A 72,089-nucleotide genomic window follows, 5' to 3' on the forward strand; every position below is an offset into this window, starting at 1 on the left:
GCTACCCGCATTCATAGCAGCTAGTACCAGTAAAATACTAGCCTATTAGCCCGCTTATGTGGAGGAGAGAGAGAGAGACATTGACAGAGTCAAGGAGTGGGCTCTGCAAGAGCCCGTCTCTACACATGCTCCTAGGTATAAAAAACTAATTCTAAAAAAGAGGCATAAAAAATTGTGTCTAAAAAAGAAAGGTAAAAAACATTTGAGAGGAAATAGATAGAGAGAAAGTGAGAAAAAGTTGTAACCTTTATAGCCAACCTTATAGTCAACACTATGGTATGAGGAAGGAGGGAGTGGTGCACATGCCAAGTTCACTGGGCTGCCGTGTTTCACACTCCTCCGTCGTAACAGTGGAGACAATAGCTTTCATCAAAAATAAACAATGAATACTCATTGCTCGTCCTCTATACTGGAAAAGAATACTTTCCATTCACCGACATGTGGGACATCGACCATCCTGGTCCACCTGCCATGCACAAAATTATCCTGGTCCACCCCAGTCGTAGCGCAGGCCCAACCTTTCCCGCTGTAAGTTGGTCGGACGAAGGAACCATCATGACTTCATTGAATTTCGCTTCTTCAAGAAAACTTACTATACCCGCAAACTGCTACCACACGCGAAGACTGGACGGCACTGTACCACGTCATATCACTGAAACCCACTAGGCCAAACTAGCCCACCTAGGATTTGTACTCCCTCCGTTTCAAAGTTAGTAGTACAAATTTGAGTCATCTATTTTGGAATGGAGGGAGTACGTCTCTGTACTGCTATGATTTTATGTTGTACGTCTCTGTACTTTTTCTACGATTTTCCTACCCTATGAACCAAATGAGGCCTGAATGTATCTGTGTCGACTATTGTCTGATCGATCGCTAAGCCTACAATTTTAGGAGCTTGGGCTATTGGTCGATCGATGACGGATAAGTATAAGCGTACCACGAGCTCATCAGCCCTAATATTTCTCTTTGGTGAGTGTTTTGCAATATTATAGCTGGCACAGTAGCTAGCCTATTAACACCAAGAATCATCAAACAAGCCCTGCTGATATGATAAACAGTTCGAACTTACATCTAAGCATGCGATATATTATATCGAAGGCTGGTGAGGATACATCTGTTTCCATAACTCGGAGAGGGTTCGCATGATTCACTATCATACAAAAGTAGCAAGTACCGCCCACACAAGATAGTGCACTAGCCCTAAGATGGTTTGATAACACACATCATTCCGGTAATTAAAACCTAGGTCAATGCAAACTACCCTGAAGGATTAGCGCTACCAACTATTTCTTCTCATCGATCTCTCGGGCAATGACCACAGCACGGACAGCGGAATGGGAATCGATATTTGGGGCGATGTCCAAAGGACTGACCGCGACATCGGAATCGATCTCTGGGCGATGTCCATAGGATGGACAACGGCATCAGAATCGATCTCTGGGGTGATGTCATCAGGACGGTTTGCAACATCGAAAATGATCTCTGGAGCGTTGTCCACAGGACAGGCCTCAACATCGGAATCATCAAGGACATCCACCGGCACCTGCACAACCCTAACATATTAGCAAGCACATTGCAAATAATCAAAAACCACAACTATGGTAAGCCATTATTTTTTACCTTGTGCAGCTCACCGGGGGATCCCATCCCTCCGGGGCCATCTCCTCGTCCTCGATGGGGGCCATCACCTTGCCAGGGGAATACTGTTTCTCAATGGTGACTATCTCCTCAAACTCGGACTTGAGCCTCACATAGGTGGCCATTAGAGTTTCTTGGGTAGGCACGGTGGGGCCCTTGCCGTTCTTCCAACTTTCTTTGAGGAGTTCGTCCACCAATGTCGTCAACTCGTTGGCCAGTGCTTGTTTCTTGGAGTTCTTCGTCTCCATGGGTTGGCCCGCCAACATGGTCAACTCATTGGTCGGTGCTCGCTTCCTGGAGATCGCTGTCTCCAGTGGGTTGTCCGCCGACAACTCTTTGCCTAGTGCTCCAGTATCCATCAATGAACTAACAAACTAAAAGCAATCGAAAGGAAACCACAATCGCAATGAAAACGGGAAAAGAATAGGCTCTAAGAATCGGTCGGTGCTTCGCAACAAGAAGATTCTTGGAATGAAAATATAGCAGCATCACTGATTCGCCCGCTTCTCCTTCGTCAGTACAGAAGACAAATGGCAGAAGTGAGTAGCCTGGTGTGAGGTTTTCTTCAAGAAAGGGGAGAAATGGCTTCAATGAGCATTCCAGTGAAATGATGGTTGCATCGTCCAATCCAACTTCGAGGCCACTTTACACTGCTGTCGGTGTCAAAACCGGCGGATCTCGGGTAGGGGGTCCCAAACTATGCGTCTAAGGCGGATGGTAACAGGAGATGACGGACACAATGTTTACCCAGGTTTGGGCCCTCTCGATGGAGGTAATACCCTACGTTCTACTTGATTGATCTTGATGATATGAGTATTACAAGAGTTGATCTACCACGAGATCGTAGAGGCTAAAACCTAGAAGCTAGCCTATGCTTATGATTGTTGTTGTCCTACGGACTCAACCCTCCAGTTTATATAGACACCGGAGGGGGCTAGGGTTACACGGAGTCGGTTACAAGGGAGGAGATCTACATATCCGAATTGCCAAGATTGCCTTCCACGCAAAGGAGAGTCCCACCCGGACACGGGACGAAGTCTTCAATATTGTATCTTCATAGTCCAACAGTCCGGCCAAAGTATATAGTCCGGTTGTCCGAGGATCCCCTAATCCAGGACTCCCTCGGTAGCCCCCGAACCACGCTTCAATGACGATGAGTCTGGCGCGCAGATTGTCTCCGGCATTGCAAGGCAGGTTCTTCTCCAAATTCCGAATACCTGTCAAGTAGTGTTCGGCTTCCCATAAATGTTGCACTCCTCGGCTTCTGCGCCTTAGTAATGGCTATCTTCCACGTGTCGAGCGAATGTGAGAAGTCGGGGCATTTTTACATTTGCCACACTAACCATGTAAGTAAATCACCTATTTAAAGAGACGGGGATCCTCAGATCCAGATCACACCATCCTCCCACAGCAAGTGTCCATCGGAGCGTGCCCGGAAAAAGCCCATCCCATCATGGCCGGCCATCGCAGCTCCTCCTCTCGCTCCCGTAGCGCTAAGCCAGGCAATTGGGAGAAGTGTTCCGTCCCTCACAGCCAATTTGTAGAGTTACAGACCCAGGGGTTTCTCCCTCCTACTTATATGGTCCCCGTCCGAGCCAGACTAGCCACTTATAACGGCGGGGAGCAAGCGGACAGCTTCCCCAACCCGTCCATGGGGGAACGGGTATGCCTTGTCCCTTACTTATTGAGGGTACTCGGATTTCCAATCCATCTGTTCCTCCGCGGGCTCCTGGAGTTCTACGGCCTCCAACTGCATAACTTTACTCCTGCCTCCATATTACACATCGCCGGCTACGTCGCATTTTGCGAGCTATTTCTGGGCTGCGAAGCTCATTTCGAGCTATGCAAAAGGCTATTCTGCCTCGTACCCCGTACACAGAAGGAGTCAATATATCAATTGGGCGGAGCCGAAATATGGCGCATCGCCAGGACCGGATACCTCTCCGGTACCCTGAAGAAGACATCCGAAGACTGGCCCTCGGAGTGGTTTTATATAGAGGACGTCCCCCTTCCAGACCCTATTCGGATGGGCCTTCCTGAGTTCAATAATGCTCCTTTGAAGAAACGCCGCAGCTGGCGTCCTCGGAGCCCCCAGGAGGAACATAACAGAGAGGTCCTTTACCTGATGGGCATGATAGAAACGTTGGCCAAATCAGGACCGACAATAATCGAGGTTATGTCAATATGTATAATGCGGGGGGTGCAGCCACTTCAGTATCGGGGGAAACCCATGTGGCACTTCAATGGAGAAGACGATGCCACCCGCTGCGGCCGTAAAGGTTCGGACTCCGCCGCCGCTCTAGCGAAAGTACTGTCCGATTTATACAAAGGAGAGGAAGAGGAGTTCATCTGTATTAAAGCCACGGGATGGACTCTCCATGTACAACCCCCAAACTGGGTGAGCTACTACCTTTTACTCCAGATCTTCCCGCATTCTTCATTATAAGTATTTACCTAGCTATTTCATAGCAGGAACTGCGAAAAGCTATGAGGGAGGTCCATAGCCCGTCTCCACAGCCAGAGGACCCTGACCGGGCCCTTGACCCCGGACTTGAAGAAGATCCGGACATATTCGTGGAACTCATCGACGGGATGTTCTATCAGTTGAGCTGCGATGGCGCCTTGGTGGCTATCATAGCCGATTATCCGGGCCTGCTCCCTGCATCGCATGTAAGTAAAACCAGAGTCCCAACTTCCGAGAAAGATCCCTTTTTTGCACTTCACCTATCACACACACATGGTGTCCTATAGGGAAGGCCCTCGGGATGCCACACCGAACCCACGGTGACTCACCAGCAAGGGGCACCGAAGCCGGATAGGCTTAAAAGGAAGGCGGTCAGGACTGAGACGCCGTCGTAGAGGTATGAAAATAAACCCTGCTCCGTGGTTTGTCGTCTTTAAAATATAACTAGAACATATGCCTGTGCGTTTGCAACGGGAAAAATTGATATTTTGTGCAAGCATAATGTCTCACAGCACAGATTCACTATGAAGAACATGCTACAACGCAGCATCCTTCTACAAAATGAACATAAAAAATACAATGCAATTTAGCCGAGTTTTATTTTCTTTGTTGGGCATAATCTCCCACTGATTCCATTTAAGTATAATCCTTTCTTTAATTACCATGATGTCTTCATCCCGTTTTAGTCGGGAATCAAATCCTTTCTTTTCTAATTTAGTAGCCCCAATACATTGAAGCCTACAAATCTTTCCTTTTAATTATCCTACCTTTTTACCTCAAGTCCTTTCTTTAATTAGCCTCATCTATTTGAATATCCTATTCATTAAGACCAGAATCTTTCTTTTAATTATTCCACCGGTTTACCCATAATCCTTTTTTAATTAGCCATATCTGTTTAAATATTTTATTTTAGCCCACAATCCTTCCTTTAGTTACCTCATTCGCTTAATTAGCTCGCCCTAAACACGAGGACCGCCACTCGTATATTTAGAGCGAGTCGGGATTTGTAAATGTGAATGGCTCATAGGTCGTTGGTTGTTACATCGAAGATCCAAATAGGAGGTCCTGTGATCAATTGCCACAATATTGATTTATTTTGACCCAATTCTTTTTCGCGGTCTCTATAAAAGCCCATAAAAGGCCCATCAACATACAAGCACCTGGCCCAGATCGCTTAGCGTGCACTCAAAACAAACAAAAAGGACTAAACCAAACCAAGAACACCTATTCCCTTTAATAGTAGGTATAGATAACGTCCATGGTTTTTGGCAAGAAAAATGCTCGCCGGACCGTGCCCGGGGAGCCTGTCGGCCATTCCTCCACCAGCCGAACTCCAGAGCCGGACTTAGGGGCAGCTGCTAATGTGGGCACAACACCAGACGTTCCTCCTACAAAGGATGCGGATAGGCTGTCGTCTACAAATTCCAAAGTGGAGAGTGCCAAGAATCACAGGCGCCACCGGGCCGTACTCCGCGACCCTGGTTTCTCCGAAGAGGCGTTTGATGCCTTCAACTCAGGAGACGCGTACATCCAAGCTACGCAAAATGGTCTTGCCAGAGCCCCGGACCAGTATGTAAAGGATATACGGGTAAGAAAATCTGATAATTATATATACCAGTAACCCCTGACACTTGAAACAATTGACACAACTAATTTAAGGATCATTATTTGTGTAGGCTCTTACGGAGAAGAATACCCAGTTGTCTCAAGAGCTGGAGGAGTGCAAAGCCCAGCTGCGGGCCGCAGTTGCCTCAATGAAGGAGTCCGCGAAGGCCCCATCTGGTAACACTTGCTTCTATCGAAAAGAAGGATATGTACCGGTTAGTATTCGACATGTATGCAAATCTAACAATAGATTCTGCAGATGACACCGGAGTGAATCCGGAGGTAGTGTGAGGGGATGAGCAACATGCTCAACGACAGCTAGAGGCTGGCGAGCGTGTGCTGACGCGGGTTAGGCAGGAGAAAAATTTTCTCCAAGATGCCAATACCCAGCTGGGCGTTGAACTAAAAGACATTCGGGCCCATCTAGCTGACTCCATAAAGGAGAATAAGAGGCTTCGCTGCGGCATTTTCAGTAAGTGCTTGAACAAACTTTTTGTAGAGTTCGGCAAATAAATCGACTAACAAAGTTATGTCTATAGGTATGCTGACGGGTCGTCCTGAAGTGGAGATGCCCGGATCTGCGGGCGATCTTCTGCCAGAGCTCTCACAGCTGCATGAACAAGTTCGGCAGGTGATGTAGGGCATTGCCCAAGCCTTGTGGCCATCCGCCTCCCTGCCAAGAGGCATGGGGGAGCTTGTAGTGATGCTCAAGGGAGCGTGGCGGCGCTTCCGATTATGGAAGATATCAGCCTGCCGACAAGGTGCAAGGGAAGCCTAGGCCATGGTGAAGACGCGATATACCAAGGATGATCCGAACCACATGGCCGAGGTCGGACCTATGGGGTCTGATGGGAAAGAGATCCCTGTCAGTTTAGTGTATGACCAGGTGAAACTAGCCGCAAAGTATTCCCAACATGATTGTAGGCTAGACAGCCTGGTGGATGGTATAGAAGAAGAATTTAGTCAGTCTAAGTGACTGTGTACTTAAAGTGACATATATTGTCCCTAGCCGGATTGTAAATCATTTGTCATGGCGGACCTTTTCGCTTCAACCTCCGGACCCGACAGTCCGGAGTGTATCTGAATACCCGCTTAGTTATGTAAAAACCGGGGTACGCGTGGAAACCAGGCGTAGGGGTCATTAGTGTTTGAACAGACAAGTACCCAACTAGCTATGTTATATTACATGGATAGTAAGAAACATCTTCCAGGGAGAATAGTTCTGTTAAGGGTTCCTTTCCCTGGGTGCGCATGCATTAATGTGCATGTCCGGACTGCGAGAAGAGACGCATGATATAAACATCTGGGGCATGTATTTCAATAATTTAAAGTCATCTTTTGTTCACCGACCAAATATTCCCTTAAGAATGCTAGCTTTTGGCTTCACCCAGTCTGAGGTACACATTCGGCTGACCCGGCAGTAACAATCGCAAAGGTGCTCCCCTTATGCCCTAGCCTAATTAACGGGAACATAGGGCATAAACACAAGATCCAGGCAACCCAGCTTGGCCAAAATTTAAGTCATATCGATGCATATAATGGCGAAGAAAAGGTACATGTGGAAAAGTAACACATGTGCGTGGGGCATAGAGCCTGGAACATAGTTATATTAAGCTTCTGTATAAGAAGCCCCCAGGTATAATGAGCACGCCTAGCGTGTCAAGATTGTGTAGTCAAGACACAGTTTAACCTTTTAAGGCCGTGGAGAAAAAGGGAAGAAATAAAGAAAGAAAAGATAGATAACGGATAAAAAAATTGATGGAGGTAAGGAGACGAACACAGAGTCCGACACTAGGCGTAGAACCTTTGGAGTCTAGCTGCATTCCATGGGTTTCGCTCGAGTCAATTGTCCGATGCATCCCGTAGACGATACGCTCCACCAGTCAGAACTTTGTCAATATCGAAGGGACCTTCCCATTTGGGCTTGAGCTTGTCCTTTTTCTTCTCCGGTAGGCGCAGAACGAGTTTGCCAATGTTATAAGTTTTGGCACGTACTTCTCTGCTTTGATACCGCCGAGCCTATTGCTGATAGAATGCAGAGCGGGCTTTTGCCACATCACGCTCCTCCTCCAGGGCGTCCAAACTGTCCTGCCAATCAAGCTCGGCTTCTTTCTCTTCATACATGCGCACTCGAGGTGAGTCATGAATGATGTCGCAGGGTAGTACCGCCTCTGCGCCGTACACCATAAAGAACAGTGTGTATCCGATAGTGCGATTCGGCTTGGTCCACAACCCCCATAGTACGGAGTCAAGCTCCTCCACCCAGTGCGTATCTGATTCCTTCAAGGATCGCACTAATCTGGGTTTAATGCCGCTCATGATAAGACCATTTGCTCACTCAACTTGACCGTTAGTTTGCGGGTGATAGACAGAGGCATAATCGAGCTTAATGCGCATTTTGCTGCACCAAGTTTTTACATCGTCGGCTGTAAAGTTCGAGCCATTATCGGTGATGATGCTGTGGGGGACGCCGTAACGGTGTACAACCCCGGATATGAAGTCTATCACTGGTCCGGACTCGGCCGTTTTAACTGGTTTGGCTTCTATCCATTTGGTGAATTTATCCACCATGACCAATAGGTATTTTTTCTTGTGCCTTCCCCCTTTAAGGGGTCCGACCATGTCAAGCCACTAGACCGCGAAGGGCCAAGTAATGGGGATTGTTTGGAGAGTGGTGGGTGGCATATGGCTTTGGTTTGCGAAAAGCTGGCAACCGACACAATGTTGAACGAGGTCCTGTGCGTCTGCTCGGGCCATCGGCCAGTAAAAACCTGTACGGAAGGCCTTGCTTACAAGGGCCCAATCTGCAGCATGGTGGCCACCAAGTCCAGCATGAATTTCTGCCAAAAGTTCCCATCCTTCCTCTTCGGAGATGCACCTTTGAAGTACTCCGGTAGCGCTTTTCTTATAAAGCTCTCCCTCATGGACCTTGTAGGCTTTAGACCGCCGCACAATGCAACGTGCCTCGTTTGGGTCATCGGGGAGTTCTTGCCTAATTAGGGAAGCCAAGAAGGGTTCTGTCCATGAGGCGATGACAGCCATAATCACGTGGGCCGAAGGCGTTATTTCAGTGGCAGAGCCTCGAATTATGTCAGAGTGTTCGGTATCTGGCGTTGTGGTCGGGTCCGGACTGTCGTTGCCGGTCTCTCCTTCCCATACCACAGATGGCTTAAACAACCTTTCCAAGAAGATGTTAGGTGGGACATGGTTGCGCTTAGCGCCGATGCGGGCGAGGATATCCGCCGCTTGATTGTTTTCCCGGACCACATGGTGGAATTCAAGCCCCTCGAACCGAGCTAACATTTTGAGGACGGCGTTGCAGTAAGCCGCCATTTTTGGGTCCTTGGCGTCAAAGTCTCCATTTATTTGAGATATTGCGAGGTTTGAATCCCCCCACACCTCTAGGCGTTGAATGCCCATGGAGACTGCCATCCGGAGACCATGCAACAGGGCCTCATATTCTGCTACATTGTTGGAGTCTGTGTATAATATTTGGAGTACGTATTGGACTGTATCTCCGGTGGGGGATGTCAGGACGACGCCTGCCCCCAGACCAGCCAGCATCTTAGAGCCGTCGAAGTGCATGATCCAATTGGAGTATGCTCCGTACTCTTTAGGGAGTTCGGCTTCCGTCCATTCGGTGACGAAATCAGCCAGTACTTGCGACTTAATGGCTCGCCGTGGTTTGTATGTTATGTCGAACAGGAGGAGCTCAATAGCCCATTTAGCAATCCGGCCCGTGGCATTGCGGTTATTTATTATGCCACTGAGTGGTACTTCGGAGGCCACCGTAATTGAACACTCTTGAAAGTAGTGTCGTAGTTTCCGGGATGCCATGAAGACCGCATATGCTATCTTTTTGATAATGTGGGTACCGTGATTTGCATGGAGTGAGGAAGTGGATACGTAGTATACCGGCTTTTGAAGCGGGAACTTATGTCCGCCCGTCTCTCGTTCGACGACGAGCACTGCGCTTACAACTTGGTGTGTTGCCGCTATATATAACAACATTGGTTCACCGACATTTGGCGCGACCAAGATTGGGTTGGTGGCCAATACGGCTTTTATTTTTGCCAATCCGGTCGTGGCCGCATCCGTCCACTCGAAGTGTTCGGTGCGTCGAAGAAGGCGATAAAGAGGTAGTGCCTTTTCTCCTAATCGGGAGATAAAGCGGCTTAAGGCAGCCACGCGTCCAGATAACTTCTGGATTTGCTTGACATCTGTTGGGATAGCCAACTGTGACAAAGCTCGGATTTTAGCTGGATTTGCTTCAATTCCTCTATTGGAAACAATGAAGCCCAAGAGCTTTCCGTCGGGCATGCCAAAAACGCATTTTTCCGGATTGAGCTTGATGTCATATGTTCGGAGGTTGTCGAACGTGAGCCTCAAGTCGTCTATTAAGGATTCGACGTGTCTTGTTTTAATGACCACGTCGTCTACGTATGCCTCCACTGTTTTGCCTATTTGTGTTTCCAGGCATGTCTGAATCATGTGTTGATAGGTTGCACCGGTGTTTTTGAGCCCAAAAGGCATGGTGTTAAAAACAGAAGGGGCCGTATGGAGTGATGAATGCCATTGCGGCTTGATCGGGCTCCGCCATCTTAATTTGATGGTATCCGGAGTATGCGTCGAGGAAGCACAATGAGTCGTGTCCTGCGGTAGCGTCGATAATTTGATCGATGCGGGGGAGTGGGAAGGGATCCTTGGGGCAAGCCTTGTTAAGGTCCTTGAAATCGACACATAGGCACTAGGATTTGTCCTTCTTTGGTACCATCACCAGGTTTGCTAGCCAGTCCGGATGTTTTATTTCTCTAATGAATCCGACCTCGAGTAACTTGGCTAGCTCTTCTCCCATGGCTTGCCGCTTGGGCTCAGAGAAACGCCGAAGAGTCTGCTTGACCGGCTTGAACCCTTTTAGAATGTTAAGGCTTTGCTCGTCTAGCCTGCATGGGATTCCTGGCATGTCTGAAGGATGCCAGGCGAAGATGTCCCAATTCTCGCGCAAGAACTCCCGCAGTGCGGCGTCTGTTGTGGGGTTCAGCTGTGCCCCGATGGATGCTATTTTTATAGGGTCCGTTGGGTGGAACTGGAATTTGACTATTTCGTCCGCTGGTTTAAAAAGGTGGACTTGGGTCTTTTGTCAAGTATCACGTCGTCCCTGTCCACTATGGAGCGCAGCGCAGTTAGTTGTTAGGCCGCCAGGGGTTCGGATAACACCTCGAGGGCTAGTGTGGCGGTTTTATTTTCGGCATGGAGTGCTATGTCCGGATCACTAGCCAGAGTGATTATTCCATTGGGCCCGGGCATTTTGAGCTTCATGTACCCGTAATGGGGTATAGCTTGGAAGATCGCGAATGCCTCCCGCCCTAAAAGGGCGTGGTATCCGCTACTAAACGGGGCCACTTGGAATGTGATTTCTTCGGACCTATAGTTCTCTAGCGTGCCGAATACCACATCTAGTGTGATTTTTCCCGCACATCGTGCCTCCCGACTAGGGATGATTCCTCTAAAGGTCGTGTTGCTTTGCTCAATGCGGCTCTTGTCTATTTCCATCTGGCTAAGAGTTTCCTCATAGATGAGGTTTAATCCGCTGCCACCGTGCACGAGCACTTTAGTAAGCCGGAAGCCGTCCACAATTGTACTAAGAACCAAAGCGGCTGGTGCTGGGGCTGTTCGGAATTGAGGTTTGTCACTGGAATTGAATGTTATGGCCGTGTCGTTCCATGGATTTATTGCTGCAACGTGGCAAACTTTGGCAAGGCCGCGGAGTGTTCGCTTGCGCCTATTATTTGAGGCGAAGGTCTCGAAGACTGTCAATACTGTATTGTTATTTTCCATAGGATGGTGCTCTGTTGTATTGTTGGTGAGGATATCCTCGCCGCTCTTGGCCACCTGCTGGAGCATCCAACATGCTCTAAGGCTGTGCGTTGGCATGGTATCCGCTGTACTGTGAATTTTGCATGGCCCATTGAGCCATCCCTCCAATACAGTTCCACGCCCTGTAGTGGGCTTTGGTTTCTTTGTAATTGGATCGGTTGACTTACGAGAGTACACCCTTTTAGATCGGACGAGGGGTTTGGTGAGAGCCGGAGGGTCCCAGAATTTTGTTTGGGTTTTCCAGGCGCTTTCCATCGCACAATACTTCTGTACTATGGCCGCCAAGTCAGCAAAGTGTGCTATGTCATGGCGACTTATGGCGTTGAGGATTCCCTTGTCCGTGCAATTTTTGCAAAAGAATGAAATTGCGTATTCCTCGCGACAGTCCTTGACCTTGCTCATTACAAGGAGGAATCTGGCCAATAGTGATGTACTGTCTCTTGGGGCTCTTGTCTAATGTGGGAAAGATCACTTGAGTCTGGGTGGGTGGGTAGATTTAGGTCTAAACCCTGACCCGGTCTAAGGCCCAGGGGCGGAGGAGTCTCCGAGCTTAACAGTTCGGGCTACGGGATGCTGCCCAATAGTCTTGGCCCGCTGTCTAATTCTAGGTTCGAAGCTTGGGCCATGTCCTCCCGTGGACGGGTATCTGGCTCGGAGAGGATGGGAATCCGGACATAGTTTGTCATCAAAATAGAGGAAGAATTGCTAGATTGCTCCTCCACCACCACTATCTGATGGGTGACCGGCGGAGAGTTAATCTCCCTTTGGTCGGGTTTAAGCCCGATCCGATCATAGTCCGTTGCGACTCCTAGGGAGGCGATGCGATCCAAGAGCTCATTCAAAGAAGAGAGCTTTATTGGATCCATCTGCTCGGCAAATCCCGAGCCAACATGGAGGCTGTTTTTGATGACCCGAGAAGTCATCGTCGGTGTGACGGCCGAACGGGCGGTCATGACGAAGCCGCCTAGTCGGAGGGTTTGGCCTACAGTCAGGGCTCCCCCCGAGGTGATGTTGTCTTTGACAACAAGACGAGCCATCCAGCCTTATCGTGACGACACAGTGGAACTCTCAATGAAAGCACCAATGTCGGTGTCAAAACCGGCGGATCTCGGGTAGGGAGTCCCGAACTGTGCGTCTAAGGCGGATGGTAACAGGAGACGAGGGACACAATGTTTACCCAGGTTCGGGCCCTCTCGATGGAGGTAATACCCTACGTCCTACTTGATTGATCTTGATGATATGAGTATTACAAGAGTTGATCTAGCACGAGATCGTAGAGGCTAAACCCTAGAAGCTAGCCTATGATTATGATTGTTGTTGTCCTACGGACTAAACCCTCCGGTTTATATAGATAGCGGAGAGGGCTAGGGTTACACAGAGTCGGTTACAAGGGAGGAGATCTACATATCCGAATTGCCAACTTGCCTTCCACGCAAAGGAGAGTCCCACCCGGACATGGGACAAAGTCTTAAATCTTGTATCTTCATAGTTCAACAGTCCGACCAAAGTATATAGTCCGGCTGTCCGAGGACCCCCTAATCCAGGACTCCCTCAACTGCTGCTAAAGCTATGAGATACATTCCTCCAATCACAAAATGCCTTGGTTGATGAGATTTGATATTTGAGCCAGTAATGCACGCGATGTAGTCTATTAACTTGTTGAAATCTCTAGAAAGGCAAATACTCCTTTCCGGTTTACAGGGTTATACTAGCGACTACTAGTACTACAATAGTGGGCTCACATAGCAATTTTGTCTCATGCAAGAGCCTGGCTATATGCATTCTCCAAGGGTCCGCACCACGCCCCACCCCTACACAAAGACTGCCACGTGAGCGTTCGTAACTGCCACGTTCGGGTTGCGCTTCGTTCTTCGCCTCTTCGAGAAGATGAACAAATATGTTACTACTACTTCTACAGTATCGAATCCACTGATGCATGTCCATCCACCGCATGCGGGAGGGATAGCCACCGCGCGGATGGGCGAGGGAGAAGGCATGTAGTACTCCTCGTTGTACGAGTTGACACAACACATCATAGCACTGGCCCCACATGGTTGCCTCTAAACTTGGCTGAAAGACCCGCAACATACAATACTCCATTTGCTGCAACCTCTAACATTTACCCCACCACAAATTAAAATATATATTCCTCTCTTGACTAGATGAGCGTGCAAACTAGAATCACCTGGATGACAGGTAGGTCCATAAGATTATTTTAATCAAAAAAAGCATGAAGCTGACCCCAATGATTTTAAGCTTACAGGCATGGTATATGATATCCTAGACTACTCTACACATGAAACTGCCACATGAGCGTCCGGACTGTGCTTGGCTCTTCACCTCTTCGGGAAGTCGAACAATGATGGAGTACTACTGCAGTATGCTTTTGGCCATCTGACACCGATTGAACTACTACATGTCCACCGCGTGCGGGAGGGAGAGCATGTAGCGAATGAAAGCTTCTCCTAGTCCTGCCAGCCACCACGCTCATGGGCGAGGGAGGGATGCAGCTTCATTGACTTACTGCTCCTGCCTTTGCATCTATGACAGGTGGGCCCAACAGGTGGGTCGCCCACCTGTCATGCAGCCAAAGGCAGGTGTGGTTAAGCCAAGAGGGCATGGTAGTAATCAAACTTCTCGGTCTTGTATGAGTTGACGCGACACATCAAAGCACTGCACTTGATATATTTCAATAATTTGCATTTACCAATGCATTAGTTACTCCCTCCGTTCCTAAATATAAGTAGTTTTAGACATTTCAAATGGACTACAACATACGGATGTATGTAGACATATTTTAGAGTGTAGATTCACTCATTTTGCTTCGTATGTAGTCACTTGTTGCAATATCTAAAAAGATTTATATTTGGAAACGGAGGGAGTACAACGCAAGCATGCATGCCGTGACTTTCCTTTTGATACTTGCATGTGTTGATTTGATGCACCTTGCCAAATTTTGACTATAAATTTAATTAACCAAATGTTCATGCATGTCACAAAAAATTACGGGGCTGTTTGGATTGTGACTATGTTTGTCTTATGTTGCCACTTTATTTTTGCCACACTTGCCTAACTTGAGTTTGCTCAAATTGTTAGACCCACTTTGGCTTGCCTAAGGGAATCTTGCCACACTTTTTGTGTCTATGACATGTGGGGTTCACTACTAATAAAAAAATTCTTGTCTTATGTGTGGCTAGAACCAAACACCCACCTAACTTGGTCAAATTTGCCCAGGGATGTCAGTTTTGCCCATGGGTATAGGTACCCGCGGGTACCCTAGCCAAAAACAGTGGGTATGGGCAACACTTGGAGATATTTTGTACCCACGGGTAATGGGTACCCATACCTGCAAAATATATGGGTAGGACATGGGTAAAAAACTATGCCCATGGGTAACCCAATGGATACCTAGAAGAAATTAATAAATGAAAATAACTCGTATAACATGTGGGGTTAACATCCAACTCATATGGTCCTGCCCTAAATCTCGTATTCCTTAAACTATTCATAGCTCAAAGGCTCATAATCACCTTCTCTCCACACCTCTTACATCCTATGTGACTCATCAAAAAGATGAAATATTGACTCTTCGCTACCAAACTCTTGTCGAACTCTCGATCCAGCGATCCCCAATTCCCACCACCACCTTCCACCGCGTCGGTCTTCCACCAACCGTTGCGCATACTCCTCTGATGCCTCCAAGAGGCCACCCATCGAAGGAGGCCGCATCCGTACTATACTACTCTACCATGATCACTTTAATTTTGAACTCATTTATCTACCTCTTAAGAATTTGAATGCTACATATTGTACCCAATGGATACCCATTGGGTATAAGATACCCGATGGGTATGGGCATGGGTCTCAGTTTATACCCATGGGTATTGAAGTGGGTGGGTATAGAAATTTTCTATGGGTATGGGTTTGGGTAGAAGGAGGTTGTACCCTCCCATACCCTACCCATTGCCATCCCGAAATGCCTAAGGTGAGGTGTGGCAAAGTGTGGCTGGAAACCAAACAACCCCTACATCATTGAAAACTATGTTCAAATACGAATCAAACGATATAACTTTTGTTAACATGCACTAACATTTTGTTAGTTAAATCTTTGGTCAAAATTTAGCACCAATTACAAAGGGGCTGAATAAATATTGTACTCTCACATTTTGTTTTGAGGATACTCCCACATACTCCATCTGTTCCCAAATATAAGTCTTTTTAGAGATTCTAACAAGTGACTACATACGGAGCAAAATGAACGAATCCATACTTTGAAATTTGTCTACATACATCCGTATGTTGTACTCCATTTGAAATGTCTAAAAAGACTTATATTTAGGAATGGAGGGAGTAGAAAATATAAATAATAATGCATGTTGGGGCAGCCCACATTTCCGATAATTTTAGCCGTTGGCTTGTACACAATTTTTACGAGGGGGTGGTTGTTCATTTAATGGAGGGTCTTGTACCGGACTTGAATGATAAAAAGTGGGACCTGGCACACCGTAACACCACTTGGAATAAGCAGGTAGCTATGTCAAAAAACAATCAACAACTAAAAAAATGGCGACCTGGCACGTACACAATTTTAAATGGTTGTTTTGATGGAGTGAAAAAGGAAAACTACCCCACTATGTATATATAGGCCGGAGCCTCCGGGCTTGCTTGCTAGGGTTGCTCTATTCACACACTCTCATCCTCTCCAGATCTAAACAAGATAGCGGTGGTAAAACTGTCTTTCTCCCTTCAAAAAACACTGTCTTTGTATCCTCACCGCTGGTTATAGATCCAGACATATCCCCCTCCGCCGATGAAGGGGAGGAGGGGCAGCGTTTAGGCCTTCGTTGACAGCAAGGGAGGAGACCCACTGCCGGCCGCACCGTTATCTTTGGCCGAGCGCCAGCGTGGGAGGTCCTCCGATCCCTTCATCGTTGCCCTAGTGTGGGCGGATCCGGCCTCCCACTGCCCACCTATCCACATCCCGACGACCTTCAGGTATATCTTCCTATGAAACCGCCTTACCTCTACTTCCCCAGCTTGCTACATCGCTGCATGTGCATCATTTTCTGCCTCTCAGCCCCACTCGATCGGATGGTCCAACATCACCTTTTTTCTTCTATTGTTAGAGGTAAAGCTACTTCATGGAGTCGAATCTTGTACTTGGTTCAAACAAGAAATAAACTGGGGGTGGGGGAATTTAGTATGTACATCGGACTTGGTACAAACAGGAAGGAATGGGGGTGAAAGTAGTACAAACTGGTCATCCAACCGGTCTCTTGGTCGAAAAGGGAAATATCAGGGTAACGCTGTACACAGTGGTATGACTAGGACTAGATTTGCTATCCACATATAGGAGTAGGTGGCTAGAGTGAACAAAAATGGGACCAACCCAGATATGTTTCTTGGATGTTTGTTTCTTGGGGCAACAAACTCTGAATCACCACTTTATGCCCCTGTTTAGGTACATGGTACTGGACTGCTGGTGCACCCACTGTCCCATGCCCTTATACCAAATATTTACCCGTTCTTAATCCAATGCCCCTGGTAAAATGAAGCCATGCCACTGTTATAAGCCATGACAAATTTAGCCAAATGTGTTTGCCTGTAATTGTTTGAGACACTGACTATTTCCATTGTAGCTTTTGTAGGATCACGGGTTCCGGCAAACCCTCAAGGTTCAAACACTGGGGTGTGTGCGAAGGTTTTCTCCCTATTGATCCACGCCCTAGCTCTCTATGATCTCGCGGACGAACTCGATGAACTTGCAACACAAAGACACAAGATTTATACTGGTTCGGGCCACCGTTGTGGTGTAATACCCTACTCCAGTGTGGTGGTGGTGGATTGCCTCTTGGGCTGATGATGAATAGTACAAGGGGAAGAACAACCTCCTAAGGTTGAGCTGTTCTTGTGCCTGGCGAACTTGTGTGGGTGAGGATCAGAATCAGCTCTCTCTCTCTCAGTTTGTTCTCTATCAGTTCCTCTCTCCTTACTATGGTGGCTAGTTCTACTTATAAAGGCTCTGGTCCTCTCCCCAAATATTGAGTGGGAAGGGAGCCAACAACGGCCAATTCAAAAGGGGACAGCTAGTACAGCTTATCCTGACAAAAGCAGTCTTCGCCTGCAAAAGGCTCTAGTGATGACGCCGTCTTGGGCTGCACGGTAGGGCTAGACGAGGTGTATTTGGGCACCCACGAGCCAGCGCGGGACTCACGAGGCCCTACCTCAAGGCGGGTTGCGCCTGGTCTTGGTTCTTGTTTGCGGTGCTGGACCTGTGAGGTGGTCCTGTTGAGCCCTACCTCAACGACTGAGCTCATGAGAAGCAACCCTGTTGAGCCCTGGAACATCGATGCATATGCGCAGCCCGGCATCCTCGCCTGGATGGAAAGCTGCACCTTGTGAGCGGTGGTCGCCGCGCATGGCCCTTGGGTCTTGCAGTTCCTGGTTGGTCTTGGTGATGAACTCCTGAACGGTGGGCGATCCTTGCCTTGTGCCCTCCTAAGGGAAACGTGCCGTGAATCACGCCTCCAAGTGGTGCCCAAGCACCTCCCTCGTGATGTGGTCAAGGTCTGAGGCCTTCCAGAAGAAAGCCCCCGAGCCCTTCCCGAGAAGGGCGCCGGGCACGCCTTCCTATGCGATGGAGGGAGGCGCCCCTGGAGCGGGCGCTGATCCTGACGAGGCTCCGGCTGCGATGCCACCCTCCTGAGGTCCTGCATGGCGTAGCTTCTTCTTCTTCTTGGGGATGGCCTTAGGAGGGCCCTTGCCCTTGCTGTCGGGGTCGTCGATTGCTGCAACTTGGAAGGCACGCTCGAGGGAGCACACCGCATCTCTTTCTTCACATGGGACCGTGATGACCCCGCCGCTTCCCGGCATCTTGAGGACATTGTAGCCGTGATGGGTCACCGCCATGAAATTGGCCAGGGCTGGATACCCGAGGATGGATTGTAAGGCAGACAGATGTGCGCGACGTCGAAGTTGATGAGCTCAGTGCGGTAGTTCTTGCGTTCCCCGAAGGTGACAGGGAGGCGGACCTGCCCTATCGTGTGGTGGAACCGTCGGTCACTCCTGAAAAAGGCTTGGTAGGCTGAAGCTGGTCATATGGCACTTGGGGGTTGTCGAACGTGTCGACGGACAGGACATTGAGCCCTGCGCCACCATCGATGAGGGTCTAGGTAACTTGCATGTTGTTGATGGCTGGGGAGCAAAGCATCGGGAGGGCGCCAGCGGTAGCTGCGCACTTGAGCTGATCTGCCAAGTTGAACGTGATGGGGCACTGGGACCATCTGAGCGGGCGTGTGTCTTCGAGCTAGGGGAGGACTGCATTCACTTCACGAGCAAACTGCTTGAAGATTCGCTGCGAGGCTGGGGCCTGGGCTCCACCCAAGATGCAGGCGATAGCACGCGGTTCCTGGAAGCCCCCAGCCCCCTCGTCCTAATGGTGCTCATCATTCCTTCTTGGTGGTGGCGGCAGCGGAGGGAGCCCAGCATTGCCTTGAGGGCGATCCTCACGAGGCTGATCCCTCCAGGCGCCCTCACAAGGCTGATCCTGCCAGCGGTCCTCACGAGGCCGGTCGCGCCATTCCTGGCGTGGGCCACGGTCGTCCCAGCGTCCGCTACCACGTCCTCCTCCTCGGCTGTAGCCCCAGTCGCCATGCTCGGGGCGTCGACCGAAGCGTCCTTCATGAATGGTTGTGAGCTCTTGACAGTCGTTGGTGTTGTGGGTGTTCAGGTTGTGGAAAGCACAGAATGGGCGGCTGCTCTTGGACGACTCTGGTCGGTCTCTGCCACGCTTGGTGTCTGGTACCGCTGCGAGCACGGCCGTTCCTTGCGCTTCACGTCCTTGGCCTTGGCTTTCTTCTCCTCTGGATCTGCAGCAGGGAGCTCGAGGAGGGAGAGGCGCCCCTCCTCAAGTCTAGCGCACTTGGTCGCGATGTTGGACAGCTCCAGGGTCATGCACAACTCCTCGTGTATAGCGAGCTCTTCCTTCATCTTGACGTCGCGGACGCCATCAAAGAACACAGAGATGATGGCCTTGTCGGTCACCTTGGGGATCATGATCCATGCGCTGTTGAAGCGCTGAATGTACTTCTGCAGGGTCTCTCCTCGTTGCTGCTTGATGCGGTGTAGGTCGCCCACGACCGGGGGGCGGTCGCGAGTGCCCTGGAAGTTGGCGATGAAGCGGTTGTACATCTCGTCCTAGGAGGAGATCGAGCCTAGCGGCAGTTTTAGGAGCCAGGAACGGGCGCCCTCCTTGAGACCCATGGGAAACCAGTTCGCCATGACTTTCTCGTCGCCGTTGGCCGCTTCGATGCTCAGCTCATAGAGCTGCAAGAACTCCGCAGGGTCGAGGGTGTCGTCGTAGCGAGGACGCAGGTCCGGCTTGAACTTGCCCGGCCAGGCGACGCTACGCAGCTCGGGGGTGAAAGTGCGGCAGCCGACTGTGGTCATCGGGGCCTGCCTTGGGGGTGGAGCTTGGTCTTGGCGGGGTCCGCGCTCTGCCACTACAGGTGGCGCACGGTCTTGTCACAGCAGCCAATAGCGGCGCGGTGGCGCGAGGAGCGGCGGAGCGTTTTTTTGCGGCCGAGGGACTTCTTGACAGCATCTTTCTTCACGTGCGGGCGCGGGACGCGGCGGGTCGCGTTGTGGAGCTGCGCGTCTTGGTGCCAGGGCACCGTCTTGGGGAAGAGGTGGTGGAGGTGCTACGTGAGCTACGTTGCCCGTAGCTGGCGCAGGGCGAGGCGGAGAGAGGGACGGCGCAGGGGAGCCCTCTGCGGTGCTGGCAAGCTCGGCGATGCGATCGAGCCAGTCCTCGTAGAGGTCATCGACTGGGCGGTAGCGCAGGAGCTTGTGGGCCATGAGGATCGCGGCTCGTGCGTCCATGGGACGGCGACGCGCATGGGAATAAAAACTGGTCGGGGTCAGCGATGGAGTGGCGGTGCGGCCGTCCCGCCGCACCGAGGGGTGCGGCGAGGATGCTTGCTGCTCAATCCCCGCTGGGCCGATGGCAGCGTTGGCGGCAGGCGACGGGGAACGATGAGGTGGCCCACTGATGGGAGCCGTCTGAGCAACGTGGGCGACGAAGGCAGCCCGGCGCTCAGCACGAGCGCGGCGTGCGTCTACCATGGAGACGACGGAGCAACGGGAGATGGAGCAACGGACGGAGGCTTCGGCGCACCCCTACCTGGATTGCCAAATGTCGGATCACGAGTTCCGACAAACCCTGAAGGTTTGAACACTGGGGTGCGCACGAAGGTTTTCTCCCTATCGACCCACGCCCTAGCTCTCTAAGATCTCTCGGACGAACTCGACGAACTTGCAACACGAAGACACAAGATTTATATTGGTTCGGGCCACTGTTGTGGTGTAATACCCTACTCTAGTGTGGTGGTGGTGGATTGCCTCTTGGGCTGATGATGAATAGTACAAGGGGAAGAACAGCCTCCTGAGGTTGAGGTGTTCTTGTGCCTGGCGAACTTGTGTGGGTAAGGATCGGAATAATCTCTCTCTCTTGGTTCGTTCTCTATCAGTTCCTCTCTCCTTACTATGGTGGCTAGTTCTACTTATAAAGGCCCTGGTCCTCTCCCCAAATATTGAGCAGGAAGGGAGCCAACAACGGTCAATTCGAAAGGTTACAACTAGTACAGCTTATCCTGACAAAAGCAGTCTTCGCCTGCAAAAGGCTCTGGTGATGACGCCGTCTTGGGCTCCACGGTGACCTCCGTCTTGCCGTCCTTCTGGTCTTGGTCTTGTTGCACCAATCTAGAAACCTTTGCTTGATGCCTTAGTACTCCGCGCCTACGCTTGCCCCCTTAGCACCAAAGAGGAAACAAGGACGCTGCGCGCACTGGCGGCCTGGTCTCGATCGTCATGGCTCACATCACGAGGGCCTCGCAAGATTTGCCTTGCCTTGATCTCTCCGCCCCTCGTGAGCTTGCCCGGCAGGGCTGCTCTTGAGGAGGTCTTGCATCGTTCGCCTTGCGAGGTTTGGCCCCTCGCGAGGGTCTTGAATGCCTTGTCTATGAAGATGGGCCGTACAGACCTGCCAGCCCAGCCACGCTGCGGGCCGCAGGCAGGCAAGTCTAGGGACCCCCATTCCTAAAATGCCGACACTTTTTGTGCAAATAGGGATATCCATTTCACCAGGTTGTTGTTGTGACCTTTTGGTGCACTTCACAAAACACTTCTTAAAAGAAGTGACTTTTGTGTTGTTTTACTGGAATGTCAGAATGAAATAGTTGATTCATTTCGGTGGAACTGCACAAAGGGAGATATGTGTTCCAATCCTTATCATCGATATTGGCGCCATAACCTTCCTTTAGGTAAGAATGATATTTAATGCATGTGTTCATCTCTATTTTGCGACTCCCACGGGAAAATAATGCTATTGTTTTCTAGTACACTTGTACTCCCTCACCAACAAAACCAATTCAGAAATAGAAGGACAATCATGAACTTGGTTTCACCAACTGGTGAGGAGAAAGAGAAACATAGCATGAAGAGGAAGAAGAAGAAGAATAAACAATGCCAAGGTGATCTTGCTGAAGCCAGAGGCCTCAGTCGAGGGCATTCAAGGGCTCCGGCAACGTCTACCTTACATGTGAGACGATCCTCCAGGGAGCCCTTCCACTTCTGTTGTCTCTCCTGCAAGGTCACTTAATTAATTAGGAGTACTTAAGTACCACTGATTTATTGCTGCCTAATTTTCCAGTCGGAGTTAAAAAAATCTTTAGTAGCACCTTATGTTGAATCATATACGTGTGTATGTTTGTATATGGAGGTGAATCATGTGGTGGAGCAGGGAGGGAATATTATTAGTACCATGACATAATAGTGCTATTCTTTTGCATGTCAATTTATTGCCATTGGTTGAATGAGGCAATGCTTTGCGTATTTTCCATCATGAATTTGATTCTACTGTTAGAGTAATATGCTAATGTCTTTCTATCCTTTCTCACCAAGCTAATGAAGGTTTCACCTTGTTCCTACTTGTGCAAACAAGGATCATGTTGTGCCAATCATACATTTTAGTGGAAGTACACAAGACAATACAATGAACTGTATCCCATCCAGTGCTTTAACTCTGTTGGAAGTTCTTGATAATCTTTCGATATAATCTCAGCACTGGTAAACAAGAGTGATTTCAACCATACATTTGAATTGCAAAAAAATATACACTATTGAGTGATTCCAGTGAGTTCTTTATCATCTCTTATGGGACTACATGAATAGGCTTTTTTCCTCGGGTTTGTACCGGCCTAAGGCCTTCATCCATATTAGTTTGCTGTCATCTTTATTTGTATCATGCTACTGTCATGAGAAACTCCGTTACCTTTGCATGTTAAAGTTTTGCAACCTATGATACTTGGCAATGCTTTGAGTGTTGAGCTAATTTGCACTGATTAAATAAAAAAATACCTCTCTTTAAGCAAGAATACTATGTTGCTAACTTTACCAATTAAGATAATGAGGGTGCTTCTATTTGTTAGTGTATGTTTCATCAACTAGTCCCACTATTACAGTAATCTCACTCTCTCAATATATGTGCCAACAGGGATGCTCGATTTTGGTGGAACTGCACAAAACCTTTGGGTGCTTCATTGCCTCGACAACTTCCTTCCTTTCCTGTCAGTCGCTAATCTAGGCTTGCATTCTTCCTTTGTTGTCAGTCGCTTGGCTTATCTCGTCTTCCAGTCAAAGGAAATAGTAATTGATATGCTACCTCACACAGGTTGGTACTGGTCTTTATCCTGATTATTGTGCTTGTCATATGTATTGGTAATTTGGTATTGTGCTACTGTTTGCCGATTTCATAAAGGAGTAACTTGGAGCCTGAACTCACAGGAAAATCATTACATTGGGTGATTTTAGTAGAACTGCACAAAAAGATCAGATGGACATGTACTTATGTTGCTGCTATGTACTCCAAAGTTCACTCAGACAAGCATCGATGTTGACAAGAAGAAGTTCCTATATTCATTAGAGTATCAACCGGCGTCAACTAGTTGTCAAACTCCAAGTATTAGGAGAGTGAACGCCAAAAATATTGCTTGGTGCATAGCCCAGAAAAATGCAGTCCAGTCTTTGGTCCCAACTTGTGCCTTTTGGTTATCGGTACCTATGGTAGCGAACTGTATGGCATGGAGTCTAAAGATTCCAGACAACTTGGTTGACGCGTATATTCATCTGGCACTTAATCAGTCTGCACGCCAGGGATGCTCCATTTTAGTTGAACTGCACAAAAAATTTGGGTGGTTCATTTTCTCAACCGCCTCCTTTCTTGTGTGCAATGTAGAATTTTGGTGAGCTACAAGACCAAGATGAGCCAGTAAACTAGTTGGATAAAAGTAGTATCCAAGTTGCTTAAACCTCCCTCGGCATGAGGCCACTATTTGAGGATAAACCTATAAGCAAAGTTCAGATTGTCTGTGCTACCTCTTATGTACTCGAAAGTTTACTCGTACAAGCATTAATTTTAGCAAGAAGTACCTCCGACTGAACAACATTTACCAGTCTGTACCCTAGGTAATTAAAGTTCATCCATTGATGATATTGGCTGTGATCTCAATCATTTGGATGCATAAACATACTGAACATGTGTATATCTGAATCTTTTTGTGAATTATCTATGAATATCGTCGTGTGATCTATCAATCATTTGGATGCATAGACATGCTGAACTTGTGTATAGATGAATCTTTTGAGTTGTTGATTGTGAATGTTGGCTACGAATATGAACATGTCCTGTGAACCTGAGTTTGATATGAATGTTTAACTTTTCTGTTGTACTTGTGTGTGAACTTGTTAGTATGCCTACTATGGGATTTGTGACGTGTGGGTGTCAACGGCACACCTTCTTCCCGAGAAGAATTGCACCTGCTTTGTTAGGGTAGCAACGACGCATCAGCTCTTTTTAATCTTTTTTCTCTGTCTTCCCCCCTCCCCCGCTCAACCCCTGCCGTAATGTTTTCGGCCTCAAAACAAACATAGTACTGCGTTGTTTTGGGGCTTGATGAAAAATCAAGTGCTGGTTTCTATAAGTTGGCCCGCCCAGCAAATGGGCCGCTGGTCCACCACGGACTGGGAGGCTAAAAATACAAGTTGTATGGTGAAGAGGCAAGTAAAAAAATGCCATCGAGAGCCATCCACTGAAGAAAAAAATCGCTCCTGATGTGCTTCTTCAGTCGCGCCGCCGGCCCCCTCTTTAATCCAGTTTGCTCGAGGATCTAGCTGGTATCATTTTTTTCTAGAGGCCGGACAAGTATCAGCTAGGCCTAGGTTTTGTTTTTTAACATGCGTAGCCCACGACATACGGAGACAGTGGTTTCAACTTATTTTTTGAGGTCCATACCGGCCTATGGGCTTTTTGAGGTCCATAGCCCATGACATACGGAGACAAATTTAGCCCAATGTATTTTTCTTAATAAAACGCAGATCTCCGTTCTATTTATCTATAAATAAGAATAATAATGTTGTCTCCAATTTATGTTTTCCCTTCTAACCACATTATATATATTTATATTATTACTATTATCGTATATTTTATAGAGACTTATATATTCATTATAAAAACAGCCCACGTATTATTAACTTATAAAAGTAAATGTTTAACAGAAGTTGGGAAGGAAAATCCTTGTTGTTTTTGACTCACACGCAAGGAAAATCCTGGTGATTGCGTACAAAAGCTTGCAAAGATTTTAAGGACCAATGTAATAATAACGCGCTCATTTTTATTTTGAGCAATAACTCGCTAATTTGTTAATTTTATAAATAAAAATGTGTCACTCCAGTTTATTTTTTGATATTACTTGCTCCTTCTAACCTAACATTATATATAGAATGAGCCCAACTAATTCGTGTATTTCAAGAAAGTGTAAAATGGGCTGGGATTTCTTAGAAAATATAAATGGGCCGCATTGCGGCGAAATTATTTGTTCACCCAACCCAGCAAATGGACAAAACATGGGTTAAATATATGCCACATTTTTGCAGGCTGACATGTGGGCCAATAGGTCGAAGCCTACGCAGGGCATTGTCAACTTGATCAACAAATGATTATGACATCCACAGCCATTGGATTTATATCCAATGGCCAGCACGCACCTTCAATATCTCGTCTTCTTCCTCCAGGGTCGCCGAGACTGCCTGGTCTGGCCTCCGGTGGCTAGCGGCTCTGCTTAGCATGCATCGCTGCGAAGCGCTACCCCACCGTCGGCCAGGCTATCCCTCCACCCCTCCACACCTACTGTTATTCTCCACCGACTGCAGCCCCACGCCGCACCAGAACTAGTTATAACCCTTCTCCTCGTCTCAATCTATGACTCCACTGCCACCTCTTACCATCTCCGGGTCGTTCCCGTCCGGGGCCTCGCCCTCGTCCACCGCCTCGCTGCACTCGGTGCGGCATGGTCAACAAACGAGAGTCATCGGAACAGGACTGCATGTGGAGAGCCTGACGGCTGGAACCCACGAGGTCCATGGTCGCACGCAACGAAAGTTCCTCCTTATTAAGCTGAAAAAAATGTTGCCTCCCCTGACAACTAGGACCCACCGGTTGTAGCTTCGCATGGAAGGAAATGCCCCCTGATTATGCAAAAAAAGTATTCCTCCCATTGACAGCTGGGACCCGTCAGATTTGGTGGCTGACTTGTGGGCCTACTAAGCGGACGTGTACGCATGGCTTTGTCAACTTAATCAACAAATGATTCTAGTAGCTAGACCATTGGATGTTAATCCAACAGCCGTGCTCCTTCTTCAACCTTTGTTCTTGCTCCTATCTCCCATGGGCGGCACCGCGGCAGTGCTGCCGCGCACCCGAACTAGTCAAGTTTCCCACACCTCTCCATCTGCGACTCCACTGCCGCGTCTTCCCCATCTCCGGGTCATTCCAGTCTGGGGCCTCGCCATCATCCACCAGCCTTGGTGCGCTCGGCACGGTGTGGTCAACATGGTCAACAACCGAGAGTCATCGGAAGATGACAGTACATGAGAGGCTGACAGTGGGGATGCACAATGCCCATGGACGCATGCATGCAATAGCATCCTTTTTACCCTAAAAATAATGTTTTCTTCACCTGACTGCTGGGACCCACCAGCTACATCTTCGCACGAAAGGAAGTGCCTGACAGTCGGGACCCATCCGGTCAAAGCATACGTAGCGTTGTCATTCTGGTCGTGAACATGTACGTACATACTGGTCGATGTAGAGGCGCGCATGCGTGGTAGTAGAGGCGCGCATGTAGCATGTACACGTATGTACAGCGGACAGGGTGCAAGAAAGTAAATACGGCCATGTACATACATATGGGCGGGGTCTCGAACGCCTACTCGTGCATACGTACAGCCAGGGCTCGTGTACATGGTTGTGGCTAGGTCAGAACGGAGAAACTACATCGTCGCCGTGTTCATGGGGAGGTAACGAAACGCGTCGTGTTCATCGCAAGGCAACAGAACGTGTGATGTTCATCGGGAGCCAAACCGGCTTGGATGGAACAGGCGATGGAAACGAGGCCTGGCGTACCGCAGAACACAGGAAACGGCCTTGTGTTCGACCGGCCATGATGGAAACAGGATCCTGTTCATCGGGAGGGGTCCGGCGTACCGCAAAACGGAGGAAACAGACCTCCTATAGTCGAAACGGGGTCCTGTTGATTGGGAGGGGTGTGGCGTACCGCAAAACGGAGGAAATGGACTTGTGTTGGAGCGCTACGGTCGAAACAGGGGTCCTGTTCATCAGGAGGGGTGTGGCGTACCGCAAAACGGGACTCCACGGGATATTGTTCATCTCCACCGTCGACCTCCTCCAGCCTCCATGGGCTACTGTTCATCCACCGTTGACCACCTCCAACCTCCACCCGTGACTGTTCATCCACGGGCTCCTGTTCATCCAGCCTCCACCGCACGCTCCTCCACCGGCTATTGTTCAACCAGCCCTCCACAGGGTCCTGTTCATCCAGCCCTCCACGGGGTCATGTTCATCCACCGGCTCGATCGATCGGGGTATTGTTCATCCAATGGCAATGGCCTCTACTACCACGAGTTCCTGTTCATCCAACCCCCACCGAGAACTGTTCATCCAAACCCCCCAACAAAGCTCACTGTTCATCCAGAGGCAACATCGATCTGCTTCAGTTAGCAGCAGTAGTGAAGGAATCACTTGGGTTCAGTTAACAACAAGGGATTAATCAATCGCTCGGGTTTAGTGTAACACGTAACATCTAGTGCAATCGCTCGGGTTCAGTTAGAGCCCAACGCCTTGCTTGGGTTCAGTGAGAGCCCAACACCTCGCACCCACGTGCATACGTGTACGAGAGAAACACGCATCACTCGGCCCTCGACCACCCACCGTAACTAGGAACTCCCCGATATTTTCCGCACCCTCGCTTCTACCACGTTTTTTTCCATCATGGACGGCCCAAACAATGTCATGCAGCTACGTCTCCGGCCCGCCCAGGACGAAAAGCCCATTTTCTGTGTCATGATTTTTTGTCATAGAAGTAGGACCCCAGCACATCTATGATGATACCGGGTTTTGTCACAATTATTGTCATAGAAGTGTCATAAGTATGACAGAAAAAATTCGTTCGGCCCAAAATCTCAACCATGGGTGCCCGTGCGGCCTTTAAGCCAAGGGCAGCCCTCGAGATCGCTAAACATCGTCTTTGTGTCGGCCTTGAACACCCTGAAAAGATGGATCCAACAGATGTCTCGTCCTTAAATGAGCTACTTGATCGCGTCGCCGCCCTAGGGGTTGCCACATACTACAATCGGATTAGGCTTAAACCCAATCAGAGGGAAATCAGGTCCCCGTCGATCACCCATCTGGCAGCTGTCGTAGAGGAACAAGCCGATAATACTTCTCTCCCAAAGTTAAGAACAAGCTATGTTCGGATTTCTGAGTCCTGCGAGTCGGACACCCATCTTCGGGAAGAGACCTCATGTCCTCTGAACATAGAACCGGGCATTGAGCCCGAAGACCGCCAGGACACTCCGTACCCTGGGTCGGTGACCTCGCAAATTCTACAAACTCCAGATGCAATAATGGGCCAGGGTTCGGATTTTAGCCCGCCCACCCAGCACAAGCAATATTCTCCAAGCAATTCAGGTCCTCCAGACGTATGCAACCTAATGTATGTATGACAGCAACCTGAGGAAACAGTCCACCACTTTTGGGCCAGATTCCTCCTTGTCAAAAACAAGATAAAGGATTTTTGCGACGATGACACAATTTCTATATTTTGCCACAACTGTATGGATGAGGGAATCCTTAACTCCCTCAACCGCCGCCGCATACTGCACTTTGCAGATCTGGCACACATCGTACAAAAGTACAGTGCAATGGAAAGCACCTGGAAGGCCCAAACAGCTCGGTGGGAACCTCCTCCCTTGAAGCATCCCACTGGACGAACAAAAAGGATGCACCCTTACGGGGCACCTGATCATCATCCCATGGACAAAAAAGGCAAGCCCTTTACGAGACACAGAACAGTCCTTGACGACCTACTCGATAAACCCTGTCAGATATATACGACGTTGAATACCGCACCAACATATAGCCTTCGGGCATGTTGGGTACTCCGGCAGGTGGCTAAGAGCGGTGAGGCCATCCTCACTACCATTCCTCCAGAGAGACACTCTTTGGAAGATGCCGATCTCAATGTTTTTACGGTCTTCAAGACCTTTTCTTCCAACAACCGGCGAAAAGGGGCATTACGCGACCTTGCCGATGTCAACCAGGTAGCCGCAATAAATCCTTGGAGTGACATGGCAATAAACTTCACCACTGATGACGAGCCAAGGGCCAAATCAGTCCGAGCACCAACCGCTTTGGTCTTAAACCCAATAGTAGATGTCTTTCGGCTCACCAAAGTGCTCATAGACGGCGGCAACGGATTGAACCTCATCTACGAAGATGCGCTCCAGAAAATCCAGATGGATAAAAGTCGCATTAAGCAAAGCGGCACCACTTTCCGAGGCATCATCCCCAGTCGAGAAGCAATAAGCTCGGGGAGGATCAAACTCGACGTCGTATTCGGCACTCCAAAAAACTATAGGTCTGAAGAGTTGCTCTTCCATGTGGCACCTTTCCACAGCAGATATCACGCCCTGTTAGGGCGAGAAGCATTCATACGCTTTCAAGACATACCCCATTACGGGTACATGAAGCTCAAAATGCCAGCGCCCAACAGAGTTATCACTATCACTAGTGATCTGGATATAGCACTCTGTGCCAAAAACAAAACCGCATTCCTAGCCCTCGAGGCCCTATCCGAGGCCCTTAAGGTCGAGGAATTAACCACTCTGCACTCTAAAGTGGACAAGGACAATGTAATCCTTGACAAGAGGCCCAAATCCACTTCCATTAAGCCAGCAGACGAAATAGTTAAATTTCAAGTACACCCAACGGATTCTAATAAAACAACAGCCATTGGAGCATAGCTGGATCCAACGATCGACGCTGCTTTAAGAACGTTTCTGCGTGAAAATTGGGACATTTTGCCTGGCACCTCTCGGATATGTCAGGAATCCCATGTAGACTGGCTGAACACAACCTCAATATAATGAAAGGGTTTAAACCAGTCAAGCAAACGCTGCGGTGATTTTCCGAACCCAAGCGACAAGCTATGGGGGAGGAGCTAGCCAAACTACTTGAAGCCGGGTTCATCAGAGAGATCAAACACCCGGACTGGCTAGCAAACCTAGTCATGGTGCCAAAGAAGGACAAATCCTGGCGCCTTTGTGTCGATTTCAAGGACCTCAACAAGGCCTTCCCTAAGGACCCATTCCCACGAGGGAAAACTTGTTTTTTCCACTCTAGCTTTTGCCCACTTTGCTTATGCCACTCTAGAATTTAACATTTCACTTTAGCCACTCTTAGGTTTTGACAATATATCAATTTTTCCATTCAGTGGCAAAAGCAAAAAATTTAGAGTGGCAATTGTGATACATTGCAAAACCTAAGAGTGGCAAAAGTGAAATGAAAATTTTAGTTTTTGCCACTAAATGGCATTTGTGATGTATTGTCATAAGCTAATAGTGGCAAATGTGAGATCTCAAATTCTAGAGTGGCATAAGCAAAGTGGGCAAAAACTAGAGTGGCAAAAACAAAGTTTTCCCTTCCCACTACCCCGCATTGACCAAATCATTGATGCAACTGCAGGAAACAATTCACTATGCTTCCTCGATGCATACTCCGGATACCATCAAATCAAGATGAGAGAATCCGATCAGGTCGCAACGGCATTCATCACTCTGTATGGGCCTTTCTGCTTCAACACTATGACTTTCAGACTCAAAAACGTCGGCGCCACCTACCAACGCATGATTCAAACATGCCTGGAAAAATAAATTGGCAAGACGGTGGAGGCATATGTAGATGATGTAGTCATCAAAACTAAACATGTCGAATCATTGCTGGACGACTTGCGCCTCACATTCGACAACCTCCGAACATATGACATACGGCTCAATCTGGAAAAATGCGTTTTCGGCGTCCCAGCTGGAAAGCTGCTCGGGTTCATTGTTTCCAATAGAGGAGTCGAAGCAAATCTAGCCAAAATCCGAGCCTTGTCACAATTGGCAACACCAACAAACCTAAAGCAGGTCCAAAAACTAGCTGGGTGTGTGGCATCCTTGAGCCGCTTTATCTCTAGATTGGGAGAAAAGGCACTACCGCTTTATAGCCTGCTCCGACGTACCAATCCCTTTGAGTGGACGGATGTGGCAACGGCCGGGTTGGAAGAAATAAAAACTTTGCTAGCGAACAACCCAATCCTTGCCGCACCAAACGTCGGTGAACCTATGCTACTCTACATATTAGCAACTCACCAGGTAGTGAGCGTTGTGCTCATTGTCGAACGAGAGGAAGAGGGACACAAATTCCCACTCCAAAAACCAGTATACTATGTATCGTCTGTCCTTACACCATGCAAATCCCGATACCCGCACTATCAAAAGATAGTGTATGCGGTCTCCGTGGCATCTCGAAAGTTGCGGCACTACTTTCAAGAGTGCTCGATCATGGTGGCCTCTGAAGTGCCACTGAATGACATCATAAATAATCGAGACGCCACCAGTTGCATTGCTAAATGGGATATCAAGCTCTTACCATTTGAAATAACATACAAGCCACGCCGAGCTATTAAATCTGAGGTGTTGGCCGACTTTGTCACCAAATGGACAGAAGCTGAACTCCCTAAAGAGTACAACACATACTCTAACTGGGTGATGTACTTCGACGTCTCCAAAATGTTAGCCAGATTGGGGATGGTGTCATCCTAACATCCCCTACAGGGGACACGGTCCGTTATGTATTACAAATCATGTATACGGACTACGATAACGTGGCCGAATATGAAGCGCTCCTACATGGACTCCGGATGGCCGTTTCTATGGGCATACAACGCCTTGAGGTGCGTGGGGATTCGAACCTCGCGATATCTCAAATAAATGGAGAATTCGATGCAAAAGATCCAAAGATGGCGGCCTACCGCAATGCCGTACTCAGAATATCAGCTCAGTTTGAGGGGCTCAAGTTTCATCATGTGGCTTGAGACTGTAATCAAGCAATGGACATCCTTGCTTGAATGGGCGCTAAACGCGACCCCGTCCCGCCTAACACCTTTTTGGAAAGGATTTTTAAGCCATATGTGGTATGGCAAGAAGAGAGCGGAAATACCAGTCCGGCGCCGATCACAACCCCAGACGCCTTCCGCTCATGTAATCATGGTGGTCATTGCTCCATGGACCGAACCCTTCTTGGCCTACCTTAATAGGTAGGAGCTCCCTAATGATGATAATGAGGCCCATCGCATAGTTCGATGCTCCAAAGCCTACAAAGTTCACGAAGGAGAACTCTACAAGAAAATTACTACCGGAGTTCCTCAAAGATGTATCTTCGAAGAGGAGGGGCAGTAGCTCTTTGCTGAAATACACGCTGGCCTAGGCGGCCATCACGCCGCAGCTCGGGCCCTTGTAAGCAAAGTCTTCCGTACAGGCTTCTTTTGGCCCACGGCCCGAGCAGATGCACATGCCCTTGTACAATGCTGTGTAGGATGCCATCTCTTTGCCAATCAAAGCCATATGCCCCCACTGCCCTAAGAACTATCCCCATTATCTCGCCTTTTGCTGTTAAGAAATATTTACTAGTCATGGTGGATAAATTCACTAAGTGGATAGAGGCCAAACCAGTAAAAACAGCTGAAGCCGGACCGGTGATAAATTTTATATCCGGTGTCATACACCATTATGGTGTCCCACACAACATTATTACTGACAACGAATCTAACTTCACAGCCGATGAGGTAAAAAAATTGGTGTGCTAACCTGGGTACCAAGCTAGATTACACCTCCGTATATCACCCTCAAACAAATGGTCAAGTCGAGCGGGCCAATGGCCTGATAATGAGCGGCATCAAACCCAGACTAGTGCGATCCCTAAAGGATTCGGGTAAACATTGGGTCGAGGAACTCGATTCCGTACTCTGGGGGTTGCGACCATGCCCAACCACATGACCGAATACACACCATTCTTCATGGTGTACAACGCAGAGGCTGTCTCGCCCTGCGACATTATTCATGATTCACCTCGAGTGTGCATGTATGAAGAGAGAGAGAGGCCGAGCTCAATCGGCAGGATGACTTAGATGGCCTGGAGGAGAAGCACGATGTCCCAAAATCCCGTTCCGCATTCTATCAACAACAAGCTCAAAGATACCAAAGCAGAGAAGCGCGGGCAAAGACTTATAACACTGGTAAGCTTGTTCTACGCCTCCCAGAGAAGAAAAAGGACACACTCAAACCAAAATGGTAAGGTCCCTTCATTATAGATGAAGTTCTCATGGGAGTAGCCTACTGCCTTCGCAATGCATCGGATAATCGATTAGAGCCGAACCCTTGGAACGTTGCCCTACTCCGAAGATTCTACGCATAAGTACGTCCATGCTTCTTATTTGTTCTTTTGTCTCCTTTTCAAATTTCACCTTTTTAGTTTTTATACATTTCCCATGGTGTGTTCGGATAGGCCGAACACTTGAGGGGTACACATCCTTACATGTACACACCCCGCCACGACTGGGGGCTTCTGTAAGTAGAAGCTTATTGTTATACCAAGCCTAGAGCTCATAATATATGTGTCGTTTGTGGATATACATCCTTCTTGACATTATATGCACCTCCATGACTTAAGTTTTTGCCAAGCTGGGTTACCTCGCTCCTATGCTTATGCCCTACGTTACGGATTGTTCGGCTAGGGCATGAAGGGAGCACCTCTGCGATTGTTTGATACGTTGGAATAATTTTTGATTGTTCCATGCTATGATATTATCAACCTTGGATGTTTTATATGCATTTATATGATTTTTTGGACTAACCTATTAACCTAGAGCCCAATGCCAGTGCCAGTTTCTGTTTTTTCCTTGTTTTAGAGTATCGCAGAAAAGGAAAATCAAACGGAGTCCAATTGACCTGAAACTTCACGGAACTTATTTGTGGACCAGAAGAAGCCCACGGAGCATCCAAGATGGACCAGAAGAGTCCCAGACTGCCCACAAGGGTGGGGGTGCGCCCAACCCCCCTGGGCGCGCCCCCCTACCTCGTGGACAGCCCGGGGACCCCCCTGACTTGTTCTCGAAGCAAAAACCTCTTATATATACAGAAACCTCCATAAAGAAACATAGATCGGGAGTTCCACCGCCAAAAGCCTCCGTAGCCACCGCAAACCAATCTAGACCCTCTCCGGCACCCTGCCGGAGGGGGGAATCCCTCTCCGGTGGCCATCTTCATCATCCTGGCGCTCTCCATGATGAGGAGGGAGTAGTTCACCCTCGGGGCTGAGGGTATGTACCAGTAGCTATGTGTTTGATCTCTCTCTCTCTCTCTCTCGTGTTCTAGAGGTGGTACGATCTTGATGTATCGCGAGCTTTGCTATTATAGTTGGATCTTATGATGTTTCTCCCCCTCTACTCTCTTGTGATGAATTGAGTTTTCCCTTTGAAGTTATCTTATCGGATTGAGTCTTTAAGGATTTGAGAACACTTGATGTATGTCTTGCATGTGCTTATCTGTGGTGATAATGGGATATCACGTGATCCACTTGATGTATGTTTTGGTGATGAACTTGCGAGTTCCGTGACCTCATGAACTTATGCATAGGGTTTGGCACACATTTTCGTCTTGACTCTCCGATAGAAACTTTGGGGCACTCTTTGAAGTTCTTTGTGTTGGTTGAATAGATGAATCTGAGATTGTGTGATGCATATCGTATAATCATACCCACGGATACTTGAGATGATATTGGAGTATCTAGGTGACATTAGGGTTTTGGTTGATTTGTGTCTTAAGGTGTTATTCTAGTACGAACTCTATGATAGATTGATCAAAAAGAATAACTTTGAGGTGGTTTCATACCCTACAATAATCTCTTCGTTTTTCTCTGCCATTAGTGACTTTGGAGTGACTCTTTGTTGCATGTTGAGGGATTGTTATATGATCCAATTATGTTATTATTGTTGAGAGAACTTGCACTAGTGAAAGTATGCACCCTAGGCCTTGTTTCCTAGCATTGCAATACCGTTTGTGCTCACTTTTATCATTAGTTACCTTTCTGTTTTTATATTTTCAGATTACAAAAACCTATATCTACCATCCATATTGCACTTGTATCACAATCTCTTCGCCGAACTAGTGCACCTATACAATTTACCATTGTATTAGGTGTGTTGGGGACACAAGAGACTTTTTGTTATTTGGTTGCAGGGTTTCTTGAGAGAGACCATCTTCATCCTACGCCTCCCACGGATTGATAAACCTTAGGTAATACACTTGAGGGAAATTTGCTACTGTCCTACAAACCTCTGCACTTGGAGGCCCAACAATGTCTACAAGAAGAAGGTTGTGTAGTAGACATCAAGCTATTTTCTGGCGCCATTGCCAGGGAGGTTAGCGCTTGAAGGTATATCTTTAGATCTTGCAATCGAATCTTTTAGTTTCTTGTTTTATCACTAGTTTAGTATATAAAATAAAACTACAAAAAATGGAATTAAGGGTACCTCATATGCTTCATATTTTTAATATGTTTCATGAAAATAAGGATTCCGATAATTGTGCCAAAGTGTTAGAAGAAGAATGCATTAAAATGTTTGGCACTAAATATTTGAATGATGAGCATGATTGCAATGTTGTTAGTATGAATTCCTTGGATATCCATGATGCTAACGATATGCAAAGCCACAAGCTTGGGGATGCTATGTTTGATGAAGATGATATTTTTTCTCCCCCAAGTTTTGATGAGAAAATTTATTATTATAATAGCATGCCTCCTACTTATGATGATTATATTGATAAAAGTGGATTCGAAGAGGTCATGACTTTATTTAATAATGATTCCACTATTTTGGAAGAGGTTCCAATTGTTTATGAGAACAAAGTTGCTATCTATGATGATTATTGTGATGACTTGTATGCTATTAAGAATAATGATAACCATGAAAATTGTCATCATGATTTTAGTTTTCAATTGGATTATGCCTCACATGGTAATTATTTTGTTGAGTTTGCTCCCACTATTATTCATGAGAAGAATCTTGCTTATGCGGAGAGTAATAAAATTTTTATGCTTGTGGCTCATGAAAAGAATGCTTTATGTGATAGTTATATTGTTGAATTCATTCATAATGCTACTGAAATTATTGTGAGGGAGGAACATATGCTTGTAGGAATTGCAATAATATCAAGTTTCCTCTCTATGTGCTTAAAGTTTCAAAGTTATGCTTGTTTTACCCTCCTATGCAAGTTGATTCTTATTCCCACAAGTTGTTTGCTCACAAAATCCCTATGCATAGGAAGTGGGTTAGACTTAAATGTGCTAGTCATATTCTTCATGATGCTCTCTTTATGTTGCAATTCTTATCTTTTATGTGAGCATCATTGAAATCATCATGCCTAGCTGGGGGCGTTAAACAATAGCGCTTGTTGGGAGGCAACCCAATTTTATTTTTGCTCTTTGCTTTTTTTGCTCCTGTTTAGTAATAATTAATTAATCTAGCATATGTTTATATGTGGTTTTATGTTTTAATTAGTGTTCGTGCCAAGTAGAAACTTTGGGAAGACTTGGGTAAAGTCTTTGCGATCTTGCTGTAAAAAACAGAAACTTTAGCGCTCACGAGATTAGCTGCCATTTTTTTACTAGAGAGTGCTATTTAGTTAATTATTTTTGCAGATGATTAATAGATACATTCCTCACATCCATAAGTTTATTTCAGAATTTTTGGGGTTCCATAAGTATACGTTTGATACACATTACTACAGACTCTTCTGTTTTTGACAGATTCTATTTTTCGTGTGTTGTTTGCTTATTTTGATGAATCTATGAGTAGTATCGGAGGGTATGAACCATAGAGAATTTGTAATATAGTAGATATTACACCAATATAAATAAAGAATGAGTTCACAACAGTAACCAAAGTGGTGATTTATTTTCTTATACTAACTTAGCTTACGAGTTTTCTATTGAGTTTTGTGTGGTGAAGTTTTCAAGTTTTGGGTAAAGATTTGATGGACTATGGAATAAGGAGTGGCAAGAGGCTAAGCTTGGGGATTCCCAAGGAACCCCAAGGTAATATTCAAGGAAAACAAGAGCCTAAGCTTGGGTATGCCCCGAAAGGCATCCCCTCTTTCGTCTTCGTTCATCGGTAACTTTACTTGGAGCTATATTTTTATTCACCACGTGATATGTGTTTTGCTTGGAGCGTCATTTTATTTTCTTTTCTTTTTGCTTGTTGTTTGAATAAAATACCAAGATCTGAAATTCTTAAATGTTAAATAGTCTTCATATAGTTTCATAATTATTCGACTACTCATTGATCCTCACTTATATCTTTCGGAGTCATTTGTCATTTGCTCTAGTGCTTCACTTATATTCTTTTAGAGCACTGCGGTGGATTTATTTTGAAGAAATAGATGAACTCTCGTGCTTCACTTATATTATTTTGGGAGTCTTTTATAACAACATGGTAATTTGCTTTGGTTATGAAATTAGTCCTAATGTGGTAGGCATCCATGATGGGTATAATAGAAACTTTCATATAGAGTGCATTGAATACTATGAGAAGTTTGATACTTGATGATTGTTTTGAGATATGAAGATGGTGATATTAGAGTCATGCTAGGTGAGTAGTTGTGAATTTGAGAGATACTTGTGTTAAAGTTTGTGATTCCCGTAGCATGCACGTATGGTGAACCGTTATGTGATGAAGTCGGAGCATGATTTATTTTTTGATTATGTTCCTTATGAGTGGCGGTCGGGGACCAACGATGGTCTTTTCCTACCAATCTACCCCCCTAGGAGCATGAGGGTAGTACTTTGTTTAAATAACGAATAGATTTTTGCAATAACTATGTGAGTTCTTTATGACTAATGTTGAGTCCATGGATTATACGCACTCTCACCCTTACACCATTGCTAGCCTCTCTAGTACCGCGCAATTTTTGCCGGTACCATAAACCCACCATATACCTTCCTCAAAACAGCCACCATACCTACCTATTATGGCATTTCCATAGCCATTCCGAGATATATTGCCATGCAACTTTCCACCGTTCCGTTTGTTATGACACGCTTCATCATTGTCATATTGCTTTGCATGATCATGTAGTTGACATCGTATTTGTGGCAAAGCCATCGTTCATAATTCTTTCATACATGTCACTCATGAGTCATTGCATATCCCGGTACATCGCCGCAGGCATTCACATAGAGTCATATTTTGTTCTAAGAATTGAGTTGTAATTCTTCAGTTGTAAGTAAATAAAGTGTGATGATCATCATTATTAGAGCATTGTCCCAAGTGAGGAAAGGATGATGGAGACTATGATTCCCCCACAAGTCGGGATGAGACTCTGGACGAAAAATAAAAAAAGAGAAAAAAGAGGCCATAAAAAAGAGAAGGTCCAAAAAAACAAAAAAAAATGAGAGAAAAAGAGGGAAGGGGCAATGTTACTATCCTTTTACCACACTTGTGCTTCAAAGTAGTAGCATGATCTTCATGATAGAGTGTCTCCTATGTTGTCACTTTCATATACTACTGGGAATCTTTCATTATAGAACTTGGCTTGTATATTCCAACGATGGGCTTCCTCAAAATGCCGTAGGTCTTCGTGAGCAAATGAGTTGGATGCACACCCACTTAGTTTCTTTTTGAGCTTTCATACACTTATAGCTCTAGTGCATCCATTGCATGGCAATGCCTACTCACTCACATTGATATTTATTAATGGGCATATCCATAACCCGTTGATACGCCTAGTTGATGTGAGACTATCTTCTCCTTTTTGTCTTCTCCACAACCACCATTCTATTCCACCTATAGTGTTATGTCCATGGCTCACGCTCATGTATTGCGTGAAGATTGAAAAGGTTTGAGAACATCAAAAGTATAAAACAATTGCTTGGATTGTCATCAGGGTTGTGCATGATTTAAATATTTTGTGTGATCAAGATAGAGCATAGCCAAACTATATGATTTTGTAGGGATAGCTTTCTTTGGCCATGTTATTTTGAGAAGACATGATTACTTCGTTAGTATGCTTGAAGTATTATTGTTTTTATGTCAATATTAAACTTTTGTCTTGAATCTTATGGATCTGAATATTCTTTCCACAATAAAGAAGATTACATGGATAAATATGTTAAGTAGCATTCCACATCAAAAATTATGTTTTTATCATTTACCTACTCAAGGACGAATAGGAATTAAGCTTCGGGATGCTTGATACGTCTCCAATGTATCTATAATTTTTGATTGTTCCATGCTATTATATTATCAACCTTGGATGTTTTATATGCTATTTTATATGATTTTGGGGACTAACCTATTAACCTAGAGCCCAGTGCCAGTTTCTGCTTTTTCCTTGTTTTAGAGTATCACAGAAAAGAAAATCAAACGGAGTCCAATTGACCTAAAACTTCACAGAACATATTTTTGGACCAGAAGAAGCCCACGGAGCATCGGAGATGGACCAGAAGAGTCTCGGGCTACCCACGAGGGTGGGGGCGCGCCCCCTGCCTCGTCGACAGCCCAGAGACCCCCCCCCCCCGACTTGTTCTCGACGCCAAAACCTCTTATATATATAGGAACTTCCAAAAAGAAACCTAGATCGGGAGTTCCGCTGCCAGAAGCCTCCGTAGCCACTGAAAACCAATATAGAACCTTTCCGACACCCTGCCGGAGGGGGGAATCCCTCTCTGGTGGCTATCTTCATCATCACGACGCTCTCCATGATGAGGAGGTAGTAGTTCACCGTCGGGGCTGATGGTATGTACCAGTAGCTATGTGTTTGATCTCTCTCTCTCTCTTGTGTTCTTCAGGTGGTACGATCTTGATGTATCGCGAGCTTTGCTATTATAGTTGGATCTTATGATGTTTCTCCCCCTTTACTCTCTTGTGATGAATTGAGTTTTCCCTTTGAAGTTATCTTATCGGATTGAGTCTTTAAGGATTTGAGAACACTTGATGTATGTGTTCACGCACGAACACGTCACATGTACCCTCGACGCCGGGGGTGATGCACTGTAGCTCACGTCGAAGGAGTCTCACTAGAAGCGTGATTCGCAAGACAACCGGAGAGAACTTTTGAGGACCCGAAACCCCACACTCCTGGGAGGGACCCCGTTGGGGAGTGCGAGGCTATGGGATGCCCTAGGTCGGTCCAACCGCCCCTAGAGCCTTGGGATTCGCAGCTCTCCAACATGAAGAACGACGAAGAACGAGGAAGCAAAAACAGTGAGAGACAAAATGTAGATGAAAAAGTAGTAGATGTGTTTCTTGCGATTGTGTGTTGTTCAATCGGCCGTCACCTCTCATATTTTTATGAGGAGGATGGACTTCCCGTACAAGAAAAGGACTAAAAATTCCGTCCAAAACATCAAAAACCCTAACTTAACTCGGACAGGAATCTTTGGTAATTTCCCGGACCAACTCGGTCTCACTGATTGGTTCATTTCGGTCCCACCGAGTGAACTTTGCCAACTCTCTGTATCCTTCTGTAATTTCTTGGATCAACTCCGTCTCACCGATTGGTTTGCTTCGGTCCTACCGAGTCAACATTGCCAACTCTCTGGTAAATTTTCTGACCAATTTGGTCTCACCGATCAAATCAACTCGGTCGGTTCGAAATGACTCTACAGCTTCTGTTTCTAACCTTGTTTTGCCTCCACAGGTTGCATACGACCTCAGATTAAGATGATTTTTATATCAAAATCTACCATTTCGACGAGATGCACAACTTTCATGTTGAAACGTTTTCCATCAGAGGCCATGTTGATTAAGTTTTATGCCTTTATTTAGTCTGGTGTCAACATGAGCATCTCTGAACTTGTCATAACTTTTGAGTCCGAGCTCCATTTTATACAATCTTCATATCCATCTTGATCTTCTCTAACATAGACATTCCAAGGTGACTCCCAATCATAAGTTTGAATTGGTCTTTATATAACCTATGCGAATTTTATGAATGTGCCAATTTTGAGCGTCAACACATGCCCCCCTGTTTTTTGGCATAGCTAGCATGCCGAAAAATAACTTGTACCATGTTGGTTCTAAGGACGATGTCAACACTCCATCGGCCATTCTGCATCTTCTTAGGATGATAAGTATATATCGTCATTGCTTGTTTGAACCTCTTGATGCAAACTTGGGTGAAAAACTTCTCAACTTCTATAACAATCCGGTGATAAGGTTCCATAGATCAAAACCATCATCGGAACCATATCATTCACCCTTTTGCTAGGATTTTGCAGATAATCAAGAATGAACTCCCTCTAGTTCTTTCTTTCACCTGCATACAATTTCATTTGTGGCCGAAGCAATGGGCTTTGGTTCGGCCTTACCTATGTCGGTCAGATCAAGCATCGGCTATTGATAGATGTGCAATACACCATGATCTACATGGTAGCCGAATGCTTGTTGCGCCAACTCATTTGCTCTTCAATTTTCATGTCTAGATATATGAGAAATATTAAAGCAACCCAAGGTAAATTTTATATCTAGAGAAACCTCAAGGTAAACTATTAGTGATACATCAAAACACTCATGACCCTTGGATATTTGTTGCACTACTCATAACGAATCACCCAAAGCCTCAATGTGCGTAGCACCTATGGCACCCAAAAGATCCAAACCAAATAACATTGCATATTCGTCTTTGATTACTGTGCAAAAAATATATTTTAAGTGGCATGAGGCTTCACAAAATAGTACCATAAGGATATATATATAAACAACACCAACACCTCGGCCATTGTTATGAATTCAACCATCAAAACATAATCTCCATAGTACTAAAAAGACAGGGCTAATATCAATATTATGCATGTCATAAATCCAATGGTCGATAATAAAACAGCAATGATTTGGCCTCTCATATTCGTAGGCCGAATCATATATATATAATCAAAGCATAAACTCACTCAATTTCTATGAATCGTTCTATGCAACATATTTTGAATGACATCGGTCATAATATTTCATCTCCATGCAAACATAATATAAGTATATGTATAGATTTCCATGAACATGTACCTTGTCTTGCTCTCCAACCAAACTAAGGATGATGTTAGAATGGTACACCGGCCATGCTTTGTCATATTCTTAGGGCGATAAATAAATATCGGCCACCTCCATAAGGTTCATGTAGAATTCATCCACCAAAGCACGTATAGCCAAAATAAACAAATGAAATAGCAAATCAAGTATTTCGGCTCTTTGGATCAGCAACAAACTTGTAGCTAATAAAATGTATAGTGATTTGGTAATACCCTCTCATGATATATAAGATTATGTTGCATCCATGGATGAAAATAAATCCATGGAGGGTAATTGATCATACCTAGGAATGAGTTCCATGGCGAAGACATCAATGGCATGGTTGAAGAAAATGGATGATGTGCTAACCGAAGATTTCGATGTTGTGATGCACTCCTTCGGCTTAACTGTTTGTTGCTTCCATCCTTCTCTCTCTTCACTTTTATTGTACTTCTTGTAATGGAAGCTTGCACATAATTCTCATTTTGGGCACTTCCTTTTGAAATCCATGCCATATTCCTTTCCTCACGTTCTTGTGCACTAAGTTTTTGCAATTTCTTCTTTTGCCAATATGATAAGCCGAGTGGGCACCCCGACTGTGATTTTGTTTGAAGCAATGACAACTCTTGTTTTACCTTGTGCACTCTCAACTTCTTCTCTTCAGATTTGGCACCTGATTGACTTGCCTCATCGCCTTTTGTAGCCAATGTCAACACTTTAATTGGCTCTTTTTCATTTGAGATCAAATCTGAAGTAGCACTCTTACGGCCATCTTTTTTAACACGGTAAACTTGCTTGACCACCTCTTTCTTGTTCCTTGAGCTCCAGACCAATTCCTTGTGATTGAAACGGTCTTTGACATGTGATTGTTCATCAAATGTTGATTTTCTAGGAGCTGCATAATGTTGGTGAGATGGTCCAAAATAAGATGGGTAATGTGTCCTTGTATCATACCTATCCCATGATGGATATGGATTTACCTGAGCATAGGGAGGTATCCATGACATCGCCATCGGCGGCCCAAAGTAAGGATATGAATATGCTGCATTGAGATTCTCACTTTGCTAATGCTGACCCTCATATTTGCGCTTTGGGGGTGACCTTGGTTTCTTTGGATGATTTGGCTGATAAGCATTCTTCTCTTCACTCTTCTTTTGATATTTATCCAATAGTTCAGCGAAGGTGATTTTTGATCTCTTACACTTGCGCTTATTTCGGCCTTTGTTTTCTTTTGGTTTGCTTTTATTGATCATTGGATTTGCTTGCTGCCCCCCCCCCCCAGTCCTTAGCGTCTCCATTGTAGCTTCAATGGAATTCTCGCCCTCAAGATTATGTTCATTATGCTCTTCAACAACTTCTTTACATGAAAGCTTGATCCCATCACCTGAAGTTTTTACCTTCTCTTTAAATGGATCGGCTTGAAGCAGCCGATGCAAAAACTTTTTGCCATCGGGACCAATCGGAATAGACCGGTCATCTCTTGGTGTTTCAACAAACTTCAATCATCCTTTTTCAATGGCCGATTTAACTATTTGACGAAACATGTTGCAATCCTCAAAATTATGCTTGAATGAATCATGCAACTTACAATACATTCGTCCTTGGATTGATGGCTTAACATGGTGATCAAGGATTGTAATGTAGTTATTTTTCAGCAACAAATCAAATATTTGATCACATATACTTGAATTGAAGGTATACTTCTTGTTTTCTAGCCGATCTTGCTGTGTGAACGGCTTTGGAGGTAAGCAAACGAATGGTTCAGATTTGGAATCTTCCCATTCGGCTATGCATTGTGTTTTCCACTCTATCTCCGATGCCTTTGGATAAGATATTATATTAGCATCGGTTTTCGCAATAGAATTTAACCTTGGCCTTAAATTTTTGAAACAAAGATATTTAGAACATACATGCCTCAGTTGAGACCAAGCGCAAGCCATGTACGAAATAAGCAAAGCTACCCAATTAGATATGAGGTTTAGATAAAGCAATGGGGAAAGCCTTGGCTGCAATAATTTTTCACTATCGGTCTTTCTGAATGGTGCAATATGTTGACTGACATGCTTTGTGACAATCTGATTGCTAACAAATAAATTACCCTTCTTCATTGGTCTGTCAATATTTCTTATGAAGATTTTTCTAATGTATGCATCAACAACTAAGTCATGACCAAATCTGAAAATAGGTAAATTAATTGCTAGACATACCTCTTCAAATATGTTGGGAGAGCATGATGGTGGTGTGACTTGAAGAATATCTTGCTCCACCTTCAGATAGATCCCCAACGCCTTGTCATTATCTTTTTCTTGATTTGGTGCATCATTAGTTTCAAGATCTTCGTCCACCAAACTTTCTTCGGCTACTTGTTCTTGTTCTTGAAGCTCACGAATTTCTATGGCATGAAACTCATAGGGCAGGAAGTAGGTTCCATTAACTTCAGAAAAATCAAGTATGGTTGTCTTGCTATACTTTCCATGCCCTTTCTCAATAATGTTTGCCTCTTTGGAATTGATGGATTCGGAATATATATATAACTTGATTCTGCCTTTTCAACCGAAGCACTTTTAGTTTCCGAATCATCATTCTTTTCACCGGTTATATCAATTGGCGAGGCTTCTTTTCTTTGAGCTAATTCCCTATCAATTCTCTCTTGGCGAAGTACTTGCACCCTATCACGCAAAGCTTTAACTCCCCTCTCAATCTCAGCCTGATCTAGGTTAGTTTACCCCCCCAATGCTTTTAGAATCTTTCGGCAATGAAGTGTTAGTGTTGCCGAAATTTTGCAATTGTGTAGGGTGTGTATAATATGTTGCGGTACTAGGTGGAAGTGTATGCACTACTGTATAACCATATGCTCTTTCACCAATTCCATCAATGCATGTAGTTTCATCTTCTTGCAAAACTCTAGCATTTATTGCAGCATAATCAGGAAACAACCCCTTTTCATATTGTTCAAGGAAAAGAGCATTAATTCTCTTGTTTTGTGCCAAGCTCTTTTTTAACGCAGCCACAACCGCTTCTGGAAGGGATTGCTCCGCAATACTTTTAGATTCTTTCGGCAATGATTCGTGAGTGTTGCCGAAATTCTCGAATTGCGAGAGTATGCATTATATGCTACAGTATTTGATGACGGCACATGTGTTCCTATAAAATTTTCGCTTATTCGGCTATGACCATGAAGATGCGGGGCCGAATTATGAACATCTACAGTTGCATATAGTGCTGAAAAATTACTAACATGAGGTGTAGCATAAGATGGTTGAGAGTAACTGGCCGAATAGCTAGTATTAGCATGGCCAATTCTCCCATCCATCGGCAAGGTTGGATTCACATACTGCAAATTAGTTGTCGATGAATAAAAAGGTGAAATACTTTCTTCTATGCTATTGGAAATTTTAACATGAGGTGTTTCAAATTGATTAACCGAACCCATCATGTTGTTCATCGGCATATGGATTTGTGGGGTTGCCGATGCATGAGAGTTAGGATACATATGTTGTATGTTACTAATATCATAAGAAGTTGAAAGATGTAAATTACTTTGAATCGGCCTATGCATGTAATTAGATGCATTATTGAAAAACTTGGGCTGGCCGATAGAGTATAATCATTGAACGATCTAGTAACATCATATGGATTATTTGCATCTACTGTAGGGAATTGGGTATTCATATTACCTTTGTAGATTGCAAACCCTAGATGACGATCTCTTCGTAGCAAGAACGGGCTGGAGACCGTTCAAAGCTCTGTCCCCAGCGGAGTCGCCAAAAAGTGTGTTCGCACACGAACACGTCATGTGTACCCTCGACGCCGGGGGTGATGCACCGCAGCTCACGTCGAAGGAGTCTCGCTAGAAGCGCGATTCGCAAGACAACTGGAGAGAGCTTTTGAGGACCCAAAACCCCACACTCCCGGGAAGGACCCCGTCGGGGAGTGCGGAGGCTATGGGCTTCCCTAGGTCTGTCCAACCACCCCTAGAGCCTTGGGATTCGCAGCTCTTCAACACGAAGAACGAGGAGGCAAAAACAAGGGAGAGACAAAACGTAGATGAAAAAGTAGTAGATGTGTTTTTTGCGATTGTGTGTTGTTCAATCGGCCGTCACCTCTCATCTATTTATGAGGCGGCTGGACTTACTGTACAAGAAAAGGACTAAAAATTCCATCCAAAACATCAAAAACCCTAACTTAACTCGGACAGGAATCTTTGGTAATTTCCCGGACCAACTCGGTCTCACCGATTCGTTCATTTCGGTCCCACCGAGTGAACTTTGCCAACTCTCTGTATCCTTCTGTAATTTATCGGATCAACTCAGTCTCACCGATTGGTTTGCTTCGGTCCTACCGAGTCAACATTGCCAACTCTCTGGTAAATTTTCGGACCAACTCGGTCTCACCGATCAAATCAACTCGGTCGGTCCGAAATGACTCTGCAACTTCTGTTTCTGACCTTGTTTTGCCTCCATAGGTTGCATACGACCTCGGATTAAGATGATTTTTATATAAAAATCTATCGTTTCGACGAGACGCACAACTTTCATGTTGAAACTTTTTCCGTAAGAGGCTATCTTGATGAAGTTTTATGCCTCTCTTTACTCTGGTGTCAACATGAGCATCTGTGAACTTGTCATAACTTTTGAGTCCGAGCTCCGTTTTAGACCATATTCATATCCATCTTGATCTTCTCGAAGAGAGACATTCCGAGCTGACTTCCAATCATAAGTTTGAATTGGTCTTTATATAACCTATGCTAAAAAATTTAATGTGCCAATTTTGAGCGTCAACAGTATGTCTTGCATGTGCTTATCTGTGGTGACAATGGGATATCACGTGATCCACTTGATATATGTTTTGGTGATGAACTTGCGAGTTCCGTGACCTCATGAACTTATGCATAGGGGTTGGCACACATTTTCGTCTTGACTCTCCGGTAGAAACTTTGGGGCACTCTATGAAGTTCTTTGCGTTGGTTGAATAGATGAATCTGAGATTGTGTGATGCATATCGTATAATCATACCCACGGATACTTGAGGTGACATTGGAGTATCTAGGTGACATTAGGGTTTTGGTTGATTTGTGTCTTAAGGTGTTATTCTAGTACGAACTCTATGATAGATTGATCAGAAAGAATAACTTTGAGGTGGTTTCGTACCCTACAATAATCTCTTCATTTTTCTCCGCTATTAGTGAATTTGGAGTGACTCTTTGTTGCATGTTGAGGGATTGTTATATGATCCAATTATGTTATTATTGTTGAGAGAACTTGCACTAGTGAAAGTATGAACCCTAGGCCTTGTTTCCTAGCATTGCAATACCGTTTGTGCTCACTTTTATCATTAGTTACCTTGCTGTTTTTATATTTTCAGATTACAAAAACCTATATCTACCATCCATATTGCACTTGTATCACCATCTCTTCGCCGAACTAGTGCACCTATACAATTTACCATTGTATTGGGTGTGTTGGGGACACAAGAGACTCTTTGTTATTTGGTTCCAGGGTTGCTTGAGAAAGACCATCTTCATCCTACGCCTCCCACGGATTGATAAATGTTAGGTCATCCACTTGAGGGAAATTTGCTATTGTCCTACAAACCTCTGCACTTGGAGGCCTGAGGGTGTCCTGGACTAAGGGGGCCTTGGGCATCTGGCATGTTAGCCATGGGCCGGACTGATGGGTTGTGAAGATACGAAGACCAAAGACTGCACCCGTGTCCGGATGGGACTCTCCTTGGCGTGGAAGGAAAGCTTGGCGACAAAATATGTAGATTCCCTTATTTTTAACCGACCTTGTGTAAGCCTAGATCCTTCCGGTGTCTATATAAACCGGAGGACTTAGTCCGGAGGGGGATATACTCATTACCATAGTCATACAGGCTAGACTTCTAGGGTTTAGGCATTACGATCTCGTGGTAGATCAACTCTTGTAATACTCATATCCATCAAGATCAATCAAGCAGGAAGTAGGGTATTACCTCCATGGAGAGGGCCCGAACCTGGGTAAACATCGTGTCCCCTATCTGCTATTACCATCAACCTTAGACACACAGTTCGGGACCCCCTACCCGAGATCCACCGGATTTGACACCGACATTGGTGCTTTCATTGAGAGTTCCACTGTGTGGTCGCCAAAAGGTTTGATGGCCCCTACAATTGTCAATAATGACGCTATCCAAGGAGAAACTTTCCTCCCGGGACAAATCTTCGTGTTCGGTGGCTTCGCACTGCGGGCCAACTCGTTTGGCATCTGGAGCAGATCGAAAGCTACGCCCCTGGCAATCAGGTCAGATTTGGAAGCTTGAACTATGTTGCGGACATCTGTGGAGACTTGATCTTCGCCGGATTCGAGACCGCAATAGCCGCTCTTGGTCACCCCGATGATCATGACCTAAATCTGTAATCAGGCCGCATCCAGGAGATTATTCCTCTAACCGCTCTGGCCTTATATCCAGAGCAGATTGCGCCATCCAAGGACGGGAGGATCAACCCCGCCATGGAGGCCATAGATTCCACGGCGTTGGAGCCGCACATACACTTAACCTCTCACGACGTCTTTGTCATCGGAACTCCGGACTCGTCTCCAGTCGTAAGTTCCGAACCACGTGAGCCTGCAGACATCGAACTTGATCATTTATCGATCTTCGAATTCAGCGCCGTAGACGTCTTCCAGCACTCGCCTTTGGGCGATGTGCTAAACTCATTAAAGAACCTGTCCTTGGCGAAGGACTCACAACCGAACTATATCTGGTTCGAGCTAGGGGCTGATGGTGGAGAATTTTGCTTCCCACCCACCACCCACTTCATAGCCACGGTCGAGGATTTAACCGACACACTTGATTACTACTCCGAAGACATTGATGGTATGGACAACGATGCCAGAGAAGAAGAGGCCCAGAACCCGCCGTTCACCGGACACTAGACGGCCACTTCCTCGTATGATGTATACATGGTGGATGCACCAAAGGAGAACAGCAGCGATGACAAGGAAGATCCAGCTGAGGATAAACCTTCCGAAATCCATTCCAAGCGCCAGCGTCAGCGGCGCCGCTCCAAGTCACGCCGCAGTAAAGATAGCAACACCGGCAGGGGAGAACATAACACTCCAGAAGGTGCCGAAGACAACGAAGACCCCGTTGTTACAGCTAATGAACAAGATGAGAGGGAAGATGGGCAGTTTAGCCCTGGTAAACAGGCCACGCACGAAGATTCGGAGGATGATAATTACCTCCTGCTCTCCGAGGACGAGGTGAGCCTCGGCACCGAGGACTTCATCGTGCCTGAGGAACCTCTTGAGCAGGAGCCCTTCAAGCGCCTGCTAATAGCCATTGCAAGGAGCCTGAAAAAGAAGCAGCAGCAGCTTCAAGCTGACCAAGATCTGCTCAATAATAAATGGATTGATGTCCTAGCAGCCGAAGAATACGGCCTCAAGCGCCCAACCAAAAGCTACCCAAAGCGCAAATTGCTACCTTGGTTTGACGAAGAGGTGCCGGAATACATACCACCATCGTACAATGTGGTGACCGACCACCACGTGGTTGGGACAAAATGGCAACCCATGCGGAACACCAGCCCGCCCCGCCTCATCGCACAGGTAGAGGTAATTTAGCCCACGGCCATATATATGACCTCCGGCAAAACCTGAACAATAAAGCAGGACATACCAGATCAATATACGGATTGCGAGGACGCGCCTCGACACGCGACGACGGCCACCTATTCGTACATGACAAACCTAATCATGCGCGGGCTGAAAACCGCAGACGAACTCCATCAGAACTACGTCGCGATACGGCCTGATATAGAGGCGCCGCACACCCTCATTGCTTCACTGATGAGGTCCTGGATCATGAATTCCCAGAAGGGTTCAAACCCGTGAATATCGAATCATATGATGGAACCACGGACCCCGTTGTGTCGATCGAAGACTTCATTCTCCACATTCATATGGCCCGCGGTGATCACCTCCACGCCATCAAATACCTCCCTTTAAAACTCAAGGGCCAGCTCTGCATTGGCTAAACAGTCTGCCTGAAAATTATATTGACAACTGGGAGGACTTGGAAGAGGCCTTCTGATACGTCTTCGTCGTATCTACTTTTCCAAACAGTTTTGCCCTTGTTTTGGACTCTAACTTTCATGATTTGAATGGAACTAACCCGGACTGACACTGTTTTCAGTAGAATTGCCATGGTGTTATTTATGTGCAGAAACAGAAGTTCTCAGAATGACCTGAAACTTCACGGAACATCTTTTTGGAAATAATAAAAAATCCTTGCAAAAGATGAAGACCAGGGGCCCCACACCCTAGCCACGAGGGTGCGGGCGCGCCTGCCCCCCCTGGGCGCGCCCCCTACCTCATGGGCCCCCCTGAAGCTCCTTCGACCTCAACTCCAACTCTATATATTCACTTTCGGGGAGAAAAAAAAGGATAAGGATTCATTGCATTTTACGATAATGAGCCGCCGCCAAGCCCTAAAACCTCTTGGGAGGGCTGAGCTGGAGTCCGTTCGGGGCTCCGGAGAGGGGAATCTGTCGCCATCGTCATCATCAACCATCCTCCGTCACCAATTTCATGATGCTCACCGCCGTGCGTGAGTAATTCCATCATAGGCTTGCTGGACGGTGATGGGTTGGATGAGATTTATCATGTAATCGAGTTAGTTTTGTTAGGGTTTGATCCCTAATATCCACTGTGTTCTGAGATTGATGTTGCTATGACTTTGCTATGCTTAATGCTTGTTACTAGGGCCCAAGTGCCATGATTTCAGATCTGAACCTATTATGTTTTCATGAATATATGTGAGTTCTTGATCCTATCTTGCAAGTCTATAGTCACCTACTATGTGTTATGATCCGGCAACCCCGAAGTGACAATAATCGGGACCACTCCCGGTGATGACCGTAGTTTGAGGAGTTCATGTATTGACTATGTGTTAATGCTTTGGTCCGATACTCTATTAAAAGGAGGCCTTAATATCCCTTAGTTTCCATTAGGACCCCGCTGCCACGGGAGGGTAGGACAAAAGATGTCATGCAAGTTCTTTTCCATAAGCACGTATGACTATATTCGGAATACATTCCTACATTACATTGATGAATTGGAGCTAGTTCTGTGTCACCCTAGGTTATGACTGTTACATGATGAACCGCATCTGGCATAATTCTCTATCACCAATCCATTGCCTACGAGCTTTCCATATATTGTTCCCCACTTATTTAGTTTTCCGTTGCTATTGTTACAATCACTACAAAATACCAAAAACATTACTTTTGTTATCATTACCTTTTGCTACCGTTACCACTACTATCATATTACTTTGCTACTAAATACTTTGCTGCAGATATTAAGTTTCCAGGTGTGGTTGAATTGTCAACTCAGCTGCTAATACTTGAGAATATTCTTTGGCTCCCCTTGTGTCGAATCAATAAATTTGGGTTGAATACTATACCCTCGAAAACTGTTGCGATCCCCTATACTTGTGGATTATCAAGACTATTTTCTGGCGCCCTTGCCGGGGAGCATAGCTCTATTCTTTGAGTCACATGGGATTTATATCTGCTTATCATTATGAAGAACTTGAGAGATCCAAAAACCAAGATTTATCCCTCAACTACAAGGGGAGGTAAGGAACTGCCATCTAGCTCTGCACTTGATTCACCTTCTATTTTGAGTAAGCTTGCGACACCTAAACCTGCTTCTGCTATTCATTCTGATATATCACATGTTATTAATGATGCCACTTCTACTATGCATGATACTTATGATGAAACTACTTCTACGCTTGATACTACCGTGCCACTTGGTGAATTTCTTGATGAACAACTTGCTAGGGTTAGAGAGAATGAAATTATTGAAACTGATAATATTGATGAAAGTGATGATGAAGATTCTCCCCCTAATAAATATGAATTGGCTGTTGTTCCTGAGGGTTATGTTCTAGATGATGAATCTGCTAGCGCTATTTTAGCTTGCAATGATAGATATGATCTAAATAGGTTATTAGCTAAATGGAAGTAGCAATCCCTTAATGCTAGAATGAAACCTGACCCTGCATTTGCTACATAACCTATCTATGTTACTGATACGGATTATGAATTCTCTGTTGACCCTGATATAGTTAATTTGGTTGAATCTGATCCTTTTTATGGCTATGAATCTGGAACTGTTGTGGCACATCTTACTAAACTAAATGATATAGCTACCCTGTTCACAAATGATGAGAGAACTCGTTACTTTTATATCCTTAAAATATTTCCGTTTTCATTAAAGGGTGATGCTATGATATGGTTTAATTCTCTTGATCCTGGTTGTGTGCGTAGTCCCCAAGATATGATTTATTACTTCTCTGCTAAATATTTCCCTACTCATAAGAAACAAGCTGCTTTAAGGGATATATATAATTTTGTGCAAATTGAAGAAGAGAGTCTCACACAAGCTTGGGGGAGGCTTCTCCAAATACTTAATGCTTTGCCTGATCACCCTCTTAAGAAAAATGAAATACTTGATATCTTTTATAATGGACTAACCGATGCTTCGAGAGATTACCTGGATAGTTGTGCTGGTTTTGTTTCCAGGGAAAGAACACCGGATGAAGCCAAAATTCTATTGAATAATATGTTGACAAATGAAAATAATTGGACACTTCCTGAGCCAGCTCCTGAGCCTATTCCTAAACCAACTCCAAAGAAAAGAGGTGTTCTATTTCTCAGTCCTGAAGATATGCAAGAGGCAAAGAAATCTATGAAAGAAAAAGGGTATTAAAGCTGAATATGTTAAGAATTTACCTCCTATTGTAGAAATACACGGTCTTAATTTACCGCATGTTGAAGAATAATATGATCTTAATCCATTACCTATTGAAGAAATACATGGTCTTGATAACCCGACATAGGTAGTAAAGGTAAACTCTCACTATAAATATGATAAAGCTAAAATCCCTCTTACTAAGTTTGCTAGCCAATGCTTAGATGAGTTTGATAATTTTATGGTGAAGCAAGAAGATTTTAATGCTTATTTTGGTAGACAATTGAAATACAATTCAAATATTCTTGAACACTTCGGTGATTATATGGCTAATGTCAAACGTGAACTTAAACTTATTAGTAAACATGCTTCTATGGTTACCACTCAAGTAGAACAAGTACTTAAGGCTCAAAATGATTTTCTCAATGAATTGAATATTAAGAATAATGATTATGCTGTTAGAGTGGCTACTAGAATTGGTAGAATGACTCGGGAACCTCTGTATCCTGAAGGCCACCGTAAGAGAATTGAGCAAGATTCTCAGAGAAATAATATAGATGCACCTAGTCCTTCTAAAAGAAAGAAAAAGAAAAATGATAGGACTTTGCATGCTTCTAGTGAACCTATTGCTGAAACACCTGCGAATCCAAATGATATTTCTATTTCTGATGCTGAAACACAATCTCGTAATGAACCTGAAACTAGTAATAATGTTAATGATAATGTTCATGATGATGCTAAACCTAGCAATGATAATGATATAGAAATTGAACCTGCTGTTGATCTTGATAACCCACAATCAAAGAATCAACATTATGATAAAAAAAGACTTTGTTCCTAGGAAACATGGTAAAGAAAGAGAACCATGGGTTCAAAAACCCATGCCTTTTCCTCCCAAACCATCCAAGAAAAAGGATGATGAGGATTTTGAGCGCTTTGCTGAAATGATTAGACCTATCGTTTTGCATATGCAATTAACTGATATGCTTAAGATGAATCCTTATGCTAAGTACATGAAAGAAATTGTCACTAATAAAAGAAAGATACCGAAAGCTGAAATTTCCACCATGCTTTCTAATTAAACTTTTAAGGGTGGAATACCAAAGAAACTTGGAGATCCAGGAGTACCCACTATACCATGCTCGATTAAAAGAAACTATGTTAAAATTGCTTTATGTGATCTTGGAGCCGGTGTTAGTGTTATGCCTCTCTCTTTATATCGTAGAGTTGATTTGAATAAGTTGACACCTACTGAAATATCTTTGCAAATGGCTGATAAATCAACTGCTATACCTGTCGATATTTGTGAGGATGTGCCTGTTGTGGTTGCAAATGTTACTATTTTAATGGACTTTGTTATTCTTGATACTCCCGAGGACGATAGTATGTCTATTATTCTTGGAAGACCCTTTTTGAATATTGTAGGGGCTGTTATTGATTGCAACAAAGGCAATGTCACTTTTCATGTTAATGGTAATGAGCATATGGTACACTTTCCGAGGAAACAACCTCAAGTCCACAGTATCAATTCTATTGGAAAAATTCCATTGATTATTTTTGGAGGTTTTGAATTTCCTCTTCCTACTGTCAAGAAGAAATATGATATTCTTATTGTTGGGGATGTGCATATTCCCATTGAGGTAACTTAGTGTTATTCGAAAATTCTCCGGTTCCATGTTATTCGGAATGAGTTTGTTAACAAGACTTGATCAACCTTGTTAATGGGTTCCTTTTGATGATCATGAGATGGATGAATTTAGAAAACACAACTCTTTGTACCCTCCTTTTACTTTATTTTATTTATATTAAATAAAATAAAAATAACATTTTCTGTCTGTTATCTGAATTATCCGTGCAATATAAAAATACCCCAAAAATAAAAGTTCTCCAAATGCCTTGAAATTTAAATATGATTTTTTCTGGAATATTTGAGAATATTTGACACTGAGAACACATCACGGGGGCCATCCACCTGGCCACGAGGGTGGAGGGCGCGCCCTACCCCCCTGGGCGCGCCCCCTGCCTTGTGGGCCCATAGTGGCCCCCTCCACTTATTCCTGCACCCACACACTCCTTCTTCCTCCCACAAACACAATTATCCAGTTCAAACCCGAGTCCAAGCTCATTTTGCTACCATTTTCGATCTCCTTGCTCAAAGCACCTCTCACAAAACTGCTTGGGGGATTATTCCTTGGTATGTGACTCCTCCATTGATCCAATTAGTTTTTGTTCTAGTGCTTTATTCATTGCAAATTTGTGTTGCCTAGGTGACCCTATTCTTGAGCTTGCATGTCAAATTTATGTGGTTCCAGGTAGTCTTGATGCATGTTATAGGCTCTAGGCACTTGTAGGAGTAGTTGCTATCAATGTTGTTGAGTTTGGTTCACTTTTATTTTTGAAGTTACTAAAAAATTCAGAAATTTTTCAAAGGAAGAAATATGTTTAGGAAAATGTACCAAGGTGGCTCTTCAAGGAAACAAGAGCCCAGGCTTGCAATCCGTGATGCTAATGATGAGCCACCAAGGGACGCTCCAGTGCGGCCCTGTGAATGGCCTTCAGAGGACTTTATGGATCGAGCGGAAATCAAGGAAGAATTTAACGCATATTTGCGTAACGCTGATCTTATGAGCATCGAGGAGGAAAAGTGCCGCCAGTACCACTATATCACTAGTTCCTTTGTAAGGAGGTTTGAATTTTCATCTTCACGCAATTCTCCAACTGTCATGTTTGATCTTTATGAAAAATCTTATATGATGGACTTAGAGGATTATACCACTGCTTTCAAATTTCCACAATGGGGTAGTGTCAGGGAACCTCGCAAATCCAAATTTAGAGATTTTCTTGCTAGTATAACTGTGGAGGGAATCTAGAGATATAACAGAAGCTACCATAGGGAGAATTCACTTTCCTGCTATACATTATTTTGCTCTCTTCATAGGTAGATGCATTAATGGTAAAGTTGAGGCATGTCACATGTGTGTCCCTGACCTCAGTATTCTTAGGAGTGCTGTGTTAGGAGATAAATCTTATAATTTGGGAGCCATTGTTGTACGTAGGTTGCATCTTAATAGATTTAATGGTGATTTCTTTGGTGGAATTTATGCTACCCGCATAGATAATTTTCTTGGTATAACCATACGTGAAGATGATATTGAGTTGCCTCCTACTTACTTGGATTATGAGGCTATGGTTCGTCATCAGTTTGTTGAGAGGAACAATCAGTTCCTCCAGTACCGACTAATCTTGGACAGACGACGCACCTATCACGTCGCTCTCCCTGCTTCTACTTTCTTTGACTTTCAGGCAAAAAGGAGATATTTTATTACCAGAGAGGAGGCAGATGAGTACGAGAGGAGGGCGGAGGCAGCTCGCCGCCACACTGCAGCTCAGGAGGCAATAGCCGCTGCATCGCAGTACGACCCCAGCTACAACTATGGATATCCGCCAGGCCATCTGTGGCAATAAACCAACTTAGGCAAAAAGCCTAAGCTTGGGGGAGTACGTATTTCCCACCGACATTACATTCATGTTCACACACACTCATTGTTAGATGTCGGTGCTCATACTTTTTCATTGTATCATCCATGCTAGTTTATTTCCTTTTTATGCTTTCTTCTTGTGTGTTTAGTAAACCTTAAGAAAAAAATCAAAAAATTTAGTGGTAGCTTTTAGCTAGTTTTAATTTCCATGCTTGTAGTAGTAATTAAAAAGAAAACCCAAAAAGATTTCATGTTCTTCTTTTTCTTGTTGGGAGCTTTCCCATGTAAATAGTTTTATTTCTTTTCATTTCTTTGGGGGTCGATAGGAGAAGACCTTAATTAAACTGTTAAAGTGGCTCTTATATGCATTATTGTTGATCTGACAAAAGAGCCCATATTGCCTTGTCTTCTCCTGTTTATTGAATGCTTGCAGATTCCAGCTTAGTCCAATGCACGTGCACTATTATTATTATCCACACTATTCGACCGTGCAAGGGAAAGGCAATAATTATGATTATATGATGAACTTATTGAGATGAGAAAAGCTGGTACGAACTCGACCTTTCTTGTTTTTGTCAATATGATTAGTTCATCGTTCCTGATTCAGCCTATTATGAATAAACATGTTTGCAATGACAATAATAGATCATAGTTTCTTATGCCATGCTTAATTAGCTAGGAGCTTATAATGGTTTACCTTGCGTGCCAACATGCTATTAAAATGGTTGTGATGTGGTATGATAGGGTGGTATCCTATTTTGAACGATTCGAGTGGCTTGACTTGGCACGTGTTCACGCATGTAGTTGAAACAAAATCAACATAGCCTCTACGATATTTATGTTCATGGTGCATTATATCATACTCATGCTTGCATTCGGTGTTGATTAATTTTAATGCATGTTCATGGCTGTTGTCGCTCTCTAGTTGGTCGCTTCCCAGTCTTCTGCTAGCCTTCACCTATACTAAGCGGGAATACTGCTTGTGCATCCAATCCCATAAACCCCAAAGTTATTCCATATGAGTCCACCATACATACCTATATACAGTATCTACCTACAGTTCCAAGTAAATTTGTATGTGCCAAACTCTAAACCTTCAAATAAATATCATGTTTTGTATGCTCGAATAGCTGGGTTATTCTCAAGAGGAGTGGACTCCGCTCCTCACTCACGAGAAAATGGCTGGTCACCGGGATGCCCAGTCCCATGCTTTATGCAAATCAAATCAAAATAATTGCAAACAAAACTCCCCCTGGGACTCTTATTAGTTGGAGGCACTCGTTGTTTCGAGAAAGCCATGGATTGATGCTTGTTGGTGGAGGGGGAGTATAAACTTTACCATTCTGTTTGGGAACCGCCTATAATGTGTGTAGCATGGAAGATATCGCCATCTCTTGGTTGTTATGTTGACAATGAAAGTATACCGCTCAAAATATTATTCGCCTCTATTTCAAAACCGAGCTCTGGCACCTCTACAAATCCATGCTTCCCTCTGCGAAGGGCCTATCTATTTACTTTTATGTTGAGTCATCATCCTCTTATTAAAAAGCACTAGTTGGAGAGCACCACTGTGATTTGCATTCATTACTGTTAGTTTACATTGAGTATGACTTGACTGGATCTCTTTTACCATGAATTGCAATGTCTAGCCAGTCCTTGGTCTTTAAAGGTGCTCTACATTTATGTTTTGCGGTCTCAGAAAGGGCAAGCGAGATACCATCTTGTTATATCATATTATGATTGTTTTGAGAAAGTGCTGTCATCCGAGATTTATTATTATTGCTCGCTAGTTGATTATGCCATTGATATGAGTAAACATGAGACCTAAGCATTATTGTGAATATGGTTAGTTCATAATCTTTGCTGAAAACTTGAATGCTGGCTTTACATATTTACAACAACAAGAGCAAACAGAGTTTGTAAAAGTTTTTCTTTATCACTTTCAGTTTGTCAACTGAATTGCTTGAGGACAAGCAAAGGTTTAAGCTTGGGGGAGTCGATACGTCTCCGTCATATCTACTTTTCCAAACACTTTTGCCCTTGTTTTGGACTCTAACTTGCATGATTTGAATGGAACTAACCCGGACTGACGTTGTTTTCCGCAAAATTGCCATGGTGTTATTTATGTGCAGAAACAAAAGTTCTCGGAATGACCTGACACTTCACGGAACCTCTTTTTGGAAATAATAAAAAATCCTTGCAAAAGATGAAGACCAGGGGGCCCACGCCCTAGCCACGAGGGTGGGGGCACGCTTGCCCCCTTGGGCGCGCCCCCTACCTCGTGGGCACCCTGAAGCTCCTCTGACCTCGACTCCAACTCTATATATTCACTTTCGGGGAGAGAAAAATAAAGGAGAAGGATTCATCACGTTTTACGATACGAAGCCGCCGCCAAGCCCTAAAACCTCTCGGGAGGGCTGATCTGGAGTCTGTTCGGGGCTCCAGAGAGGGGAATCCATCGCCATCGTCATCATCAACCATCCTCCATCACCAATTTCATGATGCTCACCGCCGTGCGTGAGTAATTCCATCGTAGGCTTGCCGGACGGTGACGGGTTGGATGAAATTTATCATGTAATCGAGTGTGGGGACCCTGACTCATAAGTCGTGATCACCGAATGCACGTGTACAGTGATCCCAGAGATCAATGCTCACTGAACACACAGAAGCTGAATAAAAAGAGTCTTACATCCATACATATCGTCTTACACAAATTATGACCATTATGGTCAAGTCTTACATAGATAAAGCCACGAGGGCTGAATATCGAATAAACTTAAGCAGCCGAAATCTTTCGCCGATAAGTAGAACCCATGCCATCTGCCTTAACCCTACAGGCATTCTGACTGGGAAACGTCCTAGTTCGCATGTTCGTCTCCAAAGAACTCTTCTTCGAACTCCTGTTCTTCCATGCCTGGCCAATAAAATAACCAGTGGCAAGCCAATGAGTACTTTGAATGTACTCGCAAGCAACCCATGATTGGAACAAGGCACAATAATGCAATGATATAGCACTAAGTAGGTAGTTTGCTGAAAGCTAGTTTTGAGTGCAATGGCATGATCTTTCAACCTGTAAAGTATGCATCATGAGAGTACAGATATCCGTATGAACAAGTTACAGATATCAACATAACAGAGTTGGACACCAATCCAACTTGATCATCGTGTCAAGTCATCTGACTTAACCCATTTAGCTTCATCAACACACACACACATGCACACGTGGTTTGTAAAATTCTGGACGTAGTTTAAGCAGCACCGCCCAACTGTTCTTGACTGTGGACACGGCTATTCGAATAGTTTTACACTCTGCAGAGGTTGCACACTTTACCCACAAGATCCGGGGAACTTCCGTGTCATCCACGACCCGCGGTACCTCAAGTACCCGAGGTAAGCACCCGATCACTATCTTTCCCTAGACGACACTAACAAGGAGTCCACTCGTTGTTCCATATCCTCACGATGTACATCATATGAGACTCACTCGAGATTGTAACATCCGAGAGGGGACACAACGATGTATCTGGTGCCCTGTGAAAACAGTCATGGCCGCCCTACCTGGCATGACCCCGTCCCGAGAGAGAGCACCAACTCTCCCCCGTCACTAGTAATGCGGGCTCCAAGCTAGTATCGGCCTAGGTAATCAATAATGCCCTTTCCCATACAAGGGTAGAGTGGTTGCACATGTAAGGTGGGGACAGTCGACAAATCTTAAATCTAATCCATTTTTGAAAGCAACACACACACTTGCCTTGGTACACCACTTCGTCATCAAGTGGTTACCCATCTCATTATCTCCTTCAGGCATAAGTGGCACCCAATGGGGTTTCCAAAAAGTCTTTTGAAAATACTTTGCCTCCTTCACCATGCATATTCCCGTCCCTTATTGCGTAGCAACTACTTTAGCATCCTATCTACTCCCACCGGCATAACCCTCATAAGAAGGTAGGGTCATGCACAATGCAAGTATCAATGAGGAAGTAATGGTGGCAAACCACCCCATGTGGTCACCACGGTATCATGACTCCGATGCAAGCAATAAAAGTGCTATATGACATGCATAAAAAGGGTTTCATAGACATGGTCAAAGGGCTGCTTGCCTGGCTCAACAAAGTCTTCTGGGTCTTCAAAGTCTTCTGGTCCAACTCCTTCGTCAGCAACGCAATCTATCGTCGCAAAAATAATAATGAGAAAAATAAGGCAATAATAAAACAGAAAAACCAAAGTGCTCAGAAAAATGTCAACTCATTTTTGTTAAATACTAGGGTGAAAACTAAGAAGGGGAAAATTCCTAGTTTTGGATTTGGAGTCATGGAAATAGTGCTAGGAATTTTAAATGACAGGCATAAATGCTCAAATTTAAATTTAAATTTGAACAGTGAAGAAAAGTTGGTTTGATAAGAATGAAAACTGCACCAATAAATAGGTGGGATTATTACAAGAATTTAGGAACTGGAATTATTGCATTTGGATTAATATTTAGTCCAGAGGAATTTTTGGAAAAGTGACAGAAAAAGAAAAGGAAAAAGGGCTCTATACCTGCTGGGCCAGAACAGCCGCAGCGCAGCAGGCCTAGCCAGAGAGGCGGCCCAGGACACTGGTGCACTCGCGCGCCAGGTTTAAACCTGACGGGCGGGGCCTAGGCATCAGCGAGAGAGAGAGAGGGGCGATGGAGAGGAGAGGCTGACAGGCAGGGCCCGCCTGTCATCCCTAACCCCGCGACAGAGGGCCGACGAGCTCACCGGCGTCGAAGTAGGGCACGGTGAGGTCGGCCAAGGGCACGGCTGATCTCAACATCGAGTCCCGTTCGGTTGGAGGTGGTTGCGGTCACCGGGCTGCCCTGGTTCGCCGGCGACGAGGAGGCATGGCGGAGGAGCTTCGGGCGTCGTCGGTTTCGTCCGTTTCCGGCTGAAAAAGAAGCGGGGGAGAGAGGGGAAATGATTAGGGGTGCTCGGGGGTTCCAGATCGAGGCAGAGGAGGAGCGGGGGAGGCCTTACCTTGCAAACTCCGGCGAGCCAAAGCAGCGGAGCTCGAGCTTGATCTCGAGCTCGGGTGGCTCTGGAGAGGAACTGGGAGTGCAGGGGGATGATTCAGTGGTGCAGAGAGCGAGTGGTGAGGAGAGGAGAGCTCGGGGAGACCATTAAATAGGCGGGTGGCGGTCCACCGAGGACTCGTGCACCGGTGAGCCTGCTGCGGTTGCTATGGGTCACGGGGGCGCGCGTGGGCGTGTCTGGGGTGCTTGTGGGGTTGGTCTAGGGCGAGGGGAGAGAAGAGAGGGAAAGCAGGGGGCCAGGGCATCGCGTGTGCGAGCGCGCTCACTGGGGCGGTCGGGCGGCCGGTGCGCATGCGAGCTGGGGCGAGAGGAGGGAGAAGGAGGAGGGGGCCGATCAGCTGCCGTGTTGTGGACGTCGAGGCGTCTCGTCGGGCGCGCTGGGGAGGCCCGAGGTGGTCGGGGCGGTTGGAAGGGGGCGGCTACAGTGCGGGAGCGCACTGTAGCGCGCTCCAGAGCGCCCAAATGGCCGGCATGGCCATTTTCTATGCAGTGTGGGCACGGCCAAAGGTGTCTGGTGGTTGTAGGGGGGAGTAAAGAATGGGGGAGGGGCATTGGATGCCCTGGGTGGCCACTGGGTGAGGAGGGAGGTTGAGGGAGAGAGGGAAATGGGTTGTCCAGAGAGAGATAGTGGGGGTTTACCCCTCCAATAATTGATTTGTGGATTTGCCATTGTTACTGGAGCTGCAAGGGGACTAGGAGGGGCTGTGGTAAAACTTTGAGCCCCTAGAGATTAGTGGAAGAGGTCAAAAATGGCATTTTGGAAAGGTGTCAGAAGGTGTTTGATAATGGTTTGGGCCAGCAGATGATTTCCAATTGCCATGAGACTCCACAGGGTGAAATGAAAATATAATTAGGGCCTTCCACCAATTTGGAGCTTATTTGGGCAAAGTTGCCAATGCAACTTTTGTAAACCCTAGAAATTAGCAGAAATGAACTTGTGTAGATCTAGTTGAGCAAATCACTTCCCCTTGATGCACCACTTGGTGTAGTGGCCTCATTTGGTCATGTGAACATGCTCACCAAAAGTTGGGGTCAAGGGGAGAAAGTTGGTAGTACAAACTTGTTCCAATTTGACTCTAGTCAGAGAGGGTTTTGGGGCATTTTGGTGAGCTAAAATGACCTTGATTGATATGAGGCTTTGAAGGTGATCACAATATGCATTTGTGACTTGCTGGATTTTCCTTGGATTTTTATGAAAATATTTCCTGTAGAAATATTTCAAATCCTTGAAATGGGCAGAAATGGTTTTGGGAGGTTTTGTCCAATATTTTGAACATGACCATGTGTTGAAACTCTTATATATGGAAAATATATGTCCACTGAGTTTCCCTGATTTTTGTCAAATATTTTTGAAACAATAAAATAATTTTTTCCTATTAAAGACCATTTCTGGCCTTAAGAAAAAGCTTTTAAATAAAATAGGAAAATAACTTTTAAAATTATATTTTTGTGGTTTATGGGAATCCTATATCTAATAGGTTTCAAATATACTCTTTGAAATATTTTTCATACCCCAAATCAAGTACTTGTAGTGCAAACCTCAATTCAGGGGTTTTTGGGAAACTAATTTTTGAAAATACTATTTGGCCAAATTATTTTTGTAAGAAAATACTATATTGCACTATACACATGGCATGATCATTGGGCAGAAGTTTGGAGCAGGGAGATGAAGTACAGAAGGTGGAGTAGTTGACTTTAAAGAGCACTTGAAAATCACAGAGAGAAAACCAACTCCAAAATAAAAAGCCAAATAATGCAAAAGTTTTTGTTGGTCCAAATTTTCATGCTTTATTAATGCAAATGAAATGTTACAAAATGCAGGGTGTGACAGACCTACCCCCCTTACAAGAATCTCGTCCCTGAGATTCCTAAACTATGCTTTAAAGAGATACGGAAACTCGGATCTAAGGTAGTCTTCACGCTCCCAGGTTGCTTCTGCTTTAGTGTGGTTGCTCCACTGGACCTTGAAGTACTTAATGGTGCGGCTTCGAGTGCGTCGTTCAGCTTCGTCCAAAATGCAGATGGGCCTCTCACGGTAGGTTAGATTAGGCTGAAGGTCAATGGCTTGGTGATCGACGTCCTTATAAAGATCAGGCTTGTCTGGAACTTGGAGACACTTCCGAAGTTGTGACACGTGGAATACGTTGTGCACATCGGATAGTTCAGGTGGTAGTTCCAACTGGTAAGCCACTTCTCCTCGTCGTGCGGTGATCTCGAAGGGGCCGATAAATCTTGGTGCGAGCTTTCCCTTAACGTGGAAACGCTTGGTTCCCTTAAGAGGAGTTACTCGCAGGTATACATGGTCTCCGACTTGGAAGTCTACTTGTCGGCGACGAGTGTCAGCATAGCTCTTCTGTCTCGACTTGGCGGTCTTCAGTTGCTCTCTGACTAGCTGAACTTGCTCTTCTGCTTCACGGAGGATATCGGGCCCAAATACTAGTCCTTCTCCGGTTTCTGACCAATTGAGGGGTGTGCGGCACTTCCGTCCGTATAACACCTCAAATGGTGCCATCTGAAGGCTTGACTGATAACTGTTGTTGTAGGAGAACTCGGCAAAAGGGAGGCAATCTTCCCACCTAGCTCCATATGCTAAGACACAGGCTCGGAGCATGTCTTCGAGTATCTGATTCACTCGTTCTGTCTGACCTCCAGTCTGTGGGTGGAAAGCAGTGCTAAAGGAAAACTTGGTCCCCATGGCCTCTTGGAACTTCTTCCAGAACCTTGAGGTAAACTGGGTTCCTCGATCTGACACAATCTCCTTGGGAACACCATGAAGACTTACGATTCTGTTGATGTATAGAGTCGCTAGCTGGTTGCCATCATAGGTAGTCTTCACAGGAATGAAATGGGCTACTTTAGTCAAATGATGGACTATGACCCAGATGGAGTCATGTCCCTTGTTTGACCTAGGTAGTCCAGTGATGAAATCCATTCCGACTTTATCCCATTTCCACTTGGGAACCTTGAGTGGTTGGAGCAATCCAGCAGGTCGCTGATATTCAGCTTTGACCCTTTGGCATACATCACACTTTGCAACATAGGTGGCAATCTCCCTTTTCATCCCGTGCCACCAAAATCTTTCCTTCAGGTCGTGATACATCTTGGTCCCTCCAGGATGGATGGAATACGGGGTGTCATGAGCTTCTTGCAAGATCAAGTTCTTGAGCTCAACCTTGTTGGGTACGCAAATGCGATTCCCAAACCACACAATCCCTTGCTCATCCTCTGAGAATCCTGGGGCCTTGCCTGCCTTGATCTTCCTCTTGATGCCTTCAATACTTTCGTGTCCCTTCTGAGCTTCCTTAACGTCATCCATCAGGGTAGGCTTGACTTCGAGGTTGGCCAAGAATCCTGGTGCAACCAGTTCCAACCCGAAGCTTTCAAGTTCTTCATACAAGGCGGGTAGCCTTTCCTTAAGCATAGTATTCAAGGAACAAGCCTTCCTGCTTAATGCATCTGCTACCACATTAGCCTTCCCAGGGTGGTATTGAACACTGAGGTCATAATCCTTGATCAACTCTAGCCACCTTCTCTGCCTCATGTTCAATTCCTTCTGAGTGAAAATATACTTCAGACTTTTGTGATCCATGTATATCTCACACCGCTTCCCTAGGAGGTAATGCCGCCATGTCTTCAGGGCATGAACCACTGCTGCTAATTCAAGATCATGAGTAGCATAGTTCTCTTCATGAGGCCGTAGTTGCCTTGAAAGGTAAGCTACGACTCGGCCCTCTTGCATCAGGACACCTCCCAGTCCGGTTCTTGACGCATCACAATATATCACAAATTCCTTGTGTATATCTGGTGTGGCCAGAACTGGGGCGGTGGTCAGTCTCTTCTTCAGCTCCTGGAAGCTTTCTTCGCACTTCGGCGTCCATTCAAACTTCTTGTCCTTCTTCAAGAGCTGGGTCATGGGTCGGGCAATGCTTGAGAATCCTTCAACGAACTTGCGGTAATATCCTGCGAGTCCGAGGAAGCTTCTGACTTCCTTCACATTGCTTGGGGATTGCCATTCAGTCACGGCTTTAATCTTAGCGGGATCGACCAACAATCCTTCTTCGGTTAAAACATGACCCAAGAATCCAACTTCACGCAGCCAAAATTCGCACTTGCTGAACTTGGCATACAGTTGGTGCTCTCGAAGCTTGTCTAGGACCATCCTCAAGTGTTGCTCGTGCTCTTCTTCCGTCTTCAAGAAGACAAGAATGTCATCAATGAAGACAACGACAAACTTGTCCAAATATTCCATGAAGACCTTATTCATGAGATACATGAAGTAAGCTGGGGCATTGGTCAATCCAAAGGACATGACCGTGCACTCATACAGGCCATATCTGGTTACAAATGCCGTCTTCGGAATATCTTGAGGTCTGATTTTCAGCTGGTAGTACCCAGATCTGAGGTTGATCTTGGAGAACACCTTGGCCCCATTGAGTTGATCAAACAGATCTTCAATCTTGGGAAGTGGATACTTGTTCTTGATTGTAACTTCATTGAGGGAGCGGTAGTCAATGCACAAGCGGATGGTATCGTCCTTCTTTGCCACAAACAGAACAGGTGATCCCCAAGGGGAGGCACTAGGGCGGATAAATCCCTTCCTCAACTGCTCTTCTAGTTGCTTCTTCAACTCTGCTAACTCTTCCGATCCCATTCTATAAGGCTTCTTATAGATGGGTCCTGCTCCGGGTATGAGCTCGATGATGAACTCAATGTCTCGGTCAGGAGGCATTCCCGGTAGCTCCTCAGGAAAGACATCGGGGTATTCGCATACTACCGGCACTTGCTCCAATCCAACTTCTGACAGACAGTTGACTTGGGCGCCTTGAGCAGGGTTGGGAGCAAACTTAACTTCGACTCCTTGGTCATTGGTCACAGTGACGGTTCGGTTGGCGCAATCTAACAAGCCTTGGTGCTTGATGAGCCAATCCATTCCTAAGATCACATCCAAGCCTTGCGATCTTAAGATGATAAGGTCTGCTAGGAAGTCTACCCCATTAATGACAATCCCGACTCCTTTACATCCTATCTTGGCTCTCATCTCTGCTCCGGGGGTTTGTACCACCATAGGGTTATTCAGGGGTGTAGGGGTCATGCCACTTTTTAATGCAAACTCTTGGGTGACAAATGAATGCGTGGCTCCAGAATCAAACAAGACAGTTGCAGGTGCTGAGTTAACAAGGAACGTACCCAGCACGACGTCCGGGTCTTCCTGGGCTTCTTCTGCAGTGACATGATTCACACGACCCTTGCCGTTGTTGGGCGGGTTGCGGGGAGCTTGGTTCCTTGGTGGCATTCCACGGCCTTGCCCTGGGTTCTGCGCATTGGGGCGCGGGGCGTCAGGCTTCTTGTTGGGGCAATTCTTGGAGTAGTGTCCTGGCTGACCACATCCGAAGCAAGTGACTTGATTGGGGTTGCTGCTCTTGCCGGCATTGTTATTGGGGTTGTTGGAAGCTGGCCTGGGGTTGGCATACTGCTGAGGCTGATAGTTGGTGCGGGGTGCAAGGGCTCTTGGCTGCTGATAGGTTGGCTTGACCGGGGCTGGCTGCCACGGGCGAGGCTTCTGGTTGCTGGAGCTACCCTTGCTGATCATCTTGCGCTTACGAGTATCGTCCAAAGCACGTCGCTTGTCCTCACGCATGAGTGCCTTGTTCACCAGATCAGGAAAGGTTGGGCAGTTATAGACAACAAGCGAGTACTGCAGAGTCTAGTTAAGGCCTTCCATGAAGCACTCCCTTTTGGCAGCATCAGTGCTGACATCCTTAGGAGCATACCTTAAGAGAACACTGAACTTCTGCATGTACTCCTTGACAGTGCTACTTCCTTGCTTCAGGGCTTGGAACTCACGCTTCTTGATGGCCATGATTCCGGAAGGAATGTGGGCCCTGCGGAATTCTGCCTTGAAGTCATTCCAAGTGATGTTTTGCTCAGCATGCATGGCCTTGAATCCATCCCACCAAGCTCTAGCAGTTCCCCCGAGACAGTGAGCAGCATACGCCACCTTCTCACGGTCCTCAGTGCACCCGACTAGTTCCAGCAGATCCTCAATGGTGCGGACCCAGTCGTCTGCATCCAGGGATTCAGCAGTCTCGATGAAGGTGGGTGGCGCATGCTTCTTGAACTCCGCCAACATGGAACGTCCATTGCCGTTTCCCGCCGGCTGGCGATTGACAGCTTGAGCAATCATCTGGAGGGCTGCAGTGTTGGCTTGGCGTTCCTCTCGGAAGGCTTGGAGAAGCTGAGCCATGTCCATGTTTGGAGGTGGTGGCGGTGGTGGAGCTTGTCCTTGGGTTTGGTCCTGACTGGCTCCTGCTCCGTCTTCTTGCTGCTGGGTAGAGGTACCAGTACGTGTTACAACAGGCATCCTGTTGGAGCGGTCAAGGTCTCATGATTGGGAAAGATGAGGGAGAGCAATATAGATGGGATGCCTAGTAAGGGGGTCGGTATGACACTAATTATTTTCATGCAAGGGCCAAAAGGCCAAACACATTCATTAAAATCCAAATGGGTGATGTAGTCGCTTACAAATTCCCGAAGGAAGGCACGACGTCCATCAAACACATCAAAAGAAAACACAACACTACATGGTTTCATATGAACCATTACAAGGACTCGACTTCGCATAGGGGTACACGACCTATCCTACCATAGGGGTTACTAACGGGCATATCCGGGTTGTGAATGATGCCTAAGTGGTGAAATGCTCGGTCGCGTAGTCTGGCTCTTCTGGGTCGTCCTCCTCGTCATCTGTGGGCTGACTTCCTTCATTGCTCGAAGGGGTGGGGGAGTGGAGGATCTCAACACGGCGTTGCTTTGCCGGTGGTGTGAAGAGCTTGCGGTAATCCCTTGCGCTCATGCGGTGCTGATGTGGTGGTTCCCCATCCTTTGGGGGTCTTCCGCCTCGGTATGCGATTGCGGGCTGTCCAGGGGGAGCACCTTCCTTCTTGATCCTATCCATCTTCCCTTGTGCTTGGAGAAGAAGTGCCTTGGTCTCATGAAGTTCCTTTCGGAGCTCCATTGATTCCGAGGCCAAGTGTTGTGCCAAACTATCGGTACAAAGGCTGAAGTAGGTCTGGAATCAGAGTGGAAGTCCTTCTTCTAATGGTGGAGCTGGTGCACTACTCTCATCCTCATCTTCCTTCCGATAAGGCAAGAAGCGGGTTGCCAACTCGTCTGCCATCTCTGGAAGAAGGTCTCGGAGGCGGGTGAGTGCCTTGAGGGTTGTCGTCTCGACGGCAAGAACCAGTGTTGCCATTTGGGGTCCCTCGAAGACCCAACTTGTTGGAGAGTCATTGGCCCTCACGATCACTTCCACATGATACTCTGTCTCGGTGTCATTGATCCAATGCTCATGGTAGGTGATAATGGGGGCTCGGTAAAACTGGCACTTCTTGAGGCTATCCTCGAGAAGCACGGGAAATCCGGTGGTCAGGAAGTCTTCGGGTACGGCAACCATCTACAAAGGTGGAATGGGAGAGGTCAGTATGGAATTATATCTTGGGTTTGGTAATCTTAGAAAAGAAGAGGAGTATAGAGGGTTTTTCAAAACGGGTTTTATCCTAACTAACGCCCATGCTATCTAAGGCTTCCTACAGTCAGGATGGCTCTGATACCAGCTCTGTGGGGACCCCGACTCATAAGTCGTGATCACCGAATGCACGTGTATAGTGATCCGAGAGATCAATGCTCATTGAACACATAGAAGCTGAATAACAAGAGTCTTACATCCATACATATCGTCTTACACAAATTATGACCATTATGGTCAAGTATTACATAGATAAAGCCACGAGCGCTGAATATCGAATGAACTTAAGCAGCGGAAATCTTTCGTCGATAAGTAGAACCCATGCCATCTGCCTTAACCCTACAGGCATTCTGACTGGGAAACATCCTAGTTCGCATGTTCGTCTCCAAAGAACTCTTCTTCGAACTCCTGTTCTTCCATGCCTGGCCAATAAAATAACCAGTGGCAAGCCAATGAGTACTTTGAATGTACTCGCAAGCAACCCATGATTGGAACAAGGCACAATAATGCAATGATATAGCACTAAGTAGGTAGTTTGCAGAAGGCTAGTTTTGAGTGCAATGGCATGATCTATCAACCTGTAAAGTATGCATCATGAGAGTGCATATATCCGTACGAACAAGTTACAGATATCAACATAAACAGAGTTGGACACCAATCCAACTTGATCATCGTGTCAAGTCATCTGACTTAACCCATTTAGCTTCATCAACACACACACACACGCACACGTGGTTTGTAAAATTCTGGACGTAGTTTAAGCAGCACCGCCCAACTGTTCTTGACCATGGACATGGCTATTCGAATAGTTTTACACTCTGCAGAGGTTGCACACTTTACCCACAAGATTCGGGGAACTTCCGTGTCATCCACGACCCGCGGTACCTCAAGTACCTGGGGTAAGCACCCGATCACTATCTTTCCCTAGACAACACTAACAAGGAGTCCACTCGTCGTTCCATATCCTCATGATGTACATCATATGAGACTCACTCGAGATCGTAACATCCGAGAGGGGACACAACGGTGTATCCGGTGCCCTGTTAAAACAGTCATGGCCGCCCTACCTGGCACGACCCCGTCCCAAGAGAGAGCACCAACTCTCCCCCGTCACTAGTAATGCGGGCTCCAAGCTAGTATCGGCCTAGGTAATCAATAATGCCATTTCCCATACAAGGGTAGAGTGGTTGCGTATGTAAGGTTGGGACAGTCGACAAATCTTAAATCTAATCCGTTTTCGAAAGCAACACACACACTTGCCTCGGTACACCACTTCATCATCAAGTGGTTACCCATCTCATTATCTCCTTTGGGCATAAGTGGCACCCAATGGGGTTTCCAAAAAAGTCTTTTGAAAATACTTTGCCTTGTGTAGCAACTACTTTAGCATCCCATCTACTCCCACCGGCATAACCCTCATAAGAAGGTAGGGTCATGCACAATGCAAGTATCAATGAGGAAGTAACGGTGGCAAACCACCCCATGTGGTCACCACGGTATCATGACTCCGATGCAAGCAATAAAAGTGCTATATGACATGCATAAAAAGGGTTTCATAGACATGGTCAAAGGGCTGCTTGCCTGGCTCAACAAAGTCTTCTGGGTCTTCAAAGTCTTCTGGTCCAACTCCTTCGTCAGCAACGCAATCTATCGTCGCAAAAATAATAACGAGAAAAATAAGTCAATAATACCGTGGTCCCAGCTTATCTTAGGGCTGAAGACACAGCCAGCTCTTGATTAATAGGATTCACTTTCACTCAAGACCATTGACTTGGAACATTTACAGTGTGTTATAAATTATTGCTTATCGCAATTTAGCTTTAGTAGAGTACAATTGCCTAGTTCTAGTATTGTCCGAATTACTATCTATCCAAAAGTGCATCTTTACTAGGCAGTGCGGTTTGTGTCACCATCTTTTTCCTTTACTTGAGGACAAGCAAAGATCTGGGTGTGGGGGAATGATAGCACATTCATTCATATAGTATTTCAAGCCTTTTTGCATAACAAATCAAACCTATGACCACAGTTTTTACTTATAAAGTATTCATTCTTATAGAAATATTCCTATTATGATATTTTTACAACACTTATTCATATCTTGCAGGACTGGTGCATTTAGGCACCCAAACTTCATTGAAAGTGTATACAACCTTCAAGCTAGGGATCATCTTGTGCGAAAAGATAGAACTAGAAGGGGCGAGCTGAAAAGAACCAGGGACTTGCGCACCTAGTCAGACAGAGAAGAAGAGATGTCTGCTCGTGCGCGTGAGAGCTGGTCTGGCGCGACCATCCAAACACATGTCTGATCCCACGTGCGAGGCCACGAGAGAGCAGAGGAGTAGAGGGGGTTGAAGGAAAGAAAACCACCAGGGCCGACTGCCTTTTTCTCTCCTCCTCCTCGCTGCCCTCCAGGGTGCTTACCAACCACCAAATCTACAGCAACGCAGAAAACAAGGATCGAGGGGAACGAGAGGGAGAACTAGATCGAGGGTTTCGGGAGGCTTGCGGCGTGACTGATCCACCGCGAGGCCTCTCCTTCCTGACCTTCAACCTCTGTTTCTTCTCTTCATCACCGATGTTCGTGCTGCTCTGCTCCAACTCCGACGATCGTCGCTGCGGCATCTCCTCGACACCAACAGTGGGACGCCGGACCCTGGCGGTGCTCTACTCTGGGTGGTTGGCTGACCTCCTTCGAAGGCCACCACAATTACTTCTCAAGGCCGGGTCCTCCCCTGCTGATCTTCACCAAGACTTCTTCACCACGCTGCAGTTCTACCCCAAGGATCCTCTACTGCTACTCTTCTTTGCCTGCAACATCTACAGCTTCGAATCGAAGATCATCAAGACCCATAGGCCCTGAACCTCTCTCTTCTCTTGTTCCTGTTCTCTGAATATATGCACTTTTGGGTCTGAAATTTACTCTGTAACATGTGCATCTTTGCTGAACCCTCATGTATCCTTTCTGAATTGTTGTGACCCTTTGCTGGATATTAAGTTAGTAGTCATTCTCCTGTGAGCTGCTGTCACTTTATTTGGTCGCATGAGTTTTGTGTGATGTCTGAACTATCTTCCATGTGCTAGTGTTACTTGTCTGATTGATTACAAGAAAATCACTAAAAACAGACAGTCTT

The sequence above is a fragment of the Triticum aestivum genome, chromosome 1A (assembly GCF_018294505.1).
Source record: "Triticum aestivum cultivar Chinese Spring chromosome 1A, IWGSC CS RefSeq v2.1, whole genome shotgun sequence".
NCBI classification, from domain to species: domain Eukaryota; kingdom Viridiplantae; phylum Streptophyta; class Magnoliopsida; order Poales; family Poaceae; genus Triticum; species Triticum aestivum.